The sequence below is a fragment of the Sus scrofa genome, chromosome 15 (assembly GCF_054392235.1).
Source record: "Sus scrofa isolate SSC_HxYL_T2T_F1_AM1 chromosome 15, Sscrofa_HxYL_maternal_Yorkshire_Landrace_v2.0, whole genome shotgun sequence".
Taxonomy (NCBI): Eukaryota; Metazoa; Chordata; class Mammalia; order Artiodactyla; family Suidae; genus Sus; species Sus scrofa.
The window spans coordinates 65,406,743-65,478,831 of record NC_139397.1 but is presented as its reverse complement, the minus strand read 5'-3'; positions in this window follow the sequence as shown (position 1 = coordinate 65,478,831).

Genomic DNA, 72,089 nt, shown 5'->3' with positions numbered 1-72,089 from the left:
TGTGATGCTACAGTTTGTAATAATAAAAGGATCTGCTTTCAAGGTGTTACATAGTCTTTTTGATAAACTTCCAGGTTTTCTTTCTGATTTGTCTAAAACAGTTTTCTACAAGTGCTTTTGACCATATTCTTGCTCACTTTAAGTGCACAAATTTGATAGCAACTTCTCAGTGCTTCAGGTTACACTTTAAGTGTCAATAATTAAAAAAAGTTTATACCCTAATTCCATGATATATAAAGGTACTCATTATTCAGAATCCCTTTATTGAGCTTTCATACAAAACGGTCAAAATATTACAGAGAAATGTGACCTGTATATAAATGTTCTAAGTCAAAATTTTCCATCTTTGAAATCCTATTTAGAATTCATATTTGCTAGGAAATCCTAACTCAAATTAAGCAAAATTGATTTTCAAAGCATTTATAACTCCCAAAAGGATATTTTGCAAGTGTGATTGTAGATGTGTTTGAATACATCTGTGGAAAAGTTTCACACATAGATAATATTCAGAATTTATATAAGAAAGCTACATTTAATTCTGGTCTTAGCTAGTTGAATCTGATATCATAAAATCAATCACGTGTCAAAGCTCAATTCTCAAAATATTAAAAATGTAATTCTTATGTAAATAATAGTGATCCATTTGTTAAAATTTTAGTTTAATGTATTGATAAGTAAACCAGTGATTTGGAAAAAAAAAAACTGATTCAAAAAATATATAAAAGAAATGGGATTTTATATAATCAATGAAGTAATATAGAACATTGATATAAGATTTTTACATTAGATTTAAAATAAACATTCATATCTTATATTGCAATAAACTCACAGGCTTTAAGTTATCTTTCCTAGTTATGAGCAATAAAATCACCTTAGGGAGTTCACTGGTGGCCCACTGGTTAAGACAGGGTGCTGTCATTACTGTGGCTTGAGTTACTGCTGTGGCTGGGGTTCCATGCATTTAAAAAAAAAAAAATCATCTTGTTTTATCACTGTTCTAAGAGTTAATCTCTAGCTTTATGGAGTTATAAAATATTTGGGCCATAGTCAGTAGTAAAGATTATGTTAAAGACAGAATCCCCAAGAGTCAGTTGGCCCTTAGGTAAAACGTTGGACAGTGCTCCAGTATGACATTAAGCTTTTACACAGTCAATTCTTTGCTTTATCCCCAAATTTAGGATAATTTTATTGCATATTTATTTCACAGAATTCATCATACATTCAGAAATTTATCTCATTTTGGTACATAACAGTTACCTTAACTGTTAAGTTTAGCAAGTATGGAATAAATATTTCCTGCAGGAAAAGTTATTGTAGATCAAGAGAGACCGTGACAGTATAGGTAGGACTAAAGTCTGTGAGACCATGAACGAAGCAGCTGTAATAGTCCAGGTAAATGATGGCAAATGCTTAAACAAGGAAGGGCTGTGACTGGTATATAGGAGTTGGTCCATGAATGTTAATACAATAGATGTGTCTAAGTAGAACTTGAAAGACAGCTACTGACTCTAACAGCTACCCATTGAAAAAAAATAAACAAATAAAAGGTAGATTAGCTATGTAGTTCTTTTAAAAGTATTCTGAGATTTGATACTATTTTTTTTCTCACCTGTTTTATTATCTGAAGTTGCTATATCCACTACTTGGCTAGTGGCCTCAAATAGAAAGGCACCAACATTTTCTTTGCCATTTAATGTTTGTGATTGTACTTCCTGTTGCCTTTGCCTCTAACACTTTTCCCTCAGGTATCCCCATGGTTCACTCACTTCCTGCACATGTCTGCTCCTGCGGCATCTCCTCTCACATGCTTTCCCTGACTATATTCTCTGAAATAACCATCTCACTCTTGGTACTTCTTATCCTGATTTGCTTCTCTTCAGAGCGGCAGGTATACAACATCAATATTCATTGGTTTAAAAAATAAATTTTATATTTATGTATTTTAGCAGTACTTTAGCTCAGCAAAACTGAGCAGAAAGTACAGGAGCTCCCTCCCATAAACCTCCTATTGCACACCATATGGCCTTTCCCTCTACCAACACCCCGCATCAGAGTGATACAGTTACAACACTCAACGAACCTACACTGGCATGTCATCATTACCCAAAGTCTACAGTTTACATTAGGGTCCACTCTTAGTATTGCACATTTTATGGCCTTTGACAAATGTATAATGACCTGTATCCACCATAACAGCTTCACACAGAAAGTTGCACTGAGCTAAACACCTAACTGTGTACTGCCCATTCATCCCCACCCCCATCCCTAGCAATCACTGATCTTTTTACCATCATGGGAGTAAAAAGAAGCTTCCAGAATCCTTATTTGACTTTCTCAAAGAACAGTAAAATATTGAGAACAGTACCCATATTGCAGATAAGCCTTTTAACCTCTAAGCACCTAATAAAAATATGCCTTTCACTGTAGAATTATGAGACATGCTGATTGAGCAACTGATTGATTGACTTTGGAAAGTGGGAAAAAGAAAAGAAGCTTGCACACAGAGGTCAGAAGCAGCATGGAAAGGGGCAACTGATTTCTTAGCAGTAATTGTTGTTTATTTTCTTAAAGAGTTTTGTTGTTTTCAGAGTTTCTGTCATGGCTCAGCAGTTAGTGAACCCAACTAGCATCCACAAGGATGCGGACTTGATCCCTGGCCTCGTTCAGTGGGTTAAGGATTTGGCGTTGCCATGAGCTGTGGGGTAGGTCACAGATTCGGCTTGGATCTGCGTTGCTGTGGCTGTGGGGTAAGCCAGTGGCTATAGGTCTGATTGGACCCCTAGCCTGGGAACCTCCATATGCCATAGGTGTGGCCCTAAAAAGACAAAAGACATGCAAAAAAGAGTTTTGTTTTTTTTCATCCAACACATTGTTGCTCTTGAGTGGAATGAGATCAAATCCATATGATGACTGATAGACTGTATGTTCCAAGTATTCTTATTAGAATTCGCTCTAATGTCAGAAAATAACTTAGAAGGCTGACTTCTATACACCTGCAAAATTAAGCATGTCTGAGTTGCTTCTGCTAATGTTTCTGGGGAGCTAACTACCATGCCAGGTACATGACTTGTTGCCTGGCAACCTCAGAACCCAAGCTTTAACTGCACTGGAGGTACTTTTCTGATGAGGTCCATGGATATTTTGGGAACTCATCTCAGAACACTGTGACCTGGTATCCATAGTCAAAGCAAAGTGGAATATATGGACAATTTTCCCCAAAATTTATAAAATAATGCTATGGCTCTAATTACCCCAAATTATTGAAATTTTGAAATAGAAATCTTCAGATTATAATACATTTATTTTATCATCATCAAAATTTTCATTATTTAATAGGTGTTAAGAATCCACTTCTTTTCCAGGCTGAATTAGAGTACTAATTTTTAGGTTGTGACTTAGAGAGAATGGTGAATTGTAGAAACTAGAAACTTGCCTTTTTCCATGGCTGGGGTCACTTGCTCCTCAACTGTGTGTTCAATATACCTGTAGCTAACAATTTATAGCATTTACATGAGCAGGGAGTATGTTAAGCACTTCAGATAGAATGATTAATTTAATCATCACAAGGATTGTAAAAGATAGGTGCTATTATTTCATTACACAATTTCGAGGAAACTAAAATACAGAGACTAAGTAACTAAGAAATGTCACAAGGAACATGGATGGACCTAGAGATTACCATACTAAGAGAGGTAAATCAGAAAGAGAAAGACAATTATCATGTGATAACACTTATATGTGGAATCTAAAATATGATACAAATCAACATATGGAATCTAATAAAAAATTATACAAAAGAACTCACAAAACAGAAACAGTTTCAAAGATTTTGAAACTCAATATGGATACCAAAGGGTAAAACATTGGAGAAGGGATAAATTAGGAAGTTGGGATTAACATATACACACTACTATGTATAAAATACATAAGTAACAAGGACCTAGCACCTACTTAACTCTGTAATAACCTAAATGGGGGAAAAAAACTCAAAAAGAATGGATATATGTGTTTTTATAACTGATTCACTTTGCTATAAATCTGAAATTGATGCTATATTGTAAGTCAACTATAGTCCTATAAAATTTAAATGAATGAATAAATAAACAAGTGTCTTCTAATACTCAAAAAATATCTATAAAACAGAAACAGACTCACAGATATAGAGAATAGACTTGTGATTGTTAAGGAAGAGAGTGTAGAGGAGGAAAAGTTTTGGAGTTTGGGATTGGCAGAGGCTAGTATATACAGGATGGATAAATAAGTCCTACTGTATAGCACAGAGAACTATAATTCAGTTCCCTGTGGTATACCACAACGGCAAAGAATATGAAAAAGAATTTACAATGCTGCGTTCATTTCTGCTGTACAGCAAAGTGACTCAGTATATATATACATATATACACACATACACATGCACGCACACACATATATTCTTCTTATATATATGTGTGTGTATATATATATATTCTTCTTATATATGTGTGTGTGCGTGCATGTGTATGTGTATATATATATACTGTATACATATATACATATATATATATATGTACAGCAGAAATGAACACAGCATTGTAAATCAACTATACCTTAATAAAATTTTAAAAAGTTTATTAAGCTAGGATTTGAGCATGGGCAGTTTGGCTCTAGATTTTGTTTCCTTGAAGCTCAGGAGACAATTCTGACTTCAACAGATGCTTAAAAAATTCTGTGGCTTCAATGATTTGTATTTGTTGCTTGGCAAGCTCTAACTTCATAGCCTAACTCTGACAATTAGATTTCTTCATTATTCCTGAAGCCAGATCCCTAGCTCTTAGGAACATTTTATTTTCCAGATCTTAGCTTTTCCCAATCAGAAGGATAAACTTCTGCCATTTAATGTAGTTTGAGTAGGAAACTCAAATGTCTTACAGTAAAGTTAGGGAGACCAGAGGCATCTTAGCATCACAGGCTCAATTTAAAATTTTCCAAGGTCAAGTGTCCTTTGCTTAGTCTTATAAGTTCAGATACCTCAGGGCATGCATTATTAAATCAAAGGCAGACTCACATTAACCAAGGTCACAGATCCTGAGGTACAAAATCAGGAAACCCACTTATTAATGTGCATTGAAAATTGAGAATGTTAAGGGAATGGGAAACTTGAGTTCTTCCTACACATTGTTTCTGCAGACATGCGGAATGAGAAGCCAGAATACAGCGAGAAGATTGCATTGAATTAGAACAAAATAATTAAATTAATTTTTTATAAATAAAATAATTAAATTAATTATCATTAATTTAAATTTTTACTGATATCAAGCTAAGATTCTTGACATCAATAATACAATTAGATTGAGTCCTTAGACCTACCTCTGTACCAGAAAGTGCTCAAATGAGCACTGCCAATATTTGCCCAAGTATTTCTCCACTTTCCCCAGTTTTATGGTTGAAGTCACTTTCTCTTAGCATAGCGCAACAGTAGCAGGAATCCCATATGGCCCGTTTCTTACATGGCAACACTTTAAAGATACCCTAGTCTAGCAAGAGTAATTAAAAAACATTTCTAGCCTTTACTTGCAGCTTTCAATGAACATTAATGAGGATCCAATTCTTAACCCACAGCAGGGGTGCACAAAAAGAATTCCCTTTCTTCTCCTTTTCAATTCTCTCACAAACTGCAGGTGCCTTGAACCTCCTGCTATCTCATTACATTCAGCTCTCTCCATGAACTACCCCAAGACATCCTGCCCATGTGGGGTCTTTGCTTTCTACCTTCCCTAGCATCGTTCACCACCCTCTCCTGAGAATGGCTGTTTACACTTATAGTCAAACCCACCAGCTGTGCCAACTTGCTTCTGGAGGGTGGAGACACTAGAAACTTTCCATGCCTTGGTCTCCCTCAATTTGCAGCAAGCAAAGTTCATAGAGAACCTGGAGAATGGATTTCTTCTCTCACCCAGCCTGAATTTTTCAGAAATTCTAGTACAGAATTCTCAAGGATGAACTTTGGTAAATAAAATACTTCGTTTCTTACAGCCATATAGAGTATCCCTTTCAGTAAGGTAACTGAGTCAAGGTCACTTCAAGGTGACCATGTTTATCTTTGTTCTGATCCACTATCAGTAGATAATGTAATCCAAATATCAAAAAAAACCCACTATTTTATTTATTTTCAATTCTTGATTGACATCTCACTGTAGTCCCTGTAACTTCGGACTTTGTAGTTATCTAAAGGGTCAGCTAATATTTTTACAATACTCATATACTTATCACCCTCAGGCTCCACTTCAATTGTATATCCATTAAAGTAGCAAAAAGAAAGGAGTTCCTGCTATGGCACAATGAAATAAGAATCCAACTGCAGGGGCTCTGGTCACTGTGGAGGCCTGGGTTCAATATTCAGCCAGGAGCAGTAGGTTAAGGATCTCATGTTTTTGCAGCTGTGGCATAGGTTGCATCTGCAGCTTTGATTAGATCTGTGAACTGGGGACTTCCATATGCCATGGGTGCAGCCATTAAAGTAAAACAGAATAAATAAAAAGTAAACAAATAAAATAGAAAGGAGAGTAACTTTAATTCACAACGGTCTAAAATCTTAAAAGTATTATAGCAGCCAGTAAATCAGCCAGTTAATCAACCTTTCCTTTTAGTTAGCTGCCAAATCCAATCTAGTCATGTACTAGATTGTCAAAAAGGATATCAAATCAGTTAACTATAATAAAGCTGATGTTGAGCGACAACACACAATTTAGAGGTAACATTTTACTCAGTGGAACTATTTTCGTGGGAAATATTTAATGTATTGAGATTTTGGTGGAAACTAAATCAAATTAAGTGGCACTTTACATCACCAGAAAAATAAATGGTTTTCTGACCCACCATTGTAGAACTCTGTGTTTCCAAACTCTCTTGTCATCCACCGGGTATCTGATGTCACATCACATGTTTCCAACACATTTTCGTAATCCTAATATTGAGCCGTTTTGGCTAGGCTATCTTGTAAGAAATTTCCCCCTGTTTTTCTCTTCTTTCTTACTTCTGACCTTAGTTTCATCTTCTTTTAACCCCTATCATGTAATGGTACTGTACATAGGGCACTCTTTCTCTAGCTTTATGCTTTAATTCTCAGTTCAACCATACTTTGAACACCATCTCTGTTTATGCTGCCTTCCTTCCACCCCTTAGATATATGGATCTAAATCAACCCCTAGAAACATTGAACTCTTTGCATATCTCTATGGCCAATAACCCACTAAATTCTCCCTAGTAACACCAAATGTTTTCTAGGAGGAAATTTTAAAAAGGTACATTTTGTTTGTGTAGATAAAGGCATTTTTACTATATACATTGTGCATTCAGTTGAACATTTGGCCCACTCATAAGTAAGAAAGGGGGTTATAATTTGAAGTCCATAGAATGAAATTAAAAATCATATCTGTTACATTTAGCTCCTAAAGTTTTTTCACCCAAACTCCTTGAACTGGTTGTAATTTCAGTAGAATCTCAGAATTTGTAGGGTCATCAGACATCGTCTTGTCAAATTCTTTGCTTATGCATAAATCTCCACTTCAACGTCCCCAACAAATAGATGTCTATTTTTTTCCAAGCACTTCTCATTTAGCTTCTATCTCTGAAGAGCCAATTTTGCACTTAGTAAAATTATAATCATGTTAATAAAGATATTAATTTAAAAGAATGATGGCTGAGGAAGTGATGGTGTTGATAACACATAATTCACATTTAACTAATAAACATTTTCTTTGGACGATGAGGGCATCATTGGGAGTGGAGAAAGATTTCAAAAGACCTGACATGAAATATGAAGCTTAACTTGGATCAAATAGCATTCATCATTGAAAACCAATAGCCTCAGCAGTTAAACACATACACACACAAACCAAACTGTGTTTTACTTGGATAGCTTAAAATACTGGTTCCCATGAGTAATCAATATTTTAGCGTTAATCCTAATTGTGGTCCAGATTCATCTATCCATTCCAAAACTTGAATGATTATCCTCTGACCCTGGAATTTTTTGCTGAACCAGAAGTTACCAGAGATGAACACTATTCCCAAATAGAATTATATAAAATATTGCAGTTCCCACTACTGAACAAGTTATAAATTCAGCAACGATTTCAAATTTGAGAGACAGAGTATGACTCAAAAATAGAGTATGATAATTTCACACACATACACACACCACATGCAAGCACTTCACAATTAAAAAACATATATTGAAGAGAGCTTTGGCAATACAGAAGTTCAGTCTGAAGGGTACATGAAAATGGAGTTAGCTTCCCTACCCGCCTTAACATCTGGGGGCTGCTCCCTATGTTTCCTCATCTGTCAGTGAAATGAGGTCATGGTTAAGGCCATGACCTCTCTTCCTTGGACAAGGGTTAGCTCCCCAACATCTTAGGAATACTAAGGTGTAGGTACAAGAACCTATGGTCCAACTGTTGTGTTGTCTCTGGGCTATCTTGCAGAGGAATTACGACCCACAACAACAGAAAATGACATGAACTTAAGAGTTGCATAAATTGAACATTAGCAAGTCCTAATAGTTTAAACAGGATAACGAAGGAAAAACTCTCTCTGAGCTGTTTGACAGCCTTATGAATATGAAGATAAGAAGCCAAAATCTGACTACCAGCGGTCCATAGTAAATACATCAGCAGCAATGTGAAGCTGAAAGCAGGGGATCTAAGTCCATACAGTGTTTTCTCCAAAGTACAAAAGTTAGAGGCAAGTTTTATTATAATACACTGAATCTATTGAGCATTCAAATCAGCTGGTAGCTTTTTCAAATCACAGTATTTTGGCATTTCTTATTGAAAGCAATAGAAGAGCAACTAGAAGTAATATATTTGTTTGGGAAAAGCAGCCTTGCTCATCACTATCGTACATTGCTGTAAGTAGGACAGAATTATGCAATAAATTTACAGATGTATCACCTTTTATAGTTAGCAATGGTCAGCCTTTTTCCTGTTTATTTTAAGCATGTTTAGTCATGGAATTGCTTACATTTCAATCACTACTGCATAGGCATATACTTTAACCAAATAATATCTACTACAGGACAAGATTCAGGCTATTTAATAACATGTCTTTGCAAACCAGGATTTGCAGCAAGTACTCAGTCAACATTGTAGAGAACAAATTCCAGGAAAACATTAGTTGTAAATGCATAGCTGTGTCCAAAGGACTTCCCCAGTTCTCCCAAAATGAAGAGGTGTCTCAGTTACTTCTGATATATTAGGCTGGGCATTTGTTTAAAATATTATTTTTCATCACTAATTGGGAGTGCATGGGCAGCTGATTCTAAGATATCCTTCTTAGTCCTAGATTTAATGAGTTTGACTAACACATCCATAATCATCCTTCTGTTCTAAAGGCATTTGATTCTCTATTTTTCTCCTCCAGTGCTGGGATAACTGTGTAACTAAGGTTTGCATGTTCTCCAACTTGAGTAAATCATGCAGAATTATCATTTCTCTGCCTTTAAAACATGAAACAAATTTGAGGATTAAACATGAATCAAAAGAAGAAATCTATCTCTAAGCAGGTGAAATGAGAGTTTCACATATTTATGACTGCAGGAAGGGACAATTTGCTTGGATAGTTTATCACTGAGTTTGTATAAAGGAGAAAAAAGAAAAATAATGGAGTGAACAGATGCCTGAACCCCAAGTGTGTGGGTGTGTATGTGTTCGGGAGGGGGGGGGCAATGAGCACTCACGCACAATTTCAAAATTCAAGGTGCGTTGAGTTCATATTGGTCTTCAAGGCTGGCATTGCTTCTTTTTTTTTTTTTTTTTTTTTGGTCTTTTTGTCTTTGCTGTTGTTGTTGTAGTTGCTATTTCTTGGGCCGCTCCCGCGGCATATGGAGGTTCCCAGGCTAGAGGTTGAAGCGGAGCTGTAGCCACTGGCCTACGCCAGAGCCACAGCAACGCGGGATCCAAGCCGCCTCTGCAACCTACACCACAGCTCACGGCAACGCCGGATCATTAACCCACTGAGCAAGGGCAGGGACAGAACCCGCAACCTCATGGTTCCTAGTCGGATTCGTTAACCACTGCGCCACGACGGGAACTCCAAGACTGGCATTGTTGAAACAGGTTGTGATATTGTATTTAACAGCGATTTAATTCTTGAACTAAAGGCACTACAGCATACAGCCAAAGGACAGAGCAGAAAAAGGAAGGAAGGAAGGAAGGAAGGAAGGAAAGAAAGAAAGAAAGAAAGAAAGAAAGAAAGAAAGAAAGAAAGAAAGAAAGAAAGAAAGAAAGAGGAAAGAGAAAAAGACTGAGCTCATTCCCTCAGTAGAAATAAAAATTATTTTCCCCTCCCACTCCTCACTTTTTCATTTCAGTCTCCTTTTCCTCTCCACAAGGCAATCATTTTGATATCAGTCAAACCTGTGACAGAATGGTAGATCTTGTCAGAGTCCAGAGGGAACACATTTGCCCCAATGGTGTATTCCTCTCATCATTGGCTGGATAAATAATATGAGATTGCATCTGCAGGGCTAAAGAAGTCCCCAGTGCAGCCTTGCTGCCTCTTCCAAGTAGGTGCCTGGAAATCAGCCACTTGCCGTTATTTCCTCCCTCTACTCCATATCTTTTGCCCTAGAACATGGAAGGGTTGGGAACTAAAAAAGCTAAGATGATGATGATTGTTTTTAAAAATTAGAAATACCTCATGTTTTTATGTTGTTGTGCTGAGGGTACTCAATCAAATGTATGGTAGAATTATGAAAGTAAAGGTATGGAAGATAATTCCCTTGTCCCAAATTAGTCTAATGACTTCATGCTGCCTTCATACTTTGGGGTATAAATTAGATTTTCATAACACATGGAATTAAGTGTCATTGTATGGAAAAGATTGGGGGAATTCTTTCTCTAATATTTTGATCAGAAGTGACTGTCTTTTTTCTTAGGATCACACCTGTGGTGTATGGAAGTTCCCAGGCTAGGGGTCGAATAGGAGCTGTAACCGCTGGCCTACTCCACAGCCATAGCAGCTCTAGCTCCAAGTCACATCTATGACCTACAAAACAGCTCACAGCAACGCTGCATCCTTATCCCACTGTGCAAGGCCAGGGATCAAACCTGCATCCTTATGGATACTAGTCAGGTTCATTACTGCTGAACCACAAAAAGAATTCCATGACTATCTTCTTTATGAGTCTTGAGATGTTATTTAATCTCTGCTTACTTTCTCCTACAAAAATTGATGAGCTGGTAATATGTATTAATAGCCATCTACTAAATCCATAGTTCTAGCATCTGAAGCACTTCACTATTCATTGTTATATTTAATCCTTACAGCCCCCTTTTGGATTGTTATTTCTATGTATAATTTCTTAAATAAAATTAGGATCACGTATTTCTAGATTTTAAAGTTCCCCCAGTTAGTCAGTGAAGCAGGAAACTTGAAGCCAGGCCTTGGCCCATGAAGCTGTAATGGTACGTGCATAGTGATATAATGAAATGCAATGGTGGAAAAAACAATGCCACAGGTATGCAGGAAAGCAGAGTTCCTAGCCCACTTGTGTTATTTGGAGCCAAGAACTAGTTAGTGCCACGGGAATGTGTGGAAAAGTTTGAATGCCACTGAAGTTCACCCTTGAAATGCTCGAGTTTTCTGCCTTTGCTCATCAGCCACTCAAATACAGAGAATAAAAAGAGGTTCTCAAAGCCTGGAAGCTTTGGGACTACATAAAATGGAGGCAGCCTGGATTCCAGATCCCTCCACATTTAGAACAGAATCTCCAAGAATGAATTCCCATCGTGGCGCAGCAGAAAGGAATCCGACTAGGAACCACGAGGTTGTGGGTTCGATCCCTGGCCTCACTCAGTGGGTTAAGGATCTGGTGTTGCCCTGAGCTGTGGTGTAGGTCGCAGATGCGGCTCGGATCTGGTGTTGCGGTGTCTCTGGCATAGGCCGGCGGCTACAGCTCGCATTGGACCCCTAGTCTGGGAACCTCCATATGCCATGGGTGTGGCCCTTAAAAGACAAAAAAAGAAAAAGAACTTCTGAGGAGATCCCCTCACACATGCATCTCCATTCCACTTTGAATATGTCTTTTTTTTTTTTTTAACAAACCACTAAGGTTTCAGGGTTGTTTATTGCAGAAGTTAGCAAACACCTGGCTAATACAGCTATCGAACCAAAAGTAATTATATCTATGAATTACTCTCACAGGAGAGAATTCCAGTTTTTTCCCTTCTTCAAATTGTTATTTCTTGATTTATTGAAATACCTTTCCCATGATAGACAATGAGTTAATGAACTCCAAATGACAATACACTGAGATCCAAATAGTGCTTGTGGTTTGATTTTTTTTATTATTATTATTCAAAAAAACCTGTTTGAGGAAAAGAGTGACAGGAAAACACTTTTCTGGTTGCAGAGGGAAGTACATAATTTAGTTAAACTGGAATAGGGAGGTGATTCAAGGGTTCTTTCCAAGACTATTAGAATAGAAATTTATCAGGAAGGGATAGCACTGATACAGGAGGTGTAAAAACCAAAGGCCAAGATTAATTATATCTGAGAAATATTCCTAGAAAGCTGTTAATCTATTGTTTTCCATCTGTTGTCAGAGCAACCACTAGAGATGAGTGGCCTGCCAATAGCAATCAGAGGAGAGTGGAGTTGGGTCATGAACTCCTACAACTGACAAATGTAAAACCTCCAAATGGAAAAAGAAAATCTCTTTGATGCTGAGGACAGCAAGAGGCTTAAGCGGGGACAGTAGGTCTTGTTGACTGAAGACAGCTGGCAATGTGTCATCAAAGGCCAGGTTTTGTCACTTCTCTTTCCTCAGAGGGTATGTTAACAATAAGTATAAATTTGATTGTCCCTGGAGCCATGGCAGTGACTTTGTGTCTTTGGGGTCTTGTGATCATAAAAATGAGTATTTTAATCTTTTTGTTAAAAGTAAATATGCCTAATTGAACACCATAGATTACATAGGTCTTTCTTTAATTATGATAGAAAAAATAAAGGATTTTAGTCAACGGAAAGACAAGAAACCGCACCAGGAAGAGAGGACAGATGGGGGATGGATGACAAGGCAGGAATAAAATCTCTTAGGAGAAAGAAATTGTTAAAAATCCCTTACAAGGATAGTAGAGTTGTAATCCAAGCAAAGTAATAAAGAGTGTAGCATTACCAGAACAGATAAAACCGATGGAAACAGACTATCAGAATGGTCCATCTGAGAGCAAACTCAATTGAAATGTATCAACAGAAATATGAATTACTTCAGCAATATCAATGAAAGGGCAAAGGTTTCCTCATTGGAGTGGAACAGAATGAATAAGATTCAGGCAGCAAGACCATAAAAAGAAGACAATCAAAAATGACAACTTCTGACAATTACATCCAAATATTCAGCCACATTCTTTTTAGAACATATCACTAATAACATGGGTTTAGTAGTTCCTGTTGTGGCTCTGAGGGTTAAGAACCTAACTAGTATCCAGGAGAATGCAGGTTCAATCCCTGGCCTTGCTCAGTGGGTTAAGGATCTGGCTGTTGCCATGAGCTGTGATATAGGTCGATGATGTGGCTCCCATTCATCATTGCTGTGGTTGTGGCATAGGCCAGCAGCTGCAGCTCCAATTTGACCCCTAGCCTGGGAATTTCCATATGCTGCAGGGTTGACCTAAAAAGAAAGGAAAAAGAAAGAAAGAAGGAAAGAATGAAAGAAGGAAGGAAGGAAGGAAGGAAGGAAGGGAAGAAAGAAAGAAAGAAAGAAAGAAAGAAAGAAAGAAAGAAAGAAAGAAAGAAAGAAAGAAAGAAAGAAAGAAAGAAAGAAAGAAAGAAAGATGTTTAATGAAAATAAAAAGAAGGGTATGATTACTACCATTTTAAATTTATATAAAAACCTATGGTTTAAAAGAACTTTGTTTTATGGCCACATCCACAGCATATGGAAGTTCCCTGGGCTGGGGATTGAATCCAAGCCACAGCGGTGACTTATGCCACAGTAGTGGCAATACTGGATCCTTTACACCAAACCCTTTAATAGCCACCCAAACCATTGCAGCTGATTCTTAACTCACTGCACCACAGGGGGAACTCCTAAAAGAACTTTCACAAGATTATCTAATGCAGTATAATAATTGTATTCAAGATAAAGATATCATAGATGCATAATGTAATATATAATACTTATATAATATTCATATAATACATACATTATATAATACATAAAATACAATATACTTAAGATGTACATTCTATAATATCTGTATAATATACTATAAATGCATTATATATTTAGGTACTGTAGAATGCATTTTATATATTATACAAAATGTATTATGGGTGTATATATAACATAGATATGTTATATATTGCATTTGTAAAATACACGCAATGTTTATCTTATGTACATGTAGATATATCTAATATCTATAACAGAGGTTAACATTTTACCAAGTTCACATGGAATCTATGAAATTTAGACTCAACCTTAGACGTTTAACTCTAGATTTGAGATGCTCTTTCACCATGACACTTTAATAAGAAAATTTTCAATGTTTGTGTTATTCGGTTATTAAAACTACTTTGTTCATTAATTTTCTGTTAGAAATGTTCGACTAGCTGTACCTAATTTGAAGAATGCACATTCCACTTTAATAAACACCTAGACATGTTCAAGTTGAAAGCAATGTAGGAACAAAGGAAGCCTTCTTTGCTTTAGTTTTATGTTTCTGAAGTTTGCACAGTCACTAGATCACTTGTGAAGTTGATTGTAGATTTTTAGTCCCAGAACTATTAACCATAATCTCTATGAAGGGGATTTGGGAAGCTAAGTATTAAACAAGCACTCTTGACTTTTCAGGATCAAGGAAGTTTAAGATATACTAATTAAACACTTGCCTTTCTGAGAACATGTATGGACTTACCAGTGCTTGAGAATGACGATAAAGTTTTAACAATCTTAGTGTTTCTTGCCTAGAACTAGTAAATCGTCTGCCATGTTTTACTTCAGGACAGAAACAAGAGATGAGGGTCCATTATAAAAAGATAAAATCTAGATATGATTCACAATTGTCTTTAATAAGAGTGTTTTATGATGCTCACCTTCGGAAACGTTTTTCTTTTTCTTTTTCTTTCCTACTGGCCTTTCTAATACCTATACTCTCACTTTAATCTCATTTCTCCTTGTATTATCCTCAATGGAAACAGAAGCACCCTGAGGTCTTTGATGAAATCTACATTGTATGAACAAAACCTCACCTCTCTCAATTGCATACTTCATGTAAGAGAGCTTCTTTTAAAATATTAATATTTATCTATTTAATAAAATGTAACAAAAGCAACTGGAGCAATTAGGAGTAGTGTTTTTGGTTAAGTATCATGATGCTGGATTACACACGGCCCTTCATCCAGGGCACTATAGTGGTGAGAAATTTCTTCTACGATTTCTTTTTTCTTTTTTTTTTTTTCAGTCTTTTGTCCTTTTAGGGCTGCACCCGTGGCACATGGAGGTTCCCAGGGTAGGGGTCTAATCAGAGCTACAGCTGCTGGCCTACACCACAGCCATAGCAATGCCAGACCAGAGCTGCGTCTGCAACTTACACCACAGCTCATGGCAATGCCGGATCCTTAACCCACTGAGCAAGCCCAGGGATTGAACCCGAAACCTCATGGTTCCAATTGGATTTGTTTCTGCTGCACCAAGATGGAAACTCCTAAGATTTCTGAATACCCAGAAAATATTTGCACAACTGTCTCTAAAAATCTAGCACTATCATTGTCCTAAGTGTTTTTGTATATCTAAACTATTCTTTGCTGTAAAAAAAAGCAATGTTGACTTGGATTTTTATTTTATTTTAACTGTTTGTGAGATATACTTGATCTACAATAAACTGCATATATTTAATATATGTAATTTGATGAGGTTTGAAATATATCTGTTTATAAAACCATCACCACAATCAAGACAGTAGATTTTCCCATCTCTACTGAGAGATCCTCATGCCCATTGTAATCTGCCCTTCCCTCCACCTTCATTTCTAAGGAACCACTGTAGTTTGCATTTTCTAAAACTAATTTATATTCTGTCTTACTCTTTTTTATTTATTTAGCTTCTAGTATTCGGCATAACGATTTTCGAATCATTCATATTATGCATTGTTGTATATATCACTAGCTTATTCTCTTATTTCTGGGTAAGTAACACAATTTACCCATTTGCCAGTGCACCATATTTGTCTATTTCCAATTCGGAACTATTAGAAATAAAGCTACCATTACTATTTACATTATCCAAGACATGGAAGCAACTTAAAGGTCCATTGACAGAGGAGGCCATAAAAATAACAAAATAATGCCATTTGCAGCAACATGGGTGGACTTAGACATTATAATACTAAGTGAAGTAAGTCATACAGATAAAGAGAAGTATAATATCACTTCTATGTGGAATTTGAAAAAGAGTACAAATGAACTTACTTAGAAAACAGAAACAGACTTACAGACTTTGAAAACAAACACATGGTTACCAAAGGGGAAAGATATGGGGAGGGATGGCCTGGGATTTAGGCAATGGCAAATGTACACTTTTGTTTATGGAATGGATAACCAACAGTGACCTGCTCTATAGCAGAGGGAAATCTATTCAACATTCTGTAATAACCTATATGGGAATGGATATGTGCATATGCATGGATGAATCAATTTGCTGTATAGCAGAAGTTAACACAACATTGTAAATCAACCATACTTCACTAAATTTAAATTAAAAAAATAAAGCTACTATAAACTTTGGTATACACATCTTTATGTGGAAATGTGTTTTTATTTGTCTGGGATAAATAGCTAAGAATGGGATGGCTGGGTCACATAATAGGGGTTATTAGTTTATGGAGAAATTGCTAGATTGTTTTCCAAAATGATTTAAATCTCCACCAGCAGTACATAAGAGCTCCAGTATCTCTACATCCTCAACAATAATGAATATGGCCAATCTTTTACATTTTAGGCAATCAAAAGAGTGCATAGTATATAGTATCGCTGTGGTTTTGATTTGCATTTCTCCCATGGCTGATAATTTTGAACAACTTTCCATGTTCTCTTTGTGAGTCCTATATCTTCTTGGCTAAGTGTAATTTAAAATCTATTATCCATTTTTAAAAAATTGAGTTGATAGAGTTTACATTCAAGATGCAAGTCCAACTTCATATTCTTGCAAATATTTTACTCTGGATCTTTGTTGTGCCTTTTATGTTTCTTCATGTTGTCTTTGGAATAATGAGCTTTAAATTTTGTTGCAGTTCAATTTAAAATTTTTGTTCTATAGCTCACGATTCTTATATCCTGTTTAAGAAATCTTTGCCTAACTCAAAATGATTAAGATTTCTCTCTCTCTCTTTTTTTTTTTTTCTTTTTTTGGGGCTGCACCCGTGGCATATGGAGATTCCCAGGGTAGGGGTCCAAACAGAGCTACAGCTGCAGCCCTATACCACAGCCACAGCAATGCAGGATCCGAGCCGTGTCTGTGACCTACACCACAGCTCTCGATAATGCTGGATCCTTAACCCACTGAGTGAGGCCAGGCATGGAACCTGAAACCTCATGGTTCCTAGTCGGATTCACTTCCGCTGCACCACGATGGGAACTCCTCTCTCTCTCTTTTTTTTAACTTCTTAAAGTTTTTTGTTTTGACTTATGTACCTAGTCTAGGATACATTTGAAATTACTTTTTGTATACGGTATGAGGTAGGAGGTCAAAATTTCTTTTTTAAAAAGTGGATTTTCAAAATGATCTAGTTCTGGTTTAAAAAGACTACATTTCCTCCACCAAATCACCTCGACACTACAACTATCATAAATATCACACACACAGGAGTTCCTGTTGTGGCACAGCAGAAATGAATGAGACTAGGAACCATGAGGTTGCAGGTTCCATCTCTGGCCTCACTCGATGGGTTAAGGATCTAGCATTGCTGTGAGCAGATGTGGCTCAGATTCTTCGTTGCTGTGGCTTTGGCATAGGCTGGCAGCTGTAGTTCCAATTCGACCCCTAGCTTGGGAACTTCCATATGCCATGGGTGTGGCCCTTAAAAGCTAAATAAATAAATAAATAAATAAATAAATAAAAAATATCACACACATCATATATATTTGATATGTCATGTTTTAATTTTCCATTAGTTCAAAATATTTTCCAATTTTCTTTATGATTTATCTTTGATGCATAAATTATTTCAAGATGTGTTTATAATTTCCAAAATATAAAGGCTTTTTTCAAATATATTTGTGTTCTTCATGTTTAATCCTTTGTACTGAAAAAATATATTTTATATGATTTCAATCCTTTTAAATATGTAAGGGCATGTTTTATATCTTCAAATGTATGACCTATTTTGGTACATGTTTCATGTATACTTGAAGAAAATGTATACTCTGCAGTTTTGGGGTGAAGAGTTCCATAAATGTTAATTAAGTCAAGTTGGTCAATAGTGTTCTATTAATTATTGAGAAAGGAGTGTTGAATTTTCATCCATTTCTCCTTGGTGCTCTATCAGATTTTGCATTACATATATTTAAATGATATTATTAGCTGCATAAATATTTAAGACCATTATATCTCTTTATTAAATAATTCTTTATTACTATGAAATGACTCTCTTTATTCCTTATAAAATTCTTTGTTCTGAAGTCTACTTTTTATGATAGTAATGTAGCCACTCCAATTTTCTTCGATAATTGTAAGCATGATATATCCTTCCTTTTATCTATAATTTTCCTTTAAATCTGTCTGTAACTTTGTAATCAAGCTGACTTCTTGTTGATAATATATAATTGGATGTTTTACATCCAATATGATTATTTCTGTCTTGTATTTGATATGTGCATTTAATTAATTTTAATATTTTTTTGGCATGTTTGGATTTAAATCTCCCATATTATTATTTTTTTCTATTAGTCTCTTTTTTTAAACCAGTGTATTTTATTTTTTCCATATTTTATTACTACTATAGATTTCCTAGTTCTATTAATTTTGGGGATTTTTAGTGATTACTTGAATGGTTATAGCATATTGCTCTAATTCATTGCAATATACCTTCAAATATTATTTTACTACTACATCTATGTATGAGGACTTTAACAGTAGTATATTTCTATTTCTCCCTTCCAGTCATTATTATATATTACATATAGAAGAAAACCTCAAATACTTAAACAGTAATTGAAGATCTACTGTCTCCCCCTCAGCTTCCCTATAAATTTTATCTCCCACTATTATGTTTCACAAACCCTATATTTCTATCAAATATTGATACCTTCATGCTTTGAACTCTGCTGATATTATGCCCAGTTCATGTTATTTTTTTCATGCCTCTAAATCACTATCAATCATATTTTTAATTTCCCTTATAGTCTTTAAGTTTTAGCTCTTATCATTTATACTTATTAAAATTCATCAGATATATTCTGATTTCCAAAGACATTAATTTCCTTTCTCTGACATTTTCTAAAGCTTGTTCTGCATAATACTCATAAAATACTCAATGTATTATAATTATTATTATATACATATCTAGGTTCTATATTAAATTGCCTAAATACTTGAAGGGGAAATTATGGGTAATAATTCTCTGAATTCTTGGCAGTGCCCAGCACAACACATTTATGTCTATTAGGTAGCAAATCAATGTTTTGAAAAAAATTAATTAGACTTAGATAGCACTTTAATCTCTAAATGAAAAGATGTTACTCCCATAAATATGGCAATTATTCTAAGTTTGGGGATCACAGAGTTTATCAGCTAGGATGCAGTCATAAGAAAGAAACCACATTGGTTATTTTAAAAGAGGATTTAAGATAACAAATTACTAAGTATTGAAAAACTGAAAATTTGAAATGGAGCCCTAAGGTTTCACACAAGTTACAACTACGGGAAGCAGCTACAACACTTAGTACTGGAGGAAAGGGGAAGAGGTTGGAATTTTTAAAATTTAGAATCTTGGTGGAGGATTCCTGAGAGATGCATTCGCTTTAAGGAGTAGGTTGGTCAGTGAGTGGTGTTGTCTATTAGTTCAGAGAGAGATCACAGGGGCTGTGGACAGACATCTGTGAAGGTTGAATCAGCTGGCAGGTGCTGATTGGCTTGAAAGGTCTTGAGGCTGGTTCTACAGGAATCTTTAAAAACAAACCCCAGAAAACTCCACAAATTGTAATTAATTGCCACTTTAAACCAATTGTTCCTGTTGGAGTGAAGTATTGCAGAAATGACAATGTAAAAACTGGGAGCCATAAAAAGAGGAAGATGTTGTGAATGGGAAGGTGTACATCCTCCCTTCCTGCTTTTGAGTCTCTTTCCAGTGGTGCTCCTGATTATAAACTAAATGTGGATGGTGGGGTCCTACCCCAGCATCACAAAAAGTGGTCCTGAAATGGAGAAATAATAGTTTAATTACTGACACACTCTCACACCTCCTTGGGTCCACATGCTGACTTCTCTCTTAGAAACTATACTAAGCCAGGAATGTAAAATGAGCAAAATCTATTCACAACAGCCAAGAGCTGGAAACAACCTAAAGGTCCATCCTGACAGACAATTGTATTAGGAAGATGTGGTATATATACACAATGGAATACTACTCAGCCATAAAAAAAGAACAAAATAATGCCATTTGCAGCAACATGGATGGAACTAGAGACTCTCATATTGAGTGAAATAAGTAAGAAAGAGAAGAACAAATACCATATGATATCACTCTTATCTGGTATCTAATATACAGCACAGATGAAACTTTCCACAGAAATGAAAATCATGCATTTGGAGAATAGACTTGTGGTTGCCCAGGGGGAGGGGGAGGGAGTGAGAAGGATTGGGAGCTTGGAGTCAATGGATGCAAACTGTTGCTCATGGAATGGATTTACAATGAGATCCTGCTGTGTAGCACAGAAAACTATGTCTAGATACAATGCAGCATGATAATGGGAGAAAAAATTATGTATACATGTATGTGTAACTGGGTGTCCATGCTGTACAGTGGGGAAAAAAAAGTGTGTTGGGGGAAATAACAATAAAAATTAAAGTAAAAAAAAATTAACAACAAAAACAAAAAATCACTTAAAATAGGTGGTCATCTTGTAACATTTAGTGATGGTTCAAAAATCTCCCAGTTGTTCTGAAATACCAAGGTGCACGTGTTAGGAAGGACAGATGAGAAAAACAACTGATTTTCTTGGAAAGCTCTTCAAAATGAAAAACCAGCTTAGTGAAATATAATAATTTTAGATACTTCTCATTGAATAATCTTTGGATTGTCAATGGTATTCAGTGGATTTTGTAATGTTTTCCCATTAATTTTTACATTTAAGTAAGTCTTGGTTATTTGAGTTCTATCACTGAAATCTTTGCTGCTAGAGTATTCTCAACTGTGTCCTGCAGCTATCCTTTGGAATATTTTCTTACACAACTGATCTACCCAAGTGTATTACAACAAATCCCTCTGAGACTTGCTCAGAAATTCTTTGGTTGAAAGGAAAAGATACGCACTATTTCTCCGATCTGAATTCCTAAGGCTTGTCTGTAGGGTCTGGGGAATTGTTAGAAGGGCCACTACTAACTCAGAAAGATTTGCAAACCAAGGAACAAAGGAACCTATTAGATAAAAGTGTATCTTGAGGCTTTTACGTTCTCTGCCTCAGCTCAAGTTTATCAGGGAAATGCCATGTTGTAGCTGAATTAATACTGTTCAAACTGAATTTGCATATCATTTTGCTTTCAAGAAGACATGAGAGGAAGAGAATGACAAACATACATACGATATTTCCATTAAACCAAAGATACTACTTTCCTTTGAATTATTTCAAATAGAAAATCTTCATTAACAGGAAAGTGTTTTATCCTCCAGATATGTTGCAACCATGTTCGAGGATCCCAGATGAAGGGGTCAGCACAACAGCATGAGTCTGTCATGATTGACACTAATGAAATTCTCAATGCTTAGTAAGAATATGTTTCATAGAAAATTATTCATTCATTCATCAAATATTAACTGAATAGCTGCTACTCAAGAATCACTGAATCAGGTAATTTAAAAACATTTTCCTCTAATCCAAAAAGGAAAAAAAATCTATTTCTTTCTCATTACATATGACCTTTCACCTTTAATCCATGCTAGGGATATATACATTAAAAAACACTAAGAATTGTAATTAAGAATCAGTTCTGTCTAAGCAACTAATCCTGTTTTTTTTCTGAAGTCCATAAAGCTTACTCCTATTTCCCCAATTGTCAGCTATAACTTCTGTGACACACCTAGAATAAAATGTTACCTTTTCTTGCCTCCCTTGCAAATATGGGTAACCATTTTGTTAAGTTCTGGGTAGTGAATATAGGCAGGAATGGTATGTGAAGCTTGTGGGTAATCTTAAAGGAAGCTCACTTGTCTGCAAGGGTTCTTTTGCTATTTTAACTTTTTTTCTTCATCTGGCCTCAAATTCAGGGTTTTTTTTTTTGGTTTTTTTTTGTTTTTTTGTTTTTTGTTTTTCCCTTTTTTCTGTGGCATAAGGAAGTTCTTGGGCCAGGGATCAAATCTGGACCACAGCTGCAAACTATACCACAGCTGTGGCAACACTGGATCCTGATGGGGGATCAAACTGGCAACATAACAAAGACAAGCTGGATCACTAACCCACTGCACCACAATGGGAACTCCCTGGCCTCAAATTCAAAGCAGCCATCTTAGACTTTGACATGAACTTTAAGAAAAAACCCAGTACTAGAAAAGTTAAACAGATGATGATGGAACCACCAAAGTATTAATCTTGTACTGACTGCACCTTAATCCACGTTATATAACAAAAAAATGCTATATTTTATATAAATTACTATTATTTTGAGTTTTCTCATATTCATATGAACCTATTACAAAATGAAAAAATATTTTATACTTATTTTCCTCTATAGGGAAGAAAACTACTGGTTGATTTTTATTCTTTCAAAGCTACCTTAAAATTTCAATATGAATTTTTAATTTATGTGTTCAAAGTAAAATTATTCAGAACATCTCTTATCCTTTCAAAATGACAAGGATATTAGCACAATTTATCCATTAAAAAAAAGTCCATTTTTATTGTTAGCATATAAATTTGTTGTTAATTTAGTAACTGTTAATTAAAATTATTAATATATTTATTGATTTCCATATCTACTGCTGTTTCTTAGACACCTCACGGTCCTTCTTTTTTATTTATTTATTTTTAAATCCTATTTATTTATTTATTGTCTTTTTGCCTTTTCTTGGGCCACTCCCACAGCACATGGAGGTTCCCAGGCTAGGAGTCTAATCAGAGCTATAGCCGCTGGCCTACACCAGAGCCACAGCAACATGGGATCCGAGCCACGTCTGCAACCTACACCATGGCTCACGGCAACACCAGATCCTTAACCCACTGAGCAGGGCCAGGGATAGAATCCGCAACCTCATGGTTTCTAGTCAGATTTGTTAACCACTGAGCCACGACGGGAACTCCTTTTTTAATTTTTTATTTGTAGGTTTCTTTTTCTTTTCTTTCTTTCTTTCTTTTGGCTGCACCCAGGGCATGCAGAAGTTCCTGAGCCGAGGACCAAAGTCACATCATAGCAGTGACAACACCAAATCCTTAAAAACAAGGCCACAGGGAACTCCTCTTAAAGAGTGATTCTTAAAATTGAGTGTGTATCACAATCGCCTGGGATTTATTAAACCTAGATTTCTAGGCCCCACTCCCACATTTTCCAATGAAGTCAATCTGGGGTAGGACATTAGAATTTACTTTTCTAGTAAGTTCTCTAGTAATGCTGATGCTGCTGGTTCAGGGATGACAATTTTAGAACCACTGCTGAAGAGAAAGTAATAGTAATTACAAAAACTTCCTGGATGAGTTCCCACTGTGGCTTGGTGGGTTAAGAACCTGACTAGTATCCACGTAAATGGGGTTCAATTCCTGGCCTTTCTCAGTGGGTTAAAGGATCTCGCATTGCTCCAAGCTGCAGCATAGGTCGCAGGTGCACCTCAGATCCAGTGTTGCTGTGGCTGTGGTGTTGGCTTCAGTTCAGTTCCAATTCATTTCCAGCCTGGGAACTTCCACATGCGGCAGGTGCAGGCCTAAAAAACAAAACGCACAAAAAAAAAAAACCTTCCTGGGTGATTTGCTAACACTGCCACTTCTGGGCACATATAAGTCTCTTACGCTTTCCTCCCTTCTACCTGTAGCATTAAGCACAAGGCTTCTGAATGTTCTACCCAATACCCCATAAATGTTGATGTTTTTCAGTCTGGCTAGTAGAACGTTGTGAGCACCAAGTACTGATCTCCTCTAAGCTGTCGGTGGTTCTTCTCCTGACCATGAGTGTCTTCCTCATATATGTAGCATTTGTTCATGAGAGGGCTGACTAGTATTTTGCTGCATACCTGAAGAACCCTGTGTAGCTTTTTGTCTGTGCAGACCTCTTTTCTCTGCTGCTTTGTTCTGTGAACTGTACTTTTGTCTCACTGGATTTGCAACTCTGCCTTTTCACTCCAAGGAATCTACCAGTATGTTTCCTCCTCCCTCTGCTACAGTCTAGCAACTGTCAGTGAGTAAGCTGGACAATGATGGGGTTACTTCATTTTTTTTCATCTCTCTGGGATCAGTGTCTTTCATGGTCCCCATAAAATCCTATGATTTAGAAAAAAAAATATGTAGATTCATTATGTTGTTTCATGTAGGAAAGAACTGTGCGCAAAATAATTGATTTCTCTATTGCTACCAGTGTGATTACAAAGGCCCTTTCACTAGGTGACCTTGTCTTTACAGGACATGTGTCCTAGAATTGTCTCGTGCTACTCTTGTCTCTATTCTGATCTATCTCTGCGAACTATTGATTGAAAAAAAATTTCCTCTCTGAGTTGGTGAGATAGAAAGACATCTTCCATTTGTTGTGTGTACGCAATGCTAATCAGTATGATAATTTTGTACATTCACAGAAAGATGTTCAAACTTTACTTCATAGTACTTTCACTTATTTTAAATTAAGGTTTGCTGTAAGAGTTGAAAAATATATATTACACTCTATAAATTGTGACATAAAATCTTGTAATATACGGTTAAAAAAAAAAAAAAAGGAAAACAACACAAAATATGCCAGTCACTTCTTGAGTCCTTTCTAATCTCAAACCTCTGTCTCTGAGGCAGACTGAGATAAGTCATTGATCAATTTGAGCCCATATTAGAGTGCATCTTTCCAGCTGTTTGTAATTGATTTCAGATAACAATTCTAGAAAAAAGGAGATCAAGAACCAAATTCAGCATTTTATCTGTTTTCATTTATTTTTTAAAATGGTTTAAATCACCTGAAATTTGCAGAACCGGAAGGGAAAGACATGCTTGAAATATCGGACTTTAATAAATCTAAGTATATTGATGAACAGAACAGAAGCACAGCTCCACTGCAATTCGAAGAAATTAAAATCTCTGTGCAGGATCTGAGACAATGTACAGTTTCTGAAGGTCAGACCCTACCTGGAATGTGTAAACAGAGAAGTGCAAACTTCAGCTTCATTAGTTCTTCACTAAGGATCTTTATATCTGATCCCAAAAGAAAATGTACTTTTTAATAATTGTAATATTACTGACCTTTCCCAACAGCTTGTTGATTGATTATATAACCTTTCACTCTGCTCCAGCATTGTGCGTCTTCAGTCTGTGTTCTGAACACCAATTTAACTCCATGAGAGGAAAGCCGAAGGGTCGACCTGTGGACTAAGAACTGTAAAGCACTTGGGCTATTAGGAATATCTTTCCTCCCCAAAAGGGTTTTTTGTAAGTGATTAATTATTAATCAAGTTAAAAATCAAGAATGTAGAAGCAAGAGAACATCTGCATGGAACTCTAATTACCCAGATAACCACATCCTGATTTTGGTTTATAGATCTCCTGATCTGAAATTGGAAAGGAGAAAGAGTTTCTTTTAAAAACACCTATTTGTTTGTAACCTATAAGGAAATTTATCACAGAACATGCATCATTTGGAAGGCCAGACAAATATCAAGCACAGGACTCATATTAGCTGAAAATTTTCCTAACACTTTAGTTATTGCTTGGAGGAAAGAATGACTGAAGTAACTGACAAAAATTAAATAATATCATAACAAGTTAGAATAATTGTTTCAGTCAAGCGTTAAGGGTCTGGTGCCCTCTACTATCACAGAAAAAAGTAAAAGATAAAAAAACACTAATAGATATTTTATTACTTTTAAAATTTAATACTTGTTCTTAGATCTATTTTTGTATAGTCATATCTTATAGAAATTGATGATCAAATTTATACTGTTTTATAAAAGATCATTTTAAATAGAGAATATAAAATATATACAATATTTTATTTCTAGGATGAAGATATCCATGCATTAAATAAGTTTTTCTTTTGGTCCTAAGTTACCCTAAATAACAGCTCTTCACCTCAGTGATCAAGTTATCCTTGCTAAAAAAGAATTACTAATATTGCGTTGTTTGAATACCATACAAAAATGTTTTCTGGCATTTTCCAGTTTTGCATGCTGGCTGTATACAACTCTTCTTTATAACCCATTAGAGAAAGAAATGCAAAGAGAAGATGTGCACATAAAATGAAAATATGATCTAAAAAATGAATTAGCAAAAACGACATCAATATCAAAACCAAAATCAAAATCAGGGCAGGGAGACAAAATACCTTAATCATTGAACAAAACCAAGCAAAAAATAGCTTATGTGAAAAACTTAGCACCCAGAATAAAGGTGGTTTAGACACTCAATTCGACCAGTTTTATTGCAAACTGGAAGGTATTTTCTACATCTAGAATTTTTGTCAAGATCAAAACTATAGGATAAGGCAATCAATGCTTTGGATGTTTTAAAATTCCATTCTGAGGATGATAAATTTTTGTGGTGTTATTTTTCAATTTGTATAATGATTTTTAGTTGGCATTTTATAATCATCTTCCCTCTATTATAAAATAAGTTTATCTGGTACTGATTACTATTCATGATATTGATTCACAATCTTTTCAAAATAAGTTGGTTGATAACAAAATAAATCATGCATTTATTAATATACTAAATTTTAATAGGAAAAAACTCTGAAGTCTTCTATCAAGGAAGTTTTCTGTCACAGAAAAATGATTTGTTCTCTATTATTATAATCATTATTTTATAAATATATATATTATGAAAATTATAGAACAATGTGATTTTGGAGACCTCTCAGGAAATCCCTGAATTTTAATTTCTTATTCTAAAATCCCCCAAATTAATACTTGTTAAATATTTGAGAGCACTAGGACATTTTAGATATAATTATGGTTATTTTTAACCTTTGACAATCTTCTCATTTTATCCCCTGGTAATAGTGTCCTAATCTTCACTTGAAGACTTACTTTTACTCCTCACTTGCTACATTTCATTCTAACAGGTCTGAAGTCTGAAACTGTGGCTTCAAAACTGAGATCCTGATTCCAACACTCAGAGTCATTCTCTGAAATTTTGTGAACTTGAGACAAAACTATTGTTTTCAACTTTTATGATGTGTTATTTTATAGTTAGAATCTCAAAGTGCTGGCAACTGTGGCCCCAGGCCATAAAGAAAAACCGGAGAGAGAGGTCAACATAATGACAGAAGCCATGACAAGAAAATGAAAAGGGAGAGAACATGAAGACAGACCCCACATGCCTGATATTGCTTGAGATTTTGGGTTCAGTTGGGCATGAAACTAACTACACCCCTTACTTTGTAAGGTATGAAGTAAATGTCTCTTGTCTATTCTCTTGTAGAATTCAAGTTTGTGTCAGTTGAGTTTCTGTAATGTTCAGGCAAAAGGGACATAGCAAATTGTCTTAGACTATTCCTCTGGCTGCCATAACAAAATACTAGAAACTGGAAGGCTTAAATAGCAGGAAGTTATTTTTCACAGTTCTGGAGGCTGATGGAGTCCACATCAAAGTACTGGAAGATTCAAAAGAGGCTTTCTTGCTGGCTTGCAGACAAACTTCTCACAAATCCTCACCTGACAGAGAGAGGAATCTCTGGCATCTCTTCTACTTCTCACAAAGGCACTAATACCATCATGGGAGTTCCATCCTCATGACCTCACCTAAACAAAATTATCTCCCAAAGGCCCCAGTTCCTAATATTATCACTTTGGGGGTGAAGGCTTCAACATAGGAATTTTGAGGGAACACAAACATCCAGTTTCTTCAAATATTAAATATTTCTCTTTCACAAAGATAGCTTTTTGCCTACTCAAGACCTCAGGGATTTATACTTAATAAGCAATATCTTTCTAAATTAAATATCTTTGGTGAACATTAGTAAACTAATCTCTCTCCATTTGGATTTATGAATACTTCTAATCTTGCCTGGCCTCTCTCAGTACTCAATAATATTTGTAATATGGGAAATGTTACATTTATCACCTACTTTAATTCATATTTTTAATTAAACAAAACCAATATTGATTTAATTTTTTCTATTAAAAAGGGGGAAAGAAACTGGTTTATCTTCTTCCACAATCCATGATCTTGTGCTTGTCCAGTAATTGAACAAGTAAAGAGATTCAGGATTTCATGCCCCAATTATTTTCCAGTAATTATGATGCAATATACTGGATTTTTCTCTTTCCCTTTCTTTTTGAATTTAAATGAAGAAGTTAGTTATACTCTGCTTCATAACCCGTTGCCCTCCTTGCTCCCGGCAAGCACTCTCTTGTTTTATTTATTCGCTTTTATCCACATTCCCCACTCTTTCCTCTTCCCCTGGCATAGACAAATATGTCAATGTGTTCAATACATATCTTTTTATTCATATGTGTGACAGATATCTCTTCACAATCAGTTATTTTTTGAATCTTGCCCTCTTGTTCCACCTCAGCCATTGCTGTAGCCCATGGAGTCCATGAGTACCCAATGCATCCTCCATCTGATACTTGGTATTTTTCAGTTATCCCCTGACCCCACAAAGTGCTACAGCAGGAAGCATGGGGCCTGACTAACTTTCTCAGCCTTAAAATGAGTGGAGTTATTTCCCTGTGGACAGGATTTTGACCAATGAAGACAAGAGATGAGAGCAATAGATTCTCTCTTTATTCCAACATTCTTTTAACTTTTCTAAAGCACAATTTTTCCAGTATTTCCAGAAATATCTGACATGGCTAAGCATATACACAAGACAGAGAGGAGACATACTGCAGTTTTTTGTAGCTCACAATAGAGCAGTGGACAGAACAATAATGCATCACTCTGCTTTATCCTTCTCCACTTCACTTTTGTTTTCTCTGAACTTATACCTTTCAATAAATTATTAGCACTTACAGCTTGCTTCTGGCTCTGTTTTGCAACTTTCTCACACCAAGATAGTATGAATTATGCATTTTTGCAAAGTATGAATTGTTATTTTGTGGGCATGAAATTTCATTTATGTAATGGTATTTGTTTCTTTTTTTTGCTCACTCAACACTTGATTTTTAAGATCTGTCCATGTTGCTATATCTACATGTTTTCTCTTGCTTCCATATGATGCATAGAACTCATGTGCATTCCTTACATTTTATACACACACTCTTCCTGTGCTAGATAGCTAGGTTTCTTCTAAATGCTTGCCACTATGAATAACACTGTGATGAACATCCTCACAGTCATCCCTTCATATATATAGGGAAAAAAATCTCCATAAGGTCCATATAGGAAAAGAATTTTTCAGGAGTAGAATTGCTGGATTGTTAGTGCTGTGTATATTTAATTCAGTGAAAATTACTGGAGTGTTACCCCACATTGTTTGATGAAAGTTATCTGTCTACATTCCCACTGGCAAAGTAAAAGTGTTCCAATAGTTGTTTATTGCTGCCAACTCTACAGAGTACCAAATTTTCTAATGTAAAATGTTATTATATTGTTGGTTTCACTTACATTTTCCTTATTGTTAATGGCTTTGGATATTTTGTAAACATGTTAGCCATTTGGGTTTACTCGTATATGAATTGCCTCTTCATATAGTTTTTTTTTTTTTCTTTTTGCCTTTTGAGGGCTGCTCCCGCGGCATATGGAGGTTCCCAGGCTAGGGGTCTAATTGGAGCTGTAGCCACTGGCCTACCCCAGAGCCACAGCAACTCGGGATCCGAGCCGTGTCTGCAACCTACACCACAGCTCACGGCAACACCGGATCCTTAACCCACTGAGCAAGGCCAGGGATCAAACCTGCAACCTCATGGTTACTAGTTGGAGTCAGATGGGAATTCCAACCTCTTCATATAGTTTTGTATTTTACCTTACTATTCTACTGAGGTAGCTTTCTTCAGGTTGCTTTGCAGGACATATATTATATACAACATATACTGTCATTTCTCCATTCACTTTACTCAAGGCTTTATTTTTTGAGCAGATGCAATATGTAATTAATATTCATTAATGGGTTTTGATAGTGGGATAGCTAACTTATTTTTATTCCTGAATACTATGGCATGGATGAGCTACCATTTGTTTATTAGTTCTTCTATTGAACTAAATCCTTGTTGCGTCCAGATTTTTCCATCATGAATAAATTTTCTATAAATATACAGTTTTGTGTGAGCATATATTTTCAAATCAATTATGTAAATATCAAGATGTGTGATTACCAAATCATATGGAAAGACTATGTTTATCTTTGTAAAAAGTAGTCAAACTATCTTTCAATGTGGCTCTACCACTTTGCCTTCTCATCAGCAAAGAAGAGTGTTCCTATTGATCTGCATCTGCACCAGCAATCTGTATTGTCATGTTTTTCAAGTTTATTTTAACCATTGTAGTAGTTTTTAATTATATTTCATTGTTGTTTACTTTGTAAATCCCTAAGTACACAAGATGTTAAACATCTTTTCATATACTTATTTATCATGTGTTTATCCTCTTATGAGATGTCTGTCTGACCATTTTTAAATTGGGTTGTTTGTTTTCATATTATTTAGTTATAAGGGTTTTTTTGCATATTTTGGGTACAAATTCTCTATCAGATATGCCTTGCAAATATTTTCACCCTATCTGTTCCTTGTCTTTTCATTCACTTAACATTGTCTTAATTCATTACTTAATTACTTAATTCATTCACTTAACATTTAGAGAGCAAATTTATTTTTTTAATGATTTTTATTTTTTCCATTATAGCTAATTTACAGCATTCTGTCAATTTTCTACTGTATAGTAAGGTGACCCAGTCACACATACATATATACATTCTTTTTTCCAACATTATCATGCTCCATCATAAATAACTAGATATAGTTCCCAGTGCTATACAGCAGGATCTCATTGTTTATCCCTTCCAAAGGCAATATTTTCCATCTATTAACCCCAAATTTCCAGTCCTTCCTAGTCCCCCACTCCTGCTTGGCAACCACAAGTCTGTTCTCCATGTATATGATTTTCTTATCTGTGGAAAGTTTCATTTGTGCCATATATTCAATTCTAGATATGTGATATCATATGGTATTTGTCTTTCTCTTTCTGACTTACTTTACTTAGTATGAGAGTCTCTAGTTCCACCCATGTTGCTTCAAATGGCATTATTTCTTTCTTTTTTATGGATTAGAGGTATTCCATCGTGTATATTCTTAATCCATTCATCTGTTGATGGACATCTAGGTTGTTTCCATATCTTAGCTATTGTGAACACAGTGCTGCAATGAACATATGGGTACATGTGTCTTTTTCAAGGATAGTTTTGTCTGGATATATGCCCAAGAGTGGGATTGCTGGATCATATGGTAGCTCTCTATATAGTTTTCTAAGGTACCTCCATACTGTTTTCCATAGTGGTTGTACCAATTTACATTCTCACCAACAGTGCAGAAGAGTTCTCTTTTCTCCACACCCTCTCCAGCATTTGTTATTTGTGGATTTATTAACGATGGCCATTCTGACTGGTGTGAGGGGGTATCTCATGGTAGTTTTGATTTGCATTTCTCTGATATAATCAGGGATGTTTCATATGCTTGTTGTCCATCTGTAGATCTTTGGAGAAATGTCTCTTCAGGTCTTTTGCCTGAATTGGGTTGTTGGCTTTTTTGCTGTTGAGTTGTACAAGTTGTTTGTATATTTCAGAGATTAAGCCCTTGTCAGTTGCATCATTTGAAATTATTTTCTCCCATTCTGTAAGTTGTCTTCTTGTTTTTTTTATGGTGGGAGCAAATTTATTTTAATTTAATAAGTCCAATTATCAATTTTTGCTTTCATGGATCATACTTTTGATTTTATATATAAAAGTTTATCACCAAACCTAGAGTCACCTACACTTTCTCTTAATTTTTTTTCTGGAAATATTATAGTTTTTCAGTTTATTCCTTTATTCACTCATTGCTTCTTATGATTGTTTTCATTCTTAGTTTTATTCTGACAGATATAAGATTTCTAGTATATTCCTCTCCACTAAGATTGGCCTCATAATATTGTTTTAGTTATTCTGAAAACTTTGTCTATTTTTAATTGTATCTTTACAGAGAACTTAAGCCACATTTTCAATTTCAATATGAGAAATATTGCTTTTATTTGATTTGACTTATTATCCCACTATACTTTAAAATTTATTTCTGCCATCATATTTTCCCATATTTTCTATTTACTTTTTTTCTTTATTTCTATTGTTATATTGAGTTTATTTGTCCTGGTTAAAAAGTTATACATTTTGTTTTGTTTTTGAAACAGCTTTATTGAGCACTATTTCATACACCATATAATTCACCCATTAAGAGACACATTCTATTTTTATCTTGGGTATAATGGCCCTTGACTTTTGATTAATTCACTAATTAATTTTTAAAGTTGCAAAAAGTTGCTTTGAGGTTGAACAGTTCTGAATGCTTATTTATAATGACACCTAATATTTGTGTTTCTCTACTGTAAGAAGGTTGATCAGATTCTTCATTAAAACATCAAGAAGTTTAGAAAAAAAAACTTACCTCATTCTTGAATGACTATTTTGAAAGTCTCCACTTTTCAGGAAAAATTCTACCCCTAACTCTTAGGAACAGTGATTTAATCTATAACCACAGGCAGACAAACCTATCAGGATAAAGGTTTCAATTGTCATAGAAAATATATACATGTAAAAGTTCAGTGTCTTACCCAGTCAACACACAGATGAGGGTGGGAGGAAGAAAAGAACATGGGATTTGACCTGGGAGGGCTGGTTGCAGTTGTATCTAATATGTACTAAATTATTTAACTCAGAAAATATCAATAATCCTTTGTGGTTATTTCAAAAATGGAATTAATATAAGTAAACACCACATTTATTCTTTATTTTTGTAAATTATTTTATTTGGGATTACAAAACCAATAAAAGTTCAATATGAAAAAATAGAATATATATAAGTTTATAAAGCAGAACATTTCATCTCTAGCTCTGATACTGTAGCATTTTTGTTTTTAGCAATCTTTAATACTTCACAACCAAAATCACAAAACTAGGACACAAAACTTTACATTATTTACATTCCTATACTTTTATTATAAGAATCTTTTCATGTAATTAAAACAGCAAAGTATCACTTTTCATGTCACTTACTCTTTTATTGTTGGATATAAGTGATTTCCTTACCCCAACTTAATATTTAAATTTTTGTTTATAATTATGCAAAATGTTTATATAATATTCAATAACTTTATTCATACTCTTCCTTGCATTTTTAAGATATATTTCTAAAGTTATAATGATTTGTCAGAGTATATTAATATTATATATTGCTTGGATTGTCAAATGTTTTTCTAAAAATATCTACTAATTTTCACTTCTATCAGCAGAATAATGTAGTGTTTGTCGTGCTGTATTCTCACCAGTATATTTTTTTAAACATTGCTAATTAGAAAGGTGGGAAATAATAACTTCGTAGTTATAAAATGTATTACTCTGATTTATAGTAAATATGAACATTTATTTAGGTAGTTCTTCTTTTCTGAAAGATCAGAAAAATAGCTTTTTCCCCCTTGGTTTATCTATTACTGACTCTGTTTTTCACATTGAGTTTGACTCCTTAAATATTAAGAATTTAAGGAGTTACTGCTGTGGTGCAGTGGGTTAAGAATCTGAAGTACAGATCACAGCTGAAGCTCAGATTTAATCCCTGGCTCAGGAACCTCCAAATGCCACAGGTGTGGCAACAAAAAAAAAAAAAAAAAAAGAAAGAAAGAAAGAAAAAGAATTTTTAAAATTTATCTTATCTGAAATAAAGATTTCTCTGTATTTTGTAGGGTGGCTTTTTGGGGTATTTTGTGTAAGTGATTTAAATATTTTTATGCAATAAAATTAATTCCTTTTTGAGAGTTTTTTCTCCTCATTTTCATTGTAATATGTGCATAATATAGGGTTGGAAAAGCTTTTCTCAACCCCTTAGGGTCTTTGGCTGGATCTGAAGTTTAAACAGACAAGGAAAGACTAAGAGAAAAGCATAAAAATTCTGTTGATTTTTTACATATACCTGGAGGCCCTCATAAGAGATTGAAGATCTAAAAAGTTGCCAATCAGAACACAAAGAATCAGGCAAAGAAACAATAAATTTGTGAAGAATTGACAAGACAAAGGAGTTTGGGATAGAGGTAGAAAATGGTGAAGGACTGACTAGGAAGAGAAAGGTTAGTTTAACAAGGTTTGTTTGTACAGCCTTCTCAGCCCTAAATTCCCTGTTTATGTTAATGATAAACTTCTGATAATATCCATATGAATGGTATATGACCATTCAGGGAAGAGGGTAAGAAAAGTGGGGAGGTCAGAGTGATCTTCCTGCTTCTGCTCAGATTCCATCACCTGAAGATATTGTTTGCCATGGTACCATGTTTTATGGTATGTATTCTCAACCCTATCACATGACAGACAATACAAAATATATGAAGACAGAACAAATTATTGTTTACTAACTCCCACCCATATAAATAGACCCTTGTTCTTTCCATTAATTTATTTTTGCTGATACAAGTACATACAAGCCTCTACACACATATGCAGAGCATTTGCTTGTGTAATTTAAACAAAATTGAATATACTATACACATAACTGAATTTTGCCTCTATTTTTTTCCCTCTTAATACTGTTTTATTGATGACCCTTAGAGATTTACAGGGGATTTATTTTAATTTTCTTGTGCCAATGTGGCATCTATGTAATTACTGAATAAAATAACTCTACATTTCTTCTTGATGAAGTTTCTATTTCTCCATTTTCATGTTTGCTTGTCTTCCTTCTATTCACCTTCTCTTTGCCAGTTTTACCCAAAAACTTATCTCAAATGACTTCTAAAAAATATATCATCCCTATTTTCTTCTAAATCATAACCATCTTTTTCTCATACCATCTTCCATCATGTTCTACTCCAAGAGATTGGACATGGTTCCCTGTGCTGTACAGTAGGATCTCATTGCTTACCCATTCCAAATGTAATCGTTTGCATCCACCAACTCTAAACTCCCTGTCCCTCCCACTTCTTCCCCCTTCACCCTGGCAACCACAAGTCTCTTCTCCCTGTCCATGGCCTGTTTCTGTTTTATAGATAGATCATTTGTGTCATATTTAAATTCCACATGTAAATGATGGTCTAGTTTTTTTGTTTGTTTTTGTTTTGTTTTGTTTTGTTTTGTTTTTAAAGAAGCTGGTATTTTATCATGGTGAGTCACTGAAGTCCACAATCTACTATATTCCTTTAAAATTGCAGTGTGGTATTAAGTAATTAAAACACACCATGATTTATCATACTACTCCCCTTATAATGATAATATACATTCATTTTTCCTTAGAGTTTTATCATTATAAAAATGTTGAAATAGAGATCCCCTTATAGACGGGGGGTTTCATATGTGAGTGAGATTTATTTTTAAAAAGTGGTATATCTGCATTAAAGGATACATGATTAATTTAACTTAGTTTTTAAATAGATATTTATTGATGAGTTTCCAGTGAGCCTGTTGCAATTCCCCCTTGTGATATCAGCAACAGTAATTACTCTTCCCCTTTTCTTAACCAATTTGGTAATTATACACTGGTATCTTCTTATGACTTGTCTATTTCTTTTTTTTTTGAGAGTGTGAGCATCTTTTATAAATTTGTCAGCTTTTTAAAAATCCTTTTCCATGAGTAGCCCATTTTTCTATTAGACTATTGTGTTTCTTGTTAAAATGAAGAGCTCTTATTATATGTTGTATTTATGTATATTACAAATATTAACATTTTATGAATAATGAACAATTATGAACTTTTTCTTTTCCTAAGTATTTTCTCTTAGTAAATATTTTTCTTTTCCTAAATATTTATTTGTTGATTGTGTTTCAAGTGTCTACTGAAATTTAAAAGGTTTTTTTTTTTATATCCTCAAGTGTGAATATTTTCTTTAACGTCACTGGAAGTTTTATCTTATTTCTTCTGAGGTCATAGATATTAAATAGGGTTTCAGAGTTCTTTATTTCAAGAGTTTCAAAAATATTTCAGTCTTTACTACATCTGCATTTAATTTTTGGAATAGGTTTGATAGGAATCTAAATTTCATTTTCCCCTAGTAAAAGTCTGCTATGCCAGTACTATTTGTAAATTAATTTACCTTTTGTCTCTGAAACAAATTAGGACCTAGCTTATGTATTTTTCATATATTCTGGGTCTATTTCAAATTTATGTACTTTGAAAAATACCTATGTCATCATCTTAATTATTTTGTAATTGTTTGATGACAAGTGCTTTATAATACTTTGTAACATCTGATAAAGCTTGTGGTGCTTTATTATATTTACTTTTCATAATATCATTTGTTGTTCTTGGGAATTTATTTTTACATAAGATTTCATATCATTTTATCTAATTCACCTAATTCTGTGAATATTCTAATTACTGTATTTGTTTCCTAGGGATGCAGTAACAAATTACCACAAACTTCGTGGCTTAAAACAACAGAAATGTATTATTTTAACAGTCTTGGAATCTAGAAGTCCTAAATCAAATTGTCAGCAAGGATGCTCCCTTTTGGAGGTTCTGAGGGAAAATCTTTTCCATGCCTCCTTCTTAACTCCTGATGGCTAATAAAGATAGTACAGCACTAAAGCTCAAAGAATACAATAAATGTACACAAATGTATTATTGATATAAACAAGTAATTATACAACTAAACAAGAGAGAAGGAACAAATCTTCCTTACATGTTCTTTTCCAACAACAAATGCAGAAATAATGAAAGAAATAGAAAACCACAATTAGACCACCTATTATAAGAACTCCCGGCAATATTCACTAATAAATGCCAGAGTCACTGGGTAAAAGTAACAGAGAAACAGAAATTTTGCCCAGCTCTAGAGTAACTGCTCCAAGTTATTTATTAATTATTGTGGCAATTTTATTGCATACCTACAAATTATTTCCTATTCCTTCCTGAAGGGGGAGCTTAATTTCCCTCCCTTTGAATGTGCACTCAGTTTAATTATCCATTTTTAATAAATAGAATATGGAATGAGAAAAAAGTAACTTTACAGCACAGAAACTAGGCAAGCATCATCTTAACCAGCACCAGCATTATCAATGATAAGTCATGTAGCTCTCATGAACTTCCTGATGTAATATGAGGAGAATAGCACTTCATTTCTGTGGTATTTATCCCCCAAATCATTAAGTCCAATCTAAACATGAAATTACACCAGACAAATCCAAATTGAGGGACATTCTACAAATTTATTGACCAGTATCTCTTGAAGGAGTCAAGGTCATGAATAACACAGAAAGACTGAGAAGCAGGTGTCACAGATTGGAGCAAGCTAAGGAGACATGACAATTAAATGCAGAAAGGTGTCCTGGACTGGATCCTGGAACAGGAATAGGGCAAATGATGGGAAAATGTTAAAAGCTGAATAAAGACTCTAGTTCAGTTAAGAGAATTGTGGTAATGTTAATATTTTAGTTCTGTTAAGTATATCATATTTATGTAAGAGATGAACTTAATAAGAATCTGGGAGGAGAGTATGCATGAACTTCCCTTTCTACCTTAGCAATTATTTGGCAAATGGGAGTTTTTTCAAAATAAAAACATTTAAATAGGAATCTAAAGAGCTAAGAGGCAAATGCAAAAAAAGAATCATAAAAGAAAGGGAGGGAGAGAAGGTAGGAAGGAAGGAAAGAAGGAAGGGAGGAAGGAAGGAAGGAACAGAAGAGTGTAGGAACAGAGAGGGGAAGGGAGAAATGGAGGGAGAGACGAAGGAGGGGAGGGGAAGGCAAGATGGCAATGTTAAAATAAAATGAGATTAAATATACTATTAAAAGATTCAAGCAGAATAAAAAAAGGTACAAAAAAAAGAGAAAAATTTCTAAAGAATGCAAAATATATTAAACCCATATGCATAAAAGCACATGCAACTAAAAATATGTTTTAAAGCTAATGGAAATACTGGTTAAATGTAACCTGTTACTCCCAGGTTTTGGCACCAAAAAAAAAAAAAGTGACCTCTTATTATTTATAACTCAGTAGAATTCCTTTTCTTCTAGGATCATCTCTGAATTGCAGAGGCTATACTATAGGAGTTTATTTCTGAGAAATAGATGAGGTTTTAAAGAGGAAAGAGAAGTGAAAGTCATACTGTTTCTACTCAGGGTGCGTCACAAACATGAAATTTTCTATGGCCATCCTCATTTCCCTGGGAACCACCAGCTTTGGGTCTGGAAGTAGCCATGGTCACACCAAGGGTTTTGTGAGGTTCATACAACTTTCCAAATATGTGGTCCATCAAACAACTAAGAGGTAATGAGGGCTCCCTGACCTGTGTTCTTTCAGCTTTTCTAATAGTTCTGTCAGCACTCAATTAGTCATAATCTTGCCCTGTTTGATATAGTTGTATGGTTTCTGTGTCTCTGATTTAATCTACCAGATACAGAGATCCTCAAAATATAGTTTGGGAATCCTACCCACAGCAATCAGAGAAGTAAAAGAAATAAAAGGAATCCAAAATGGAAAGGAAGGAGTAAAACTGTCACTATTTGCAGATGGCATGATACTATACCTAGAGAATCCTAAAGACTCTACCAGAAAACTGGTAGAGCTCATCCACGAATTTTGCAAAGTTGCAGGATACAAAATTAATACACAGAAATCAACTGCATTTCTATATACTAACAATGAAATATCAGAAAGAGAAATTAGGGAAACAATCCCATTTACCATCACATCCCACTTACCTAGGAGTAAACGCATCTAAAGAGACAAAAGACCTGTACTCCGAAAATTATAAGACACTGATGAAAAAAATCAAAGATGACACAGATAGATGGAAAGATATACCATGCTCGTGGATTGGAAGAGTCAGTATTATCAAAATGACTATACTACCTAAGGCAATCTACAGATTCAATGCAATCCCTATCAAATTACCAAGGACCTTTTTCACAGAACTCAAACAAAATATTTTAAAGTTTGTTTGGAAGCACAAAAGACCCAGAATAGCCAAAGCCATCCTGAAAGAGAAAAATGGAGCTGGAGGAATTAGGCTCCCAGACTTCAGACTAGACTACAAAGCAACAGTCATCAAAACCGCATGGTACTGGCACAAAGACAGAAATATAGATCAGTGGAACAGGATAGAAAGCACAGAATTAAACCCACGCACCTACAGCCAACTCATCTATGACAAAGGAGGCTGGAATATACAACAGAGAAAGGACAGCTTGTTCCATAAGTGGTGCTTGGAAAACTGGATGGCCACATATAAAAGAATGAAATTAAAATACTTCCTAACCCCACACACAAAAATAAACTCAAAATGGATTAAAGACTTAAATATAAGACCAGATACTATAAACCTCTTAGAGGAAAACATAGGCCAAACACTCTCTGACATAAATGACAGCAACATCTTCTCAGATCCACCTCTTAGAGTAATGACAGTAAAAACAAAAATAAACAAATGGGACCTAATCAAACTTAAAAGCTTCTGCACAGCAAAGGAAACCCTAAACAAAATGAAAAGAGGACCCATAGAATAGAAGAAAATATTTGCAAATGAATCAACTGACAAGGGATTCATCTCCAAAATTTATAAACACTTCCTACAGCTCAATACCAAAAAAACAAACAACCCCATAAAAAAAAAAAAAAAAGGGCAGAAGATCTAAACAGACAATTCTCCAAAGAAGTTATACAGATGGCCAAAAAACACATGAAAAGATGTTCAACATCACTCAATATTAGAGAAATGCAAATCAAAACCATAATGAGGTACCACCGTACACCAGCCAGAGTGGCCATCATCAAAAAGTCTACAAACAATAACTGCTGGAGAGGGTGTGGAGAAAAAAGAACCCTATGACACTGTTGGTTTGATTGTAAATTGGTCCAACCACTGTGGAAAACAGTATGGAGATTTCTCAGAAAACTAAAAATAGAACTACCATTTGATCCAGCCATCCCACTCCTGGGCATCTACTCAGAGAAAACCATGATTCAAAAAGACACAGGTACTCCAATGTTCATTGCAGCACTATTTGCAATAGCCAAGACATGGAAAGAACCTAAATATCCATTGGCAGAGGAGTGGACAAAGAAGAAATGGTACATATACACAATGGAATATTACTCTGCCATTAAAAGGAGAGAAATAACAGCATTTGCTGCAACATGGATGGACCTAGCAATTATCATGCTAAGTGAAGTCAGTCAGACAATGAGACACCAACATCAAATGCTATCACTGACATATGAAATCTAAACAAAGGACAGAATGAACTTCTTTGCAGAACAGATAATGACTCACAGACTTTGAAAATCATGGTTTCCAAAGGAGACAGCTTGGGGGATAGGGGGGTGGGGGGATGTGCTGGGGGTGTAGGATGGAAATCCTATAAAATTGGACTGTGATAATCATTGTACAACTATAAATGTAATAAATTCATTGAGTAAGAACAAATTTTTAAAAATTTTTTAAAAAGTTTTTACATTGGTAGTTTTTAAAACATCTTTCAGAATTGTCAGTTCTATCCAGAAACTAAACAAAACAAAAGAACAAAAGAAATTAGATAAACTCGGAGTTCCCGACGTGGCGCAGTGGTTAATGAATCTGACTAGGAACCATGAGGTTGCGGGTTTGATCCCTGCCCTTGCTCATTGGGTTAACGATCCGGCGTTGCCGTGAGCTGTGGTGTAGGTTGCAGACGCAGCTTGGATCCCGCATTGCTGTGGCTCTGGCCTAGGCTGGCAGCTATAGCTCTGATTAGACCCCTAGCCTGGGAACCTTCATATGCCACGGGAGTGGCCCAAGAAATGGCAAAAAGACAAAAAAAAAAAAAAAAAAAAAAAAAAAAAAAAAGAAAAGGAAAAAAGAAATTAGATAAACTCAATGAAAACCTTAGCAAATTCAGTTTAATAGGTACATAGAGAATTTATATATCTTAAATAGAATACATATACTTTTTTCCACACTTCTTAAGCACAAAAATTAACACAATTGTCAAAAATATATAGAAGTAGCGATTTTATGAACCATATTATCTGAAAAGCATAAAATAATGTTAAAATAAATGAGAAAACATAACCCTCTAACATATTAACTAGTAAGAACATTAAATACTTTTACTATGTTAACTCTTGGCTAAAAGTGTAAGTCGTATCTTGAATTACAAGATATCTTAAAAAGCATTTAAAACATAAATTCATATAGGAGTTCCTATTGTGGCTCAGTGGGTTACAAAACTGACTAGTATCCATGAGGATGCAGGTTTGATCCCTGGACTTGCTCAGGGGGTTAATGATCCAGTGTTGCTGTGAGCTGTGGTGTAGGTCGCAGATGCAGCTTCAATCCTGTGTTGCTCTTGCTGTGGTGCAGGCTGGCAGCTGCAGTTCCAATACGACCCTTAGCCTGGGAACTTCCATATGCCACAGGTGCAGCCCTGAAAAGAAAAATAAATAAATTAATTAATTAGTTAATTCATATAAATCTAAAGAATTCAAAAAAATTTTATTCAGAAAATAAGTTAAAGCCTAAAACACCTTCAGAAGAAAGGAAATTAGTAGCTGATGAAATGAGAAAACTGAGAGAAACATGATAAACCAGTAAAACAAGCAATAATAATATTACTAATATATAATAAACATAAAAACTATAGTTAGTGAGAGAAACAAAATTCTAAAAAGTAGAAGGAGGAAGTGATTTCAAAGGCTTACTTCAAAATAAGATTTAGTAAACCTTTGTGAGATTGAGATAAGGAGAGAAAGAAAGATGAGTTTAGGAATCAGAATGGAAAAAAACAAATATATACTAAAGCATTAAATAATTATAACAAACAATATTCTCATTTGCAGCACATTTCATTGCTTTCACACCAAATTGTTTCCTTAATTTAAAGATCAAGTTGATAATTGTATATTTCTTCTAATACTAAAAATTGTGTGTGTGTACTAACTCTTTGTACTATTTGAAAGGTATTTGGATGTGTACATGGTGGAAACAGCTATTATATACCCGAATCCATTCTCTAGTTGTTTTGAAATGAAATTGGAGCTGACACATAGCTGTTCAATGAGAGAATCCATTTCCCAGCCTGCTTTGCATCTAGTGTTGTCTATATGACTAAGCCATCTACAATGGACAGTGGATGGAGATGATGAATGCCATATACAATTTTCTATAACTGTAAATGTGCATTTTTCCGCTTGCGTTTTCTTCCTTTCCATGAGCAAGCATTTCTGTATTTCAAGCTTCAGACAATTAAATAAGAACAGAGTTCTGAGAGATGGACAGTAAAAAGACTCTGAGTCCCTGATTCTAAAACCACAGCTCTTTGGTTTTCTTCTTAAAATGTTCTTTTTTCTTTCTTTTATTTTTTTTTTGTTAGAAGTGTTGTTACCACAGTTTGTTTTTTACTCCAACTTCGATATTATGTAAAACTAACTGATTTTTCTTCTACACAGCCAAATAATTTGCTCAGCTATATAAACTGAATTTCTTTATTTTGAGTTTCCTAGCCTTGCAATATTAGAGTTTTATGTTTTCTAACATCTTTTTCTATGCTACTCTAATCTGTCCAATTTACTTTTGTTTTATTAAGTAAAAGAATAATATGTGATCAAAGAGGCTTAAGGCTTGGTGGATCCTAGCGGCCATTTGGACCACCCTTTCCCAGCAGTTAAAGAAATAATGTCTGGGAGCTCCCGTCATGGCTCAGTGGTTAACAAATCCGACTAGGAACCATGAGGTTGTAGGTTCAATCCCCAGCCTTGCTCAGTGGGTTGGGGATCCAGCGTTGCCGTGAGCTGTGGTGTAGGTTGCAAACTTGGCTCAGATCCCACGTTGCTGTGGCTCTAGCGTAGGCCGGTGGCTACAGCTCCGATTCAACCCCTAACCTCGGAACCTCCATATGCCACGGGAGCAGCCCAAGAAATGGCAAAAAGACAAAAAATAAAATACATAATAATGTCTATAAGTTGTGAATAGATTTTTTTTAATTAAGAGTAAATCAAGGATTTCCCGTGATTAATTTTGAGAAATTCAGTGTAGTGCTCTTCTCTCACAAAAATTTACAGAATATATTAGGTTATCTTAGGCTTTGTAAAATCTTACAGTAACTAATTATTTTTCAAACATATATAATAATTATACTCACTTTAAATGAGACACCATTCAATAATTTGAGAAATTCTGATATTCCACCAAACTCTGTGAAACACAAATACAATGCTGTATATTGCTCCACATAGCATCTTTGGTTTTTTAGCTGACTCCAACAAGGAGCTGTCTAATAACAAGGCACTCCGTGGGCTTTCACTATGCACTACTGGATTATCCTAACTGTTGGAAGTGTCTTTATAGTGGACTATAAAATATAGGAAACAGAAGTTCAAGTGTGCTGGCAAATTATAAGAATTCTCACAAAAGCATCATCCTTCTTAAATGGTCAATGAGAAACATGTTGGCTATTTTTGATAACAGAGTCAGTGCCAAAATGGAGGTAAATTATCAAAACTCCTAGAATAATTGGCTTATTGTGCTCCATCCTATGAAGCCTAGAAAATGGTGAGTGCTAACACACACCACTCCCTGGCAGGGGCAATAATACTTCTCATTGCTTGAAGGCTGGGAGTCTCTGTATGCTGACTCCCTCTGCCTCCTTTGTTTCTTCACCCCAGATACAGTCATTTCATCTTTTCATCTCATCTTACTGTTTGTTTTCTTTTCCAGCCCTCAAACTTATTTGTACTCTTAGAAGTGATGTGTTTTGTTCTAACCACTCAGCCTTTTAAGGCTAGGAGCTCCTTGGAGCTTTAGATTTTGATACCTAAGCTTTTGAAGTTCAGAAGCTTTTGCTCAAAACTGTTCTTTTCCACATTTTCCAAAACCATATTTGAAGCCCCAAACTGAGCATTTGATGCTCTGTTTTATCTTATCCTCTTCTGGGACAGAATATCAAATATCCCAAATACCATCTGAGTCAAGTGCTGAAGAAAGGTCATGTGATAATCAGAAGACAGTTGTGTCTGGGAAAGCTATGATGAGAATGATATCAAAATATCATTCTCATACATATCTTTTTAAATAACCTTTATACAGGACTTTAAAACATGACTTCAGAGGTAGCAGGAAAAAAAATTGTTATTCCTCCCATTGTCATTTTTTCCAATCATTGAACATACCTAGTCTATCCCAAGTCATCTTCCCTCCAAACTATACAGCCTTTCAATTATTCCTGATATGTGGGCATTTACACATTCTCTACTACCTTTTTTGTTTGTTTGTTTCTTTTAGGGCCATACCTGTGGTATATGGAAGTTCCCAGACTAGGGGTCAAATCAGAGATTCATCTGAGGCCTACGCCACAGACATAGCAACACAGGATCCTTAACCCACTGAGTGAGACCAGGGATCAAACCCAAATCTTCATGGATACTAGTCAGGTTCAATTCTGCTGAGCCACAATGGGAACTTCTCTCTACCAGTTTTTTATTTCTTCCTTCTAGTTCTAATTCAGCAGTTACATGTATCTTTTGAGAATACATTCTTCCTCTGATTCTATGTTCAACAAAAATACAGACATTACTCTAGAAATATATTTGGAGAACTATTGAGAAAGTAGTCTAACCTAGTTTCCTTAAAAAAAAATTATAAATAAGATTTGACGGAGTTCCCGTCGTAGCGCAGTGGTTAACGAATCCGACTAGGAACCATGAGGTTGCGGGTTCGGTCCCTGCCCTTGCTCAGTGGGTTAACGATCTGGCGTTGCCGTGAGCTGTGGTGTAGGTTGCAGACGCGGCTCGGATCCCGCGTTGCTGTGGCTCTGGCGTAGGCTGGTGGCTACAGCTCCGATTCAACCCCTAGCCTGGGAACCTCCATATGCCGCGGGAGTGGCCCAAGAAATAGCGACAAAAAAGACAAAAAAAAAAAAAGATTTGACCATAATTTTGACCATGAGTTGTTTCTTTAGATGTGCTTCATTATTTCCAGGCAATTTAGTTTTATATTACATGTACTATCACGGCAGGCATAGCATGGGGTTTTTAATAATTTACTGTAGAAAAGATTTTCAGTTTTTTTTTTCTTTTCTGGAACCACAGGAACCTTGACACTTGCTGGTTGGTGAGAAGAGAGAGAGTAAGTATGCTGATAGAGAGTGAATTTGTTTCCTATCACAGCCATAACAAATCACCATAAACTTAAGGCAGCTTAGAACAATACAAATTGATTCATTCTGGTTCTGCAGGTCAGAAGCTTGACATGACTCTAACTGGATGAAATCAAGGTGTCAGTAGGGCTGTGTTTCCTACCAGAGGATCTAAGGTGTAGTGTAGTACCTCGCTCATTTAGGTTATTGGCAGAATTCAGTCTCTTGCACTTGTAGGACAGATTTCCATTTCCTTATTGTTGGCTCATGTCCCTCCTTCCTCCATCTTGAAAGTCAGTGGTAGTGGGGTGAATCTCTCCTGTCCTTTTTTTCTTTTATTCATTTTTTCTTTTTTCTTCTTTTTCTCTTTTCTTTTTTTTTCTTTTCTCTCTCTCTCTTTTTTTTTTTTTTTTTTTTTTTTGGCCACACCTGCAGCATGCAGAAGTTCCCGGGCCAGGAATTGAACCTGCACCACAGAATTGACCTGAGCCACAGCAGTGGCAATGCTGCATCTTTAACCCACTGAGCCACCAGGGAACTCCTTCTGTTCCTTGTCATCATCACATTACTCTGACCAACACTTTTGCCTCCTCTTCCACTTTTAAGGGAGGGTCCATGTAATTAAACTGGCTCACTCACATAAATCTGAGATAACCTCCCTATTTTATTTCTCTCTTGACATGTAAAGTGACATATTCATATTAAAAGATTCCAATGATAAGGATGTGAAATATTTGGAAGGCCATTAATATGCTTACCATAGAGAGGACATGAATCAAAATTGCTGTCTCTCTTATATTTCATTTCCTGGGAGCACTTTCTACCAAAACCCAAGGTATGTTAAATCTGAGTCTAAAAGGCCATCTGAAAAACTTTTTCATGTAAGTTCATTACTGCTACCTCACCATCTGTCTTTTCATTTGATTTATTCAGGAAAAAAAGAAATATTAGATATAACTAGTTATCCATCTCCAAGGCAGACAAAATTTTACACATTTACAAACCATTTTATATTCCTCCTGGGCCATATGACTACTATTGACAAATAATGTGTTAATGAGTACAATATATGCCACTTCCAGACTTGGACAATTAAAAAACTAAACCTTTGTGAGTAATCTTTCTCTTTTTACTGTCATCAGGGAGGAAATGTTTCAAGGATGTCGACATGATCATGTGAAAGAGCTTGAGTACCTGAATACTGAATGGAACACATTCTTCTCCCATTCTTTAGGATGTCGTGTGAGCAAGTAATACACCCCACTGTGTTAAGCGTCTGCAATTGTGGGATTTTTTTGTAATGGCTTTAGCCAACCCTCTTAACATCATCTGTCATGTGCTTGCTGAGTTTACCAGTCATTTACGATTGCCATCATAAAACATCATTAGCTCAAACAACAGAAATTTATTCTGTAGGCTGGGAAAGTCTGAGATCAAGGTGCCAGCCAATCCATTACCTTATGAGGGCTGTCCAGAAGTAGCCTTCTTGGCTTAGTCCTTACATGGTGCAAAAGGAGAGTGAGCTCTGATTTTTCCTCCTCTTCATATACGTGTACCAGCTTTGTCAGATTACGGCCCCACCTCTATGACCTCATTTCATCTTAATCACATCCTTGTAGGACCAAACACAGCCAGAAGGGAGTTTAGGTTTTCAGGCACATGAATATGGGGGCACACAATTCAGTCTATAGCACTGAGCATTTACTTTTCAAAAGTTTGAATCATAAATCATCAAATGTAAGAAGTAGAAAAGAATTTTGCATCAGTTCTTCGAAACTTGGCTGTGGACCAGAAGAACTTGGAGGAAGTTTAAAAATCATATAAATTATTGGCCTCACTCTTAAAGCCAGTGAATCAAAATCTTCAATGACTTGAGGACATCAAATTCAACTTTCGCATTGTCCAGATAAGAAATCTAAGATTCAAGTTTTTGAAGTGATGGTCCCATTGGCTACTGATGCTACAGTCAGCAGGAGAACTCACAGTTCTCAGTGCTTAACTCAATGATATTTCTTTTCTATTTTTTTAATTATAGTTGATTTACAGTGTTGTGTTAATTTCTGCTGTATAGCATAGTGACCCAGTCTCATATATATATGCGTACTTGCTCACATTCTTTTCCTTATATTATCTTCCATCTCGGTCTATCACAACCCAGTGGTATTTCATTTCCTCCATACTGTATAAGAATTGAATGAGAATTTGGATGATATGTAAATTATGCAATTAGAAGCAAAAATATTAAAACTAATTTTTCCAAAATTGTCTAGAAATTAAATTCTAACTTGCTAATTTTATAACACTTCCACCTCCACCATTTTTTGTAAACAAAAATGTCTACAATTAGACAATTTCATGTCATGGAAACTATTATGTGACATATTAGCTACCTTACCTATAATAAGTATGATTTGTTAGCATCCCAGTTTCAACTCATGGCATTTTGTGACTAATTGTCTATCTCACTCCATTTAAATTCTGCTTATTCACAGGAATTTTCTCAAATATTTGAAAGGTGGTAATTGGAGAGAAACATTTTTTATTTTAGAAAAGATACATTTGAATTAATTGGAAACTACACAATGTCAAATGTTGGTAGACTGGCTGTTGAGTAAGTGAGAAGACTCTTTTGATGACAACTGAGTGAAGAGTCAGCATGTACATCAGAGTTAATGCACCTGTTCCCATAAGAAATGTTTTTAATTATTTTTTTCAAATTCTATTTGATTCATGACAGTGATCCCAAATAAAGGAGAAATTTTGTTTCCAATAACCAAGGTTGCTCATGGAGAAGAATTTCCACCTCTTACCAATCACATGTAACTCATTACCTTGAAATAAATTAAGACTGCTTAATGTAACTGAAATTTATAAAATTATACACAAAACACACATACACACACACGCACAGAGTGTTTTTAAACCTTGATTGTAATATTGTCCCTTTATTCTTTGCTAATGTGGATGTAGGAAAGATACTTATCTTACTTAACACATTAAAATTTTATTTCCCCCCTTTTCTGAGTTTATCAAGTTAGGTGGGTGGGTGGTATTGAATTAATTGCTTTATGCCCAAAAGGAAAAAAAAAAAAATGAGAAGCGGATGTGGGATGGGGCTGGAGAGGGCAGGGAAGAACTGTATAAAATTATAGTATTTCTGTGTTTCTGACTGCTGGTCACAGCCAGAATTTGTCTAGAAAGAGGCATCACTTGTGAAGGTGGAAAATGACTAGCTTCATTAAAAATAGCAGTAATGATAGAGCACCTACCTACTATCAAATATATTTGTACACAGCTATAAACTGAGTGTGGCTCTGGTGCTATAGCCATCCATAGAGTAGGAATAATGCCATGTTTTGTTCAAACTACTTAAAGTTTAATCAAAGCAGCCACATAGCACTAAGTATCCAAAAAAAAAGTAATATCTCTTTTTTATCTCCCCAAACTAGGCTTTTATGTCAGTCCTGAGAAGATTATAAGAGGGAATTGAAGAAGCATTTGGTCCCATAAAGAAGGATCCTAGCAGATGATACCATTGGCTCTGTCCGCCACATGTTCCAGGAAATACTCTGTAGTCCCAGCTGAACCACCAACCTGTGGCTCCCATAAATGTTGCTATCCTATTGATGCTACTGATATAGCAAATCTGAATGCCCCCTAAAACTCTGGATTTTTTTTAAGTTTTTTGTATTGATGCCTTCCATCAAAACATAAACATCAAGAGCTAACTCTCCTATTATCTCAGATCTTAGCTCCAGTATCTCAATTTCATTATTCCTAACTTGGTCTGGGTTTACATCATATCAAGTCCTAGCTGCTCCTGAGCCAAGTTAGTACCATGTTTGAGGTTCATTCTTCACAATGATTCTACAGCAAACTTCTGGATTCTATTTCTGAGGGATTAGGCTAAGTCAAAATGGACCTTTGTCTTTTAAACCATAATTTTCAAATAATCCTTAATTGTTCTAGCAAAAGCCAAATGTTGATGTCAACAAGTAACTTCAGTTAATTGACTTTGACTTCTGGGAGCACTGTGAGGAGAAGGCTTATGAGGGTTTCCATGTTGGAGAGTCCTTTGATGAACAAAAAATATCTTTCATTAAGCATGGAGTCATGTGTCATGTTTTTGCTGCCTCTGTGTTATACTTTTTCTTTAGTCTTTACTGAGATAATGTGTTACTGTATGGCTAGCCAGGATGCATGCCCACCTAGCTGACCAATTTTAAGCTATTTCTACGCAGAAAGAAATATAACAAATGAAACGTTAACAAGTAGAAAGTTGGCCTGCCAAAAATGTATTTGCTAGCAGTTTTCTATAAAATATTTTACAATGAACACATTTCCATAAACAATATAATGGCATGTTTAGAAATGGAGCGAATGGAGAGACAAATAAAATCACCCAATAATAGCATTTGCAGCTGTAATTCCTAAATATCATATTTTTACTACCTAAAATTACTTTATCTAAATAATCCTTTGGGGCACATTAAATAATTTATTGTATTCTGATTATATAAAATTATATTTGGGGAGTGGACACAGATGCTCACTCTTTCTTCCTCTCTCACTTTTACTCTGGTTTTCTCTCTTAATCCAAAAATAGATTTGTGTAACTATAGTTAAAGGCATCACCCAAATTTCTGCAATTAGTTAAGTGTCACCTCTCAAAGCAAGACTGAAAAACCCTGAAGGAAGTTCAAACAGGTTTTCACTTGCTTATTTGAGTTTGCTTTTCATTATATTATTCCTGGACAAGACCCTTTTTTTAGTTAATTTTATTAATTTAATTTTATTTTTATTAGAGAAGGCTTTTTATTTTTATTTGCAAAAAGATGGTAATTTTCTCAAGTTTCTGCCATGGTGCAATGAGATCAGTGGCTCTCTGGAGTGTTGGGATGCAGGTTTGATCCCGGGCAGGGCAGCTGTGGCCTAGGTCACAACTGTGGCTATAATCTGAACCCTAGTCCAGGAACATTATATGCCATGGGGCAGCCACAAAAGAAAAAAATGCAGGTAATTTTCTTCCATCACTTTAATTTTGTTTTTAAATATCTCTGCAAGTATCCTGGTCTCATGGAGTTATCACACAGGTTTTATTCACAAAAGAAGCCAAAGCTCTTTTTCATGTTAATAACAAAAAAATCACTTTCTCATATAAGTATTTATGTACAATCTACAACTATTAGATTAATGGCAGTTATTTGCCAATAACTATGGATGGAGTCACATAACATCGACTAGAAGATTTCCTGCCTCCATTTTTAGGGAAAAACATCTGTTCCACTACTAGACTTCATATTGCTGTAATTTTTAAATTTTTATTTCTATTGGTTTAAATTTTGTATTTCAAATTTTATATTCACATACAAAAAATATATGTTTCTTGTAAAAATATTATTTGAAATTTACCCAAATACATTTGGGGAAAATGTAAATGATGAAAAATACAAAAACTGTATTTATGAGTTAACACAAGTATCTCACCAGTAATCACCTAATAATTTTTTTGCTATTTACATCTGTTATAAAGCTGATCTTCACTATAAATTCCCATAACTTACATCCTAATTTATATTTCTATTTATTCTTTGTCTTCTTTGTGAATTATGTGTCTAATGACAGCAGAGTCATATGTTTACCACTCTACTTCCACTGCCTAGCACTTTACAAATACAAAATTGGCACTAAATTAATATTTTGAAGGAGTAATTAGTTGAACTAATAAAAAGATATGATTGAGTGTACACAGAATAATAAATTGAGGGAGATAATTTTTAAGCAACCCAAATTATACAAAAACTGGTTCATAAAGTGACATTAAAAAAATACATATGTATATGCTATAAGATCATCTACATAAACTCACAAATAATATTTTTGAATGGCAACAGCACAATTAACTCTCACTTCAGTATTGATCTTATTTATTTGTAGCAGATTGGAGTACTAACCACAATGGATTATGTTATCTAACATCACAATAACAAAATATCAAATTATCACAAAAGCTCAAGTTACATGTCATAGGTAAGCTTTCTGAGCCTTTTTCCTTTCTTTAGGAAGAACAACAATACTTAAAGACAGGACAAAATCAAACAAAAATCTAGCGATTTTTCTCACACATTCTCATGAGTTCAAAATATCCTTCTACCATAATTCATTCTGTTGTTTGTGTGAAGCTATGCTCTGTCAATACTGTGACTCCCTGTAACCCAGGCATACCATCATATGCCCAGATCCATGTATACCAATTTGAGAGGTGAATCTATAACTTTCCAGTTCTAATGGTCTATGAGTCAATAATCCTAACCCCTTAGGAATGCACTTGTTATGTAAAATCAAAGAATCCAGAAAGCACCACTTGGATTCAGTGGCTTAAGCACATATATATTTTTAACACTTAGTGGAAAAAAGTTCTTGAATTAATTAACTATAATGTTTTAGAGCATACTAAAAGCACTTACTATCTGATCACAAGTATGCATATCTTAAGTAGTGTCTCATTTTGGCTTCCATGGCTTATATTAAATTCAAACAATAATAAGCTCTGTTGGCTGTTGAGCTGGCTTTGCAAAAACAAGACAACAAAATCTAATATATATGGCTGGGTCACTTTGCTGTAATTGAAGAAACTGAAGGAACACTGTAAATCAACCATAGTTCAATAATTTTTTTTTACAAAGAAAAAACAGAAAAGGAATAACCTATTCATATATGTGTACATGTAATGACATACATGATAACCTATATGAATCTCCAGAGAATTATGGTGAATCAGAGAAAGCCAGTTCCAAACAGTTGCATATTGTATGATTCCATGCATGTATTTAGCCTTGAAAAGACAAATTTGTAGAAATTAAACTAGATGAGCTATTTCCAGGAGTCAAGGAAGGAATGGAGGAAGTAAGACAGTGAGTGAGTGTGCTTGTAAGGTCACATAAGATAGTCTTGTGCTGATGGTGGAAGTGTAGGTATTTTGACTATATCAATGTCAATACCATGCTCAGGATATCTACTATAGTTTTGCAAATTTGTGTCATGGAAAAAACTGGGTAAAAGATACAAAGTATCTCTCTGTATTCTTTCTTACAAATGCATGAGAATTTACAGTGATCTCAAAATAAAAGTTTCAATTAAATTAAAGAGGATTCCAGGAGTTAGGGGGGAACGAACAGAGTACAAAGAAATTTTAGAGAAGTGAAACTATTCTGTATGACACTATAATGATGGATTCATGTCATTATACATTTGCCAAACCCATAGAATGTACAAAAAAAGAGTGAAATTTGATGCCAACTACAGATGTTGGGTGATTATGATGTGTCAATATATGTTCAGTAGTTATAACAAATGTACCACTCTGATGGGGTATTGATAATGGCAGAGGTTATACATGTGTGACATAAGCGGTATTTGGAAATCTCTTTACCAATTAAAAAAATAAAAAGAAAAAAGGTTTTTTAATAAAGTGGAGTTTTGCTTTGTTTTTATAACAGCACACTAAAAATACATTGTCATTCAATCAATTGAACAAAAAAGATCTGATGGTTAATGAAATAATTGGCTCAATTTTTATTTTATTTTATTTTTTTGGTGGACTGTTGGAACTTAAAAAGATAATTTTTTGGCCTAATATCATGTATGCAAGTTTATCCCCAACTGATATCTAAGCAAATAATTCTATGTGAGCATACAATTCCTAAAATATCCAAGTAGGATATATCTTAATGGAAATCTCAAAAAAACTACTTTGATCAGTTAATTAGTCAGTATGACTAGTATGATTTTTAATTTGTTCACTAAGTTTGGTATAGTCAATGAGTGCTTTCAAGTATTATAAAACACTAATTAAATAGTATTCTATTAGATAATTTAAATTTTCTATTAAATTGCTTATACAATTTATTCCCTTGGGAGGGAAATATATTTATCCATAAAAAGAGAAAACAAATTTAAACAAAGTAGTCACAGATTGTCACAGATTTTGACTTACATATGAAATTGTTAGAGAATCTTACAGACCTTAGACTCTGAAAGTCAAATAATGTGTGAGAAGGGATTCTAATGCTTTTATTTGGAAAAATATATAGTTATAATCAACTTCCAGAATTACCAAAAGAATAATATGAAAGTATGCAGTTTAGGAAACTTTATAACCATGAAATTTTATATGTATAGTAGCTTTTACTATCAATAATGATTATTAGTGTTTCACAGTGGTGCTTTGTTTTTTTGAATACCCGTGCTCCTAAAATTCACTATATACTGTTCCAAATTTATTGCAACTCTTCTGTAGCTTAAGTAGCCTTTCATAATTCATGAAACAAATCTCTTTTTTCATTCTGGTATATTTGGTGGCATTAAAAGAAACTATGGTTTTAAACCAACCTTTTAAAAAGTGGTTGCTACATCTCTGTAAATTCTTAGCTCATTTTAAGTCATGGTAAAAGACTGAAAAAAAAAAAGCTATCATCATATTTTGCTGAAGCACTGGCTCAATGCACTTTAAAAGCTGTCATTTCTCTACCTTGATTTGACACCTTCAATTTAATTGCTTAAGTGTTAGATAACAAATCATAATGAAAAGGGGGTGGAAAGAATTCATTTAGAAGACTATTTCTTGCATACAGATGAGTAATTATAGTGACCTCAATATGGTGGCTTTCCTTTGTTGCTGAGAGACAAATACTTTTGTTTGGCAGATAAACAAGCTCAGCTCTACAAACCCTTAATATGAACTATCTCCCTGGAAGCAAGGTGTCATCTTTGGTGTCTTTGCAATTAGATGAAAAGGAATAGACCCCGCAGTGAAACAAGGGTAGGGAAGTTTAAAGTTTGACCTTGTTGTTATCTCACCATGCAAAGTTAGCTCATTAGAAGTTTGCTTTTGCCAGAAATCCACAGTCGAGATTCCACCATATTTCCTTTAAACACACACACACACACACACACCACATACACACAGGAAAAAAAAAGAATTCTCCTTTGGAAGAGTTTAGGAGAGAATGAGGTACAGTATGCTTTGTTTGAATTTAAAAATTCTCATTTTAAGAGCAAAATTTTCTCATGGTGAGAATTATGAGCAATTAGAATTTGGTTTTCTCTAGCATGGACAGTATTTTTTTTTTCCTTTTATGAAGGCAGACTGTATATAATAAAGAATCCTGGATGTGAGTGTTAAACTAACATAGTTATTTCAGAAATGGTGGGAATCCTCTCAAAAATGAGTAGATTGAGTGGGAATCATAGATATATATCCCAGGAAAAAATATTAATCTTTATTTTGTCCTTTAAAGACATGTAGAATGATCCTCAATCTGGAACTGAGCTCGGCAGCATCCCATAGGCCACAGTAGGGCCATCCAAAGACCTAGCAGTTCAGAGTGGTATAGCCTAGATGTCGAATCAAGCAGTTTTGTCTCAAATCTTTGCTCTACTACTCAATTAAATAATGATTTTGACAGAATAATGTAAACCAGTTATAATGGAAAAAATAAAAATCATTGTTAAAAATATTATTTTGAATGAGATGGCTGACCTTGGGCTTTCAAATTTTTCTTAGGTATATTCAATTTAATAATAGTCTACTCCAATTACTCTGAAATTTTTGTGTCTCTATTCAGCCAGAATGTGGTTCCGGGTAAATACAAAAATTCTTATTTTTTTCTTTTCTGTTAACTCTCTTTTATCTCTAATCTAAGACCAGGAACATGACCCAACTAAAAATGGAAGGCAACTGAGTAAAAGCTATCATTAACAACAGTGTTAATGAATAGTTAAAGTATTAGCAAAAGGAGTTTGAGTAGTTAGTCTATGCCATGTAGCACCTTCAGAGCCTAATGAAGTTATACTGTCTTCAAGGTACACAATAGTTTCTCTTTAGAGTCAAATGTTATAGCCACAGGGAATTTAAATGATGGTTTAGTCTGATCAGTGCCTTTTGTGAACGAGAGAACTGAAGCCAAAAAAAATGAGGTGTCTTTTCCCAAATTTGTTAATTGGCAAATCTGTTGCTTAACCCAACAACATGGTTTTATGAATGGCAGTTGGATGTTCAATTTGCACATCAGGAATATACTTCCCAGAGTTCTCATCTGTGAATGTGGGTTCAATCCTAGCCTTGCTCAGTGGGTTAAGGATTAGGCGTTGCTGCATGCTGCAGCATTGGTCAAAGATGCAGCTTGGATCCCACGTTTCTGTGTCTATGGCATAAACCAGCAGCTGCAGCTCTGATATGACCCCTAGCCCAGGAACTTCCATATGCCACAGCAGCAGCCCTAAAAAGAAAGAAAGAAAAAAAACGCTCTCATGGAGTGGCTAAGAAGAATAAACAAAAGGGGAACCAAATGGAATATAAGACAAACAAGAGAAGTTCCTGGTGGCCTAGCAGTTAAAGACTTAGCATCGTCACTGCTGTGGCTCAGGTTACTGCTGAAGCTGGGGTTCAATTCCTGGCCCGAGAACCACATGCCATGGATGCAGCCAAAGGAAAAAAAAAAAGGACAAAATAAGAAAAGGAGTACATGCAAAGAGAAAAAGCCCAAGGAATAAAAAGGAAAATGAATAGGAGAGAAAAGAGAGAAGATTGTGCCTCCTTATCTTTTCATGGGTTTTATGATCTACCTCTGCTGGCCATTGACTCAGGACTGGAATCGTTCTTAGGGCTGGCCCATCTAAAGCCCCAGCCAGATCTATATCCCAAACTGCCAACCCAATTCTCAAGAGGCAATTCCTTAGAAACTTGATTGACTAATGAGGCTGTTAGCACCATGAGGGGTTTAAAATGATCCTTCTTGCATTATCCTTTACCCACTACATGGCAGACATATCTGTAAGAAGAAATAGACTGCGAAAGCTGGTCCAAGAAGAGAGGCAACCTCCATTCAACACCCACTACTCTTGGAAGTAGCATCCATCATGGAGAAAGCCTAGAAATCCAGGTTCTGAGTCTACTCCTGTTGTTCTGAGCTTTTGGTGTCAGAAAAGGAAGCACAGCCATGCTTTTCTTAGCATTCCTTAAGCCCAGAATAATACAATGAAATCCACCTTGGACTATTGACTGGATATTGGTCCTCTTGAAGAGAATTAAAATTGTACATCAGACTGCATTTAATAAATAAGGCATTTTTTCTTCTTCTTCTACTTCAGGGAGAAAAATATGATGGATTCACGGACTTGCTGTCACACAGCCATGAAGGAAAAGGGTAATATTGGAACTGTACTAAAGCATTCTGGATTTGACTGAATGGCTGGTAGGCAGTAATTCCTCCCAGCCCTGTGAATCCCGGCAATCCATCAAGGGGAATTACTGGTGAAAATGACAGAAAAATGTCATAAACCTTGCTTTCATTTGATTCCTGTGGATGTGAGCACTCGTGAAGTTTAAGCAGATTATGCTACTGAACTGGAGCTTGGTTGAATGATTAAAAGATAAAACACTTCCATTTAAATCTTTACCTAAATTTATCAGCTTGGAGTTTCTGAATCGTACTGTGGGGTTTTGTCATAAAATGGATATATTTGATTCAGAGGTAATAAAAGCTATTGATCTGCAGTGAAGCTATATTACTATTAACATATAGCTTTTATAATTAATTTGATGTCAGATAAAAGAAAAAAAAATCAAGATCTTTTGGCTTTGATGATTAAAGGGGGACTAGACCTTTGAAAATACATTTGTATGTATAGCAAGATGAACTCATTTTAGAGGAGGTATAGAAAGGATTAGCTATTTGAATTGCACACTGCATGTTCAATTAGCAATGACTTAAGTAAGAAAGCAAAACGTGTACCGACTTTTGGTAAATTCCCCATTTAAACATGTGACACAGAAAGATACCTCTTTGTGTTAAAGCCAAAGATGATTTGGCTTGACCTGGAAAAATCTAATGATGGGTTGCCATCACGACAACATGAAAGTCTGCTAAATCCTACTATCATTTGTCTGAAAAGAGAACTGCTATCTATGTTATAGTCCTTGTCCCAAGGCAAAAATGGCAGGCACAGTGGAAAGGATAGCGGTTTATTCTGACCCCAAGATCCTTATCAGTAAGCTTTCATAGTGAACACTGTGCAATGTGAAATGATGTTGTCAACCTAGGCTTCCAAACAAAAACTAGCTTAGAACAGATAGATGAACCCAGGAACTATCCTGGGAAATTTTTCCCTCCCTTGAAATTAGGCTGCCTTGTCTGTAAAAAGGGGAGAATACACACACACGCACACACACACAAAACAAGCTACAAAATGGAAAGGACCCAGTAAAATCATGGCATATTTCTATATTGCTCCTCTCTCACGTGTTCACTCTCTCTCTCTCTCTCTCTCTCTTTTTTTTTTTTTTTTTTTTTTTTTTTTTTTTTGGCTTCTTAAGACTGCAGCAGTGGCATATGGAAGTTCCCAGGCTAGTGGTTCCATTGGGCTACAGCAGCTGTCCACAGCTACAGCCACAGAAACTTGGGATAGGAATCTGTGACTTACACCACCACTCAAGGAAATGCAAGATCCTTAACCCCTAGAGCGAGACCAGGGATTGAACCTGCATCCTCATGGATACTAGTCAGATTTGTTTCTGCTGCACCACAATAGGAATTCCCCATTGTTGCTTCTCAATGGATATTTCTTTCTTCTCCTCCTGCCTCCCTCTCTCTCTCTCTCTCTCTCTCTTTCTCTCTCTCCATTTCTCTCTCTCTCTCTCATTTTTTCCTTCAAGTATCTGTATATGACTTGGAGATTGTGGGGGCAGGGGCGAGGAAATGAAAGATATAGAAAGAACTATTTAGAAAAAAAATGTTGGCAAAAAAAGAAAGTTTATCCACCTTCCCACGACAAACAATGTGCCCCTCCAAAATATTCCTTTCAATCTCAATACCATTTTGGTGCTTTCTTCAAGAAATATGAGGAAATTTTTAAAAAAATTCATGTACATCATATTTTATTTGTGCAAGCAAGATTACTTTTACTATTCACAATGGCATGGTTTGTTTTCTTTTCTTTTAACCATAGAAACACCTAGGGTGTGGCAACTATATTTGTTTAGATATTGAATTTGAAAAGTAGGAATTTATAAATGTATCCTTTATTCAGAGTATTGTAATAAGAACAATTTTTTTTAAGTTTCATATATATAATTTTATACAGCAACTGGACTCAAAGAAGTTGATGACATCAATGTTATCCTTTCTTTATTAATCATCTTTTACCTTCATTTGGTGCCTCAGATGATCTGGGTTCTTTACCCAGTGGACCAGCCCAAACTTTTATTCCTGAAAGAATCTGAGCCTTGTCATACTGTTTTATTTGAGATTGCAGTATAGTTTCATGACTTTTTGACATTGCATGAAATAATAAGAAGCATTGATGGTGATCCCCCACGTTAAATTCATGCTCTTTTTGCCTTCATTGAGCGGCACTGCATTATTTCCTCTTGACAGTCAGGTGGAATCTATGCAAGGATTTTTCAATATCCACAAATCAATCAGCATAATACACCACATTAACAAACTGAAGAGTAAAACCCATAGGATCATCTCGATAAATGCAGAAAAAGCTTTGGACAAAATCCAACACCTCTTTATGATAAAAACTCTCCTCTGGAAAGTGGGCATAGAGGGAACTTACCTCAACATAATAAAGGCTATATATGACAACCAACCTATGACAAACCCAAAGCTAACATCATTCTGAAGAGTGAAAACTGAAACAATTAGGAACAAGACAAGAATGTCTACTCTTGCAACTCATATTCAACATAGTCTTGACAGTCCTAGCTACAACAATTAGAGAGGAAAAAGAAATAAAAGGAATCAAAAATATTACTTTAAATTATCTTTGTACCATGACATGAGGGGTGTTACATTTTGGAGCAGTCTCCCATTTCTTTGGAATCATTGATGAGTTCCCTGAAAATAACCTCCTTCCACTGGGTTCCAGAAATCCCAGTCACTAGTCCAATGTAAACTATTACATCTGGAATGGGTAAGCAATGAGGTCCTACTTTACAGCACAAGGAACTGTGTCCAATCTCTTGGAATAGACTGTTGTGGGAGTCTATTCCCACTGGTATGAGAAAAAGAATGTATATTTATGTATGACTGGGTCACTATGCTGTACAGCAGAAATTGACAACACTGTAAATCAACTATAACCTAATAAAAATTTCTAAGGGCTAAAGAGAGAGGGAACAAAACAAGAGCTCTTAAAGGATAAAAGAAGGAAATGATTGTTGATGAATGATGGACAGGAAACAGAAAGGGAACAGAAAGGGAAGGAAAGCAGAGAGCTTAAGAGAGCTTTTTGAGGCTCAGGTTTGCCTCTAATTAAGAATGTGACATTTGGTAAATCATGTCAAGACTCTGCCTGCCTAACTGTAGAATGAAACAATTGGATCAAATTTGATTTTCAGGGGGGCATAGTATTTTACAGTTCTCAGCACTTCATTTTACAGTTCTACAGCAGTTCTCTTCTAGACATAACCTAAGTGTTTGAACTTTTTGTCGTAGGACTGTGATTAGTATTTGAAAGCATTAGTGAAGGCAAAATGTTTCTTTTAAAAAGTGAAATGATAGATTAGCATAAACTCGTATTCTTACCTCTCAAAGGCATTCTCTTGGACAGCAGAAACTTGTAGAATGACATAGCAATGCTTATTTCCCTAAATCTGAGAAAGAGGCACAATACACATTGTGAATTTGGATAGTGGATTCCTAGTGGCTCTAGGGAAACCCATTCAATATTGAAAGACTCGATTTATAAAAAACAAGTAAAACCAAATTTAATTCAATGATTCTTGCTACTCTATTAATTAAAGATAATTGGATGCTTAACTGATTAAGAATGTTAAATATCTTCTACAACATAAAACAGAAGATAATGCAGAACATTTAAGATATTTGGAGTCACATTAACTGTGGTTAAAGTCATGTTAATCTCAGCCGAAAAGTGTATGCCTCTGAATTATTTCTCTGAAGTCCTTTTAGGCAATATCATCTGTAGAAAAATTAAAGAAAATTACTCCACTTTGTAAAAGAAAGCAAATCACGGCATAAATAATAAAGTTATTTCCTCCATGCAAATGTGAACCCCTCTGAGAGTTTCGCAAGCTTTTCCTTACACTTAATCTTTAGTATTATTTGGTAATTACACAGCAAAATTGTCTATTCTTATTCTCTAAACCATATTAAATAGTTAATAAAATATTTAAACAATGATATCAAAATTGTTGTTTATTTCAATAATATTCTCTCTAATCTTGACCTATGGGTAATTAAGCATTCCATTTCAAAAGTGTTGCATGGCAAACACTACTGCCCTTCCATTCTAAACTGTGTACATACACAGGCCCATTAATGTGATTTGTGTTCTTATTTACATACATTATTGTAATAATATTCTGAGTTGAGAGCTTCTTGGAAATTCTTAGTAAAATAGGTCAGACATTGCCATCTGTTATTCTCATACTGGAATCACCCAAACTGAATGAGAGTTTAAATCTTGGCAATTATGAGATTTTTAGTGTGATGAAAAGAAATGAAGAAAGGAAGAAGGGAAGGAGAGAAAGAAGAGACGGAGAATCAGGATGGGAGCGGGGAGGAAGGAGAAAAAGCCTTGCTCACTGTAATAGTTGCTCCCATTTATACATTTTGAAGTAGAAACATGTGAGCATTATTTATCTTTAATCTAGTTCATGTTTATTTTAGAGACTCTGAACCACAAAAAATAAGAAAACAATCAATAATAACAAAAACTATAATTCTATACTCAGATGATGTAACTTCAATCCACAATCCTCCACTTGATTATTGGGTGACTTTGGGTGGATGATATATTTTCTTACCATCCATTTCTCATCTTAACAGTATAATAATAATATACTTATGTATCAAAATTGCCATGAAGGTTAAATGAGATTATACATCTCACTTTGCACTGAAGTGGATACATAGTAGGAACAACTGAATGTTCATTTACATTTAAATTAATGGATAACCAAAGCTGGATCCTCTCAATGAACCATTCCAAAATTGGCAACAGCATTGTCACTAGAAAATCTTCTCAAATGATAGAAAAGCCATCTTACCCATATTTTACAGCTTCAGGAATAACCTAAGAGGCACAGTTGAATAAATGGTTGGTATGAAAATCTCCTGGGTTTCAGGGAAAGCAAACATTAAGAATGAATATAAGGGATTTCCCATTGCAACTCAGTGGGTTAAGGGCCAGAAGCTGTCTCTGTGAGGATGCAAGTTTGATCCCCGGCTTCGCTCATTGGGTTAAGGATCTGGTATAGCTGTGTAGGTCACAGATGTGTCTCAGCCCCCATGTTGCCATGGCTGTGGAGTATGCCACAGCTGCAGCTATGATTCGAGCCCTGGTCTGGGAAATTCCATATGCTGCAGGTGTGGCGGTAAAAAGAATCTAAAAAAAAAAAAAAAAGACTATGAGAGGTGTGGCCATCTCTTCAATCAAATTCCATTGTTTAGTTTTTTATTTTATTTTTTTTAACTTTCAACATGATATTGAGTTGCTAAGTAGATATTGCATTAGGGACGCAAAACTCAATGTAAAAGCAACAACATTTACAGGTGGGAAATGTAAGTTATTCTTATGGTGCACAGTTTTTGCCAATCCCTTCATCCCAGATACAGGGTTGTTGAGGTATTACAAACAGTGAATACATTTTTCACAAGGAAAGAAAGGAAAAGAGATAAGCACCTTGTAAAACCCTGCTGCTAACCCAAACTCGTGATTTCTAGATCTGGTTCTTCTATTTACCCACTCAGTGGGCAGTACTTTATGATAAGGCAGAAATGGAAATGATGTTCTGCCTTTCTAGTTTCAGATGCTTCAGATTGATACCAATCTCAGAAACACAGAAATCAATTGCAATGGAGACTGACATCAAATTAAGTGAAGATTAGTCCCTTAGGGAAAGTAGCCCCATGGGTTTCAGACATTAAGTAGCTCTCAAGACTTAGACAAACTGTGACTAATCTATATTAATTTGAATAAAGGCTATATTTGATTATGAACTGGATTCTGAGGAATCACACCCAGTTTATGAGTCTGTCTCCATCAAGCAGTTCTTCTTACAGCTGGGCTTTGGAAAGAAAACAAATTGAAAGAATAAGCAATCGTGATTTCCTATTTGGATTTCACTTTTTAAATCCATAGCATTCTATTTTCTAAGTTGAGTTAATTCTTATTTTAAAAGCAAAAATGAGGAGTGTGTATCATCATATTCAATTTCTAGATCTGGACATTTTGTTTCTTTTAAAAATGCAACTAGGAAGAGTATCACATGTGTAGACCTTGAATGTAAGAAAATGTAAAAGAAAAGGAAAAAAAAAACCCTAGAAAAGAAGGTAAAAATCCACATTGATAGCATAGATATCCCTAGGATGTCAATTCTGTCATTTTGTGAGCTTAAAAGGGCTTAAAGAATAGTCATCAGGAAATCAGTTTACTTAATTACACTTTATTTTTTTATTACTCAAATGAATTTATCACATCTGTAGTTGTATAATGATCATAACAATCTGATTTCACAGGATTTCCATCCCACAGCCCAGGTACATCCCCCCACTTTAAAAGAATGATCATAGTCAGGGCATCTGTCTATAGACATAAAAAAGCAATTATTTTCCCTCATTTTAATATATTTCCCCCTGTGGACACCCCACCCCCCACCCCCAGAACACACGCAGTTCTTTCCTTTTTGCCCTGCAATATCTTGCCTTCTGTCCTCCACTGTTACCTCCAGGGAATTGGCACTGGTGATCAAATCTTGTAGACTGAGAGGCACAGCCAGTGAAGATCAATATGACTTGCTTTTGGAATCCCTCTTTAGTACAGCAGCCAACAAGAACTGGTAACAGAGACTGGATGTGAGTTGAGAGGTGAGGGCTATTTGTGATCATCTATATTATTTTCAAGTAACACCCTATAGTCCTAAGTCCCAACTAAATCTTCTCAAATTTTTGATGACTATTTGCTTAGCATTTGTATGTATTTTCTTAGGAAAATAATTCTGAACCCTTAGGATGAATGTCCTGAATGATTTTCATCAAAACCAGAGCCAACAATAGAATAAGTCTATAGGTGGGATTGATTGGCTGGAGACTTAGCACTTGGTAGTTTAGTTTCAGCTCAGGCTGCCTGGAATCCCCAACAGAAAGTATCTGTGTGAATGTTTCTTGCTCTTTGGCTGTCAGATCTGACTCAAAATACTGCTCAGACTGAGCAGGAGGGCAAGAGTCTTAGCTTCCTTTTCCAGCTTTTGTGCAGGGGCAGCACATGAGCGTTCAACCTCTACCTGCGGCTGTCAGTTGGCTTATATTACAGCCATATGCATGCAGTCCCAACTGATGATTCTGACTGTTGAGGTCCTCTGTTTCTAAGCAACAAGGACCCCAGATCGACAACACATGAATCTCTATAGTTTATTTCGGGGGTCTACCTGTTATTAAAAAAGAAAACTAGCATTAATGGATTGTCTTGAAACATTTCTATGATGAAGTAGCAAAGTGCAGATTGGTTCTGCATGGTGAAAGTTTGAAGTTTAAAGATTAGAACAAAGGCCATTTGTCAAATATCAACAAAGCACATTCAATTATTCTGTAGGAAATGAGCTAAGTTTCCAGAATAAGAGAGAGAAAACAGTCCATTAAGTTCTTAAAACAAGTCTTTAAATTGGTGTAATTGAGTTCTCATTGACCCCAAGAATGATATTTCTATCAGCTTGTGCAGTAAGAGGAGTGAACAGGAAACTAGGGATGATTTCCTTTAGTGTAAATAATAGTAGATGACAGGAGAATTTATAAGCTGATCTTAATCAGCTGAATGAACCTCCTTTATGGTCAAATATGGTTGTACAAATACAATGCTGGGCTTGGGGTAGGAAATTATTGCTTCAATTCAATTGATAATGGGAAAAGCTATTAGTCTGGAACATCAGCCAACAAGATTGCTTTGCTTATCTTATTGGATTTTTGCAGTGGAAGTCGCAATGGTTGAAAGACAGTGATAGTTTGTAGAGAAGATAGAGATTTCAAAGAAAAAAAGGAGGCAAATTTTTTAAAAATCAATGAATTTTAATTACATAAATACTAGCTCAGGAGTCAATACACCTGTTGTTTACCCTAGATTTTGCTGTTTCTGCTCGTGTGATTTGGGTTGTCTCTCCTCTTCTTTGAACTTTAGTTTCTTCATATTTCAAAATAGAATATTGTATAACGATCTCTAAACTTTCTGCCAGCTCTAAAATACCTTAGTCTTCTAAGTAATTCTGTAATAACTTTCACTTTATCACTGAATCTCAAGTTCCATCTGGAAAATCTCCACAATACTTTGTGGATTTGTCTGTTTGTTTTAATGTTTTTTGTTTATTGTTTAAGGGAAGAAAGACATGCATTACTAATGATAAATTCAAAAACAAAGTTTGAAAACAAAAGTCAAATTATGGATGTAATAAAGAGAATTAGAGTAACACAAGACACTGAGTAAGTATTTGTGCCAAAAGACATTGTCATTTTCATACAATTGTTGAAAAGCCATATTGCATTCAGAGCATTACTTAAACATCATAGGCATTGTCTCAGGTTGTCTAGTGAGAATGGGCTCAAAGTCTCAAAAGGAATCAGTTTACCGTATTGAAAGAGAGAAGAAGAAAAAAGAGGAGGGGGAGAAGGGAGAGGAGGAAAAGAAAGAAGGGGTGGGGGAGGAAAAAAAAGAGAAGGGAGGTGGAAAAGGAGGAGAAGAAAAAGAAGGAGAAGAGGATGAGGAAAGGGAAGAAGGGGGCAAAGAAGTGAGACATCAGAGTTTGTGGCTCAATAGTAACAAAACCAGCAAGTATCCATGAGGAATTGGGTTCGATCCCTGGCCTTGCTTCTGTGGGTTAAGGATGCAGCATTGCAGTGAGCTATCATGTATTTTGCAGATGCGGCTCGGATCTGACATGGCTGTGGATGCACTGGAGTGGAGTGGCTGTGTCTGTGGCATAGGCCGGCAGCTGCAGCTCCAATTCAACCCCTCACTTGAGAACCTTCATATGCTGCAGGTGCAGCCCTAAAAAGCCAAAAAAACAAAATAAAGAAATAACAAAGTAGGGCATTCTTTTGCAGAACTCCAGTAGACACCATTTGTATGGATAACATAAAGGGGAGTGTCTCTCCCTTTCTGCAATGGGGAGGCTCTTCTTTGAAAGGGTTGACATTCCATGGACAAAACTTGGACGACAGCTTTCTAACTGGTCCTCCCACTACTCTGCTTAACTCTTTCACTCCCCCATTCATGCTCCATGAAAAATTTAGGAGTAATTTTCCTAAACTGAAAGACTAATCTACTTGTTTTCTTGCTTAAAATCTTAGTAGAATTTCCCTTGAATTTGAAGTAAAATCCCAAAGCCTCACAATGCTGACCAAGGACCTGAACAGTCCAAGTCCTGCCTGTTTCTTCAGTATCATCTTGTGCCCGGTTCCAGCCATGCTGGCCATACAGTTCTTCAAATGCCACCAGATTATGCCCGGACGGGGTCTTTGCAATCACTATTTCCTTGGCCTTCTGATCTTCCCATCTTCACCTGGATCATTCTTTTGCTTTCTATTTGAATATGACTTTCTCACAAAACTTTCTCTCAAACTTTTCTCTTTCTCCTGCATCCCATATGGCAAACACACTATCCTGCTACACATGTTGATATTTCATATTTTCCTCAATTTGTAATTATATATTTGTGTCATTTCTGGTTTAATTTTTTTCTCTTCCACTAGCAAATAAATTCCACACCTATGTTGGCCAGCTGTATATCCCATTAATGTAGCACGATGCCTAACACACAGTTGGCACTCAAATTATTTGCTGAATGAATGAATGATGCCTACTCTCAACTTATGGAGAAAATGAAATATTGAACTGTCCTGGTTTTTTTTATTGGGGCCATAACCTCCAATTATGAAAAATACGCAGAAAAGGAGGACAGGGAGTAGCAAGTGTGGACATAGAAACTTTGGGTATTAACAAGGCTGGAGAGAGCTTGCCCCATGAGGAACTGACTTCTTAATTTAGCAGAACACTGAAGGGCTTTCTCTGATCATGTGCTTGTAAAGTATTAAGCAGTATATAATAGGTATCTCTGGGACAGAGAAGAATGCAGGTCTCCCTAACCTAAAATATCAAATCAAACCAAATAAAAACACTAAAGATGAGGGAGGAAAAAGTCTAGGAAATACAATGCTAACCTAAGCATAATTAAATTAAAGGAAGAAATTGCAAGACATGGTTCTAGATGAAGGATGAGGAAACAGACAAAGGAATTAGCACAAAACAGGAATTAAGTCATCGAGTGGTACAGACATAAGTGTTGGAGGAATTCATTGAAAATACGGTAGAGGATAGTGGGGGAAAAAAAACAATGGTTTCAGAGACAGGACACTGTTCCTACCTCAGCTCCAGATGCCACAAGCGACTAATGGATAGTGCCATCTATTGTTCATAGATCAAGTGAAGGCATGGAAACAAGGCTAGGATTTCGATAACTCTGGCAGTCCCAACTCTAATATTCTAAAGAAAATCAAGTAAGTCAAATATTATTTCAAGACAAAAGCTAGGGTGTTTGGGATTAATATCATATTGAGAGGATCTCAGCCAGTAAACCTCAGGGTGAAACACAAAACCCCAGACCCACTTCCTTACCTTGATGACCCTCTCCGTTCACTGACATGTCACATAACTGCCCAGACACTCAGATATGGGAAGTATGATGCAAAGTTTGGAGGACTAATAAAAATCTGTGCGTTCAAATGCATTTCTAGATTTCTAGAGAGCTATATTATTTTTAGCATTGCTGTTAAGAATTTCTATGGAGTCTGACTTAGCACCTGGCTAAGGATGGTTTTTACTGCCCAGCTCAGTGATTTTCAGATGCAGCCTGAGATGGCTACTCATAGTTTTCTTTTTACAAGGATGCTTTGCTTTTCCAAAATTAATCCTGCTATTTTCCAATGAATGGATGTTGTGCCCAAAGGGCAGGATTATTGGACATTTACGGTAACACTATGCAGGTTAGAAGGCCACACACCTTGCATCTTTATCCTCCACTCTATCTACACTGTCTACTTTCAGAACCCTCCCATCTCTTGCTTATGTGTTTTATCAGCATTTTAGCGGTTCTTCCTTCCTCCAGTCTGCCCCCTCTGCCCAAATCTAGCATGCCCTCTGCCATCAGAGTGATCTTTCTAAAATTATCAGGTTGCATCACTTTCCTGCTTAAAAATTCTGAAGAGTGAGGCTCAAATCCTCTGCCTGACACAGACATACCTTCACAATCAGGGGCCAATCTCCTTGCCAGCCACTTCATGACAAACTGAATTATTCTTTTCTCCCACATGTGCTATTTCATGTCTTCTTACCTTGGCTCATGCTTTTTCTTTGTCTTGACTGACTTGCCTTTCAAAATCCAACTCAGCTTTACTTTCCCCTCTATAACCTTCTAGAATATTATGCTTTTCATAGCACACCAACATTAGTTGCTTTCCTTCTGTGTTCCTAAAACATTTTGTTTGTACTTCTCCAAGCTATTTTAGCATTTCCATGATTTACTGTAATAGAAGGTATTTCTAGAAGGCATATATGTTTGAACCCATAATTCTTTGTGCAGTGTCTGACATATAACTGGCATGCCACAAATGGTGATTTAATTCTTGTGAACCCAAATAAAGTAAATTGAACTAAACCATTACAGATAGCCATGACTATTGAGTATAAGAGATTGGGAGACCTTTTAATGTCTGGAGAATGATGGTAATGTGCCCTTTTGATTTTATGGGAAAATGGAGTATCACTTGTTCTCTCCTCCAGGGAAAATGTTCTGTCTTCTTTGCCAACTTGGCTGTCAAGAGAAGCACAGCTGTTCCCTCTTTAGAGATAAAATGATTTGGATTTATCAAAAGAAGGTGAGTGGGTAAGATAAATAGAAAACATCCATGAGTCAACCAAGATATTTTCAATCCATCTTACTTTTTTTCACATGCTCCTTGGTAGAAAACAATGGCTTAAAAGACCTGAAAGTAAAATTATTTAGTGCTGAAATTTGTATGGCCCTGCAAAACTAAGGAAATTAAGAAAAAATAAGGGGCATACACATACACAAGTATAGATATGTATCTAAGAAAGCCAGTATCAAGTTGCCAACTCTTCTTTTTTAAGAAGGACTATCCTTCATTCAAGATTAAATTCTTTCTGACTTCTTCCTATCAGTAGTTCTGGGTTTACAAGAAATAATGATGACAGTAGTGATATGTCTGTTCTTTGGTTTTTATATTGTTTTTGATTTAGGTGGGTTTTTTGGGGGTTTTTTGTTTTTCATTTTGAAAGACTGTTACTTGGACAAATTAGACTCTAGCAATACCCTCATGGGACTTAGAAAGATTTTTGAAATGTAATTGATCCATAAAAGCCAAAGTCTGAGAACAAGAAAGTTCTCAAACCTGCAATGTCCATCTATTGATAGCCGCTGGAATAACAATGGACTTGGGGCAAGAGGCCAGGTTTTTAAGTCCAGATTCTGTCACTATTTGAACATGTAATCAACACACATTGCTTCATGTAACTATGGAGAACCTGTGTTTCCACATTTATAAACAAGGATGCTGAAGTAGATCAATTTTTTTCAAGACCTGTTTTGGGATGGTACATCTAAAGCCATGAAAGTGGGAAAGCCAGCATGCATGGAGAGAGTATTTATCTACTGTTTCTCCCCTCATCCTCTCATCTTAACCTTAGCTCTTTCTCTTTCAATTTAAATCAAAACAAAACCCTGTGTACTGACAGCTCTACAGAGATGTCTCATGGATCATTGGCTCCAAAACCAAACTCCAGTCTTCTCCTTAACCTGCTCCACCTTCTGCATCCACAGCTGATGGAAGTTCCAAACATCTGGTTACTCAGACAAAAAAATCTGAGAAGTCATCCTGGTCTCTCTCCTTTTCTCACAAATCATATTGGGTTTTCCTGAATATCTTTCCTGGGTATCTTGTTGTTTATCTTCAAAATAGATCCAGAATCATACCACTTCACCTCATCTCCTTGGAGGCTGCTCCCATCATCTCTTACCTGGATCACAGAAATGGCATATCTCCCTGCTTTTACCTTTGAGCTCAAATAGTCCATCCTTCTCAATGCAGCCAAACAAATAGAAGTAAAATGTTAGTCAGATTCTGATATTCCTTTGTTCAAAACTCTCCAGTGGTTCCCTATCTGACTCAGAATAGAAGATAAAAGTCATACCATGAGCTGCTAAAAATTCTAATGACCTGTGCTGCCAGTGGGATGGGTGGAGGCATCACTAAGGCTCTTCCTCTCACTTCTCCCATCCATCACTTCATTCCTGCCCACTGGCCTCTGTGCTGTTCATTCAGCAAGCTGGATTTTTTCCTGCCTTAGGGACCTTTCCACTACTTCTTTCACATATCCAATGATGACAACTTCACCTCTTTAAAGTAACTGCTAACATTTCCTTTGCTAACATTTCACGTTTTCAATTAGACTTACCTTGACAAGTTTATTAGCAATTCAAACCATGACCTTCTCCAAGATGTGTCATCCCTTTTACCCTACACTACTTTTTCCTTTATCCATCATTCATTTTTTATTTTATATACTTTATTTATCTTTTACATATTACCCAAACCCCTTTGATAAACTATGTTAATGATAAAAAGACTTCTCTGATGGCTTTTTCCCATTGATATATCTTAAGCACCTAAAATACTGCCTCCAGTCCAGACAAACTAAGTGTTCAATTAATATTAATGTTGAAGAAGTCAAGAAAAAACTTCATTACATTAAAAAAAAAATACCATGAGACCATATGAGCACCAATATTTCTCCTAAGTTAAAATTTATTCTGTGGATTTCTAGGCCTACTATCTGGCTTTGTGGTGAAGATACTTCTAGATATATCAGTAACAAAGCAAGAGTTGGGGTTTTTTGTTTTTTGTTTTTTTTTTTTTTTTTGGTTGGTTGGTTGGTTTGGGTTTTGTTTTTATTTTTTGCTCATCTAAAGTCACACATAGTTCAAACCATCTTGTACACAACTGAAAGTTGATATACTCTCTTTACTCCCCATCCTCTTGCCAGCATCACTCAGAGAGAGACTTTGAAACCACCCTGGCTTTCTATCTTGCTTCTGGCTGCCATAACATTCAGCAATGGGAGACATTACTTAAAATGTTGCATTGCTATCATTTTCAGATCTGCTAGCCAACCATTAGCCAAAGAGGAGAGATGATTTATCAGAATGGATCCTTCATTTACTAGGTAGTTTCCAGCATGGGTCCTTCAAAAACTGGCACAGCTGAGGCTTGAACAATCTCTTATTACTTCAGAGCATTTAGCTTATCAGGGGCTTGGAAGATGGGAATCACTCCCACTGGGTTGGCCTAAGAGAAACCTTTCTTCGTGGGAAATACGGTCTGCTCACTTTGTACAGGATATTTCTCAGTTGCTTCCTTACATTATTAAATCTATACCTAGGAAATCTCTGAGTGACCTCAGCAGACAAGCAGCTGACCAAGCATGTGAAGGAAGCAAGATGTTTAAATATGTGCTCCCTTTTTCTCCTCCCTCACAGATGAGTTCTTCATCTATTCTAACAGTTGACTGCCTTGTTACATATTCTTTTTATTTAAATAAATGAAACTGTAGCAATAAAGTTCAAAAGGTCTTTTGTGGGTAAGAATATATATGATTAGAAATATAGAATGGTTGAGACAACATAATTTTATGATGAAAACACCAAAAAACTGTTGTTCCTATTTTTGTTTGCCTTTGCCTTTTTTCTCTTTCTTTCTTTTTTTAAGAAAATAATAACTTCAGTTTTTAGTGCATTTTTTTTTCCTTGGAATTTTCATCATGCTAGGGAGGAAAAGATTTAGAATCTGAAAAGCAAGAATAAAATTATCTTAAGATTTTTCTTTAATTGATTGACTGATTATGAGAAGTTACTCAACTTGCATTAGTCTTACTTTTCTTATCTTCAAATTGTGAATAATAAGAGTACTGATTTACCAGGTTTGAGTGAAGATGAAACAAGTTAATGCAATGTGCCACACTGTAGATATATGAATATGTATGTATGTATATGATAAATCACCTGGCCAGATGGTTGATGGTTGATTAATATCTGAGACAAGTCATTTTTCTTTTTTTTTCTTTCTTTTTTTTGTTTTTGGTTATTGTTCCCCAAGCCCTTCCCTGCTGGTTAATGAAGCTCCAAAATTTTGAGGATTTGTCCTATTTGATACTTTATTCATATACCCAAGAGAGCATTGAACAGCCTAGTGTAGGAAACTGAAAATTTTGAAGAATGAATCAGTGAATGAATGATCTTTTAGGAATTGCTTCTTCTTTAGATTGTCTTGTGAATTTGGTTAGGAATAAAAGTTTTTCAAAAATCTTAAGGGGACTTTCGAGAAACATATGACAATTAATTTATAACCCC